Raw genomic sequence first — 69962 nt, forward strand, 5'->3', positions numbered from 1 at the left:
CTGATTTTTCCCTTTATAGTATTTGAAAAGTGCAATTAATTAGAAAAAAATTGATCACCCTTACGATTTGGAAACCCTTATGATTTTTTGAAAAACGAGAAAACTCCTTTGAAAAAAGTCACATGTGAAAGGTTCTTTTTTGAAACAAATAAAGGGTTCCTTCATAATCTTTCATAGTCTATTGAAAATATTATAAAAAAATTACAAAGATACAACAATTTTTTTTGAAAAGTATGAACATTTCGAATTTCATACATATATTTTGTTGAAACATAATTATATAAAATAAAATAAAATTTTAGGATATTTTAACTTGGAAATTTTTAAAATAGTTTAACTTGATATTTTAAAAACATTATGATAATTTATTAAGGAATCAAAATATTTAAAATTTAGGATATTTTAACTTGGAATATTTATGGAGTCAACACTCGAGCTCGAGTAATGAAAGTCCTTATGATGTTATTGTGGTAATAGTATACATAGCAAATCACATGCCGTATAGGCTAAACCACTAAGTCGATGTTGGTTATATTGAGAAAGATGTGAACGAATGTTTAAGATTAAAGGGTTGTTTAGTATTTTACACTGCACACATACTTAGAGTTTGTAGTCTTGTATAAATATGTAGCCTTAAGGCATCCATTGTATGTTAAGAGAAATACAGAAAATATCTTCTAGATCATTTATGGTATCAGAGTAATGGTTGTGATTTTTCAAGTAATGTAACTTGGTGATGAAAGAGTGAACGGCAATAATAAAGGTGTTGAGTATCCGTGCTTTCTCCCTGGGGCCGCCAGATCAGAATCTTGAAAGTATATTTTCTGAGCTCGAAGGAGAGGTTATCAAGAGGATCCTGATCCGTATCGTATCGTTCAAAGACGAGAAATCCATGAAGCAAACTATAGGAGTGATGAACGGGTTAGAGGTTATGGGCCTTAACATAAGACTTAGTCATACAGTGACACTAACGTGCCAATGTTATATAGGCCTCTCCACGACTTTTAGTCATACGACGTAGGAACTATAACTAATTGATGTTTGTATACCTCTATATATTCTTTGTAAATCTCTTTGATCAAGTAATGAATGAAGCACAGCCTAGAGGAAGCACAGCCTAGAGGAAGCAATATATCTCCAATAATACAGAGTTGCGAAAGTTGCTTTTAAGTTACAATGGTTCTCATGGATACAAAGAAAAAAAAAAAAAAAAAGAATCAAATTATACAACAGTGAATAAACTTTGGAAATAAGAAACAGGAGCTCTGGGTTTGGTTGGTTTGTAGAGTAATTTATAGCATTTGCTACGGAGATTATATGTCACCAGTGGTTCCACCCAATCGGGACCTTGAAGCAGTAACCTTTTTTTCTCCAGAATAGCTATTGGTGACAGAGCCAAGGCGGGTTTCTTAAACCAAGAAAGCGTTAAGGTGAGATCTATTGAACACAGTTTCTTCCATGTCTTGTTGCCGCTGCCGGAAGAATCAAATGACCATATAACTTGTGTGGGCCATTTTTTCTCAGATACGCACAAGCGGTCATGGAGGACGCACATGGTGAGCTGAAGAGGGTCGCATCGATATGCAAAGGGAGCTTTACAGACGACTTGAAACGTTTCCGTGTGAAGATTGAAAGATAACACCTCAGGTTCTTTACATTCAGTGAACCAATAAAGCGATCCATCTAAATACACGGGTTTGTGATGAGCGTTTATCCGATAAGGAGAAGTAGGGACAACGAACCTCCAAGCATTGGTGCTAAAATCGAAAACTTCACAAGTGGTGGCATTGTCGAGGCCAAATTCCGATGAGTTATATAACCAAACCGGCTTGAACGTGCCTTTCACGGTGTCTTTACCGAATCCAAGCTTAGGACTCGGCAGCTCAAACTCTTTTCTTTCATACTTTTGGATGTGAAGCTGTTGGCAGTAGGAAAGATGAAAAGTCCGATGCCATCTAGTCAACGGATTCACCACGACACTCGGTTTGTAGATACAGTAGACGCAGACTAGACCGTCGCAACTATCGTAACAGAACATGCTGCCCGAAACAGGGAACGTGGCTGTACAAACTTGAGTTGATGATCCCAACACAATTTTGCGAGAATCTGGATTCCGACCATCATCACGGTAATAATTGAGACGAACCATAAGGACATCGGGACCCTGTGATTGCCTACGGTTGATCAGTTGTCTTTCCATGAAAGGTCGGGACTCGATAGTTGATTTCCATAACTTGGATACAGATCTGAGTCTTAGGAGCGGTTTCACCGGAAGCTTCTCGAGGATGAGCGCTACAACGTCGTGTGGTAGAGAATCCACAATAGAGCGATGCCTATTCGATACCAGTTTCGACCCAATTCTTTTCTTCGACATTGTCTTGCTTCTAATCGATATCATATCAATACACTACCGAAAAATAATATATATAGAGAGAACTCGGAAAAAAAAAAAAGGAAAACTCGGCAAAAAGGAAAAAAATTGGTAAACGAGAGATTAGATCAATATCAATAATTCCTGAAAACTTTGGGAATGAGAATTGACATCAATATTTTTAATTAAACATTCTAATTATTTTTAATAAAAAATATAAGAAGTTAGATAAATAAATAAATAATAATAATATTTAATATTTTTAATAAAAATCGTTAATTTTTTTTTAAAATTATTAATCTTGAAAACATCTATAAACATAATAACATTTTATTATATAAACATTGGTTCTCAAAGTTAGTAACTCACTAGATCGTGACACGTGTTAGTTTTAACGATTAGAGATCAAAATTAAAAATTCACCATATCGTGACACGTGTCAATTTTAACGATTAAATATCAAAATTAGTAACTCATCAGATCGTGACACGTGTCAATTTTAACGATCAGAAATCACAGTTTTAAAGCTTGGTAAAAAAAAGCGTAAGATAATTGTAATCTTACTATATTTTAAAAAAAAAACAACTAAGATAAATATACTATATGCAATCCATATCAAAATTTCACTGTTACAAAAGATTCTTAACCACTACATGGTAAAATAAATATAATATGTGTCATCCATATTTGGTCGTATAATTATTCTATATAACCTAACATATTAAATTTTATGTCTTTGTTTGCAAAATAAATAAATAAATAAATTTTATGTCTCTATGGTTAGCCAATTTGTTTTTGATGTCTGAGAGATAGTGTGACTGTGAGGGGAGGAGAGTGAAAAGTTTTTTTTTTTACCTGTTGGAGAAATTGGTTGCTAAACGAGAGATAAATTCCTGAACGAGAATGGGCAAAATATATTTAAACGAATATTAAATACATTTTCTATTATATTTCATTTTAATTGTTAATAGTTAATACTATAAATTAAAAGGAAACACACAACAATCTTATTATATAATTAGATTAGCACGAGTTGAAATTCATTTTATTTATATTGTAATTTTTATATAAAATTAAATTTATATGATTGTTTTTAAAAGTTTTTTTTGGACAAAGCATTATGCAATAAAATCATATGCAAAATATGATTGTTTGAAAAAAGACATATATTTTGTAAGTTTTATATTGTTAATGATTCTAGATAAGTATACATGCTATAACACTGATTAAATTTTATTTTATACAAAATTTTGTATATTTTATATTTTAAAATAAAATTTTAATATGTTGTATTAGTTTATATATGTGAAGTTATTTCAACAATGTATATTCTACATCATGACTTGAATGTCATTATAAGACATAATTTTGTAAATTTGGTTTTTATATTATGAGTAATTTAATATATTGTTATACTTGTTGTTTTAATATACTTGGTTTCTTGAAATTCTTTCATATTATAGTGACTTATTACTGACATTGCTATAACAAATCAATTTAGAGTGTTTATAGTTTCTAACTTTTATATCAAGTTTCAATATTTTAAAAATGTTCAAAATAAATTATTTAAAGTTTATTATATTATATAAAATTATAAAGTTCAACAAAAAATATGAAATTGAATTTAAATATTCAAATTTTGACCTGTTACTCAGTAAAATTTTTAATTCAATAGATATTATTTTTAAAGAATAATATTACTAAAGCTTGAATATTTTATAGATTGAACAATTTATATTTTTTTTAAAATTCAACTTATGGTATATCTAGAAATAAAAATATTTTTTAATTATAATAAATAATATGATAATTTATTTGTTTCACAAAATAGACTCATATATAAAAATGAGAGGTGAAGTATAATGATAATTAACAAATTAATATGTTAAGTTAGATATCAAAAGATTTTCTTTGATAAATAATTTAATAAAGGAAATTAATCTGGTAAATTAGAATATTCTCTTTAAGATTTTTGGAAACAATGTGCTCTAGTAATAACATCTTCCGAAAATAAATTAATGTTGCACCCACTATTTAACTTGTAACCAATTAATCTATAATCTATTTGTAACCAACTTATTAAAATTATGTAGTCTACAAAATAATGTTGTGTACTTCCGTTTTATTATAAAAGGGAAGTTTGGTTCTCAAAATTAGTAACCCAAATATCATGATACGTGTTAGTTTTAACTACGATAACTACGTAGGATAACTACGTGTATCTTTATTGTAAAATTATATGTATGATTTTTTATGTTTTTGAATTATGAATTTTTTTTTGTTTGGACGATTCCTTTTTCTTTAGAATTACAAAATTGTATAATTTACAACATAATAATAAGATTTTATTTTTATTTTCATAATCTACAACATAATAAATGTTTTGACAAAATTGTATAATTTACAACATTATAATAAGATTTTATTATTATTTTAATAATCTACAATATAATAAATTTTTTGACACATGTCACGATCTTATAAAATGTAAGTTTTACTAGATAATAATAAGATTTTATTATTTTTTCATAATTTTATTATTTTAATAATCTACAACATAATAAGATTTTGACACATGTCGCAATCTTATGAATTAGTAACTTTTGAAACCATACTTTATATAGTAAGATTTTTGTTGCATATTTCCTTATGTTTACTTTTATTATTTATTCTAGATTTTTGTGCATTCTAATTTTTTATAGAAGACAATATTTATCATTAAGTTTTATTTTAGTTTGGTTAGATAATTTTTTTCTTTTTAATAGTATGTGATACTTTTCCAATGATAGAAAACTCTCAAATTATATCTATATATATATATATATATTTCTCTTTATGGCTTGCATCTATTATGAATATCTTAGTAGTTAATAGAATCTTTTAAACAAATTCATAGACACATGGGCACAATTCAATTTTGTGTAAATTTCCTTTACTTTCTTTTTTTCTTTCTTGATTAAGCATTAAACTATTAAAAGTTTGCAAGTTTCTCTTTTATGTTCACCACGATAAACTCTTTATAAAACCCAAATAAGCACATACTCTTCTTCTTAACCAAAGCTCTTCATCATCTTCCTTGTTGCTTAAGCTATGGCTTCTCTCTTTAACCAAGTCCCTTCTGTATCCACAGTTTTCGCCCTCTACACATCTTTATCTGCAATCACTATGATTCTCCGTAACATCCTCAACGATCTTGTGCCTAAGAAACTCCGTGAATACATCACTGTGAAATTTATAGACTTGTTCTCCTCTTATTATCAGTCGAGTTTTACGTTTGTGATCGAGCAAAAATGGGAGTTTTGTGATAATCAGACTTTTCGTGCCGCCGAAGTTTACTTAACATCGCGCCTCGCCGGACTCTCCACGGGAGAAGTCCTAGTGGGTTCGAGTGATCTCAAGAATCCGGCGGCTGAGCTAAATCTCGGAGTCCCTGTCAACGCAAAGATCGCTGATGAGTTTGAAGGGATTCATCTTTGTAATGTTTTATAATCGATTTGCACGCACACGACTTTGATAAACGAATCCGATTGAATCGAAAGATAACCAAAATAGAAAGAACTTGAAAGAAGAAGAAGACGACACAGCCAATTTAACGAGTTCAGGATCCTTGCCGGATCCCTACGTCTCGCCGGAGGAACACCTCCGGAATCCACTATAACTTGGGAAGAACAAAGTCTCGTTACAAAAGCTTTCTCTCTCGATCTCTCTTCTCCTTTCTCTCTCTCTCACTTCGATCTAACTAACTCGAGATCAAAAACGTGATTAAGAGATAAGATGAGGTTGTTAGCTTAACCGCTCCGGTTTAACCTCTTTTGACCAGACGAGACCACAAAGCTCCTTCACGTGCCACTCACGTGTCTTCTTACTTCAAACAATCAGTAACCCTCTTTTTCACCGAGAGTGTCTTCCACACTTAGACTCCACCTGAATACAACAGATTCATACCTTTACAATTCTCCATCTTGAATCTGATTGTCTTCACAGCCTCTCCCTTGGATTCCCCCTCCGGAACCTGAGCTCTACCACTCAGTTAGAAGTAACTCGGAGCATCTCTAATGCTCCCTCCAATTTCTCCACTAGTAAGATCTTTGTAAAAATATCTGCCGGATTGCACTCACTTGCAATCTTAACCACCTTTACCAAACCTTCACTAATGATATCACGGATGAAATGCAACCTGATATCAATGTGTTTGGTCCTCTCATGATGCACTGAATTCTTAACCAAATAGAGAATCACAGTTAACCTCTATGGCATCTTGTGGAAAACCCAGTTCTTCAACAAGTCCCTTTAGCCAAACAGCTTCTCGTACTGCTTCAGTTAACGCCATATACTCCGCTGCCGTAGTAGATAACAAAACCACCTTCTGCAACTTAGACTTCCAACTTATGGGATTCCCACCAACCGTAAAAACATAACCAGTAAGTGACCTCCGATTATCAAGACTACCCGCGTAATCAGAATCACAATAGCCCCTTAGCAAAAAATCTTCTTGCTTCCTGTAACATAGCTTCTTTCCTTCAGTCCCCCTCATGTACCTCAAGACCCACTTAGCTGCTTGCCAATGATCCTTAAGAGGACGACTCATAAACCGGCTAATTACTCCCACCGGATAAGCCAAGTCTGGCCTCGTGCCTATCATCGAATACATGATACTTCCAACTGTGTTTGCATACGGAACAACCTTCATTTTATTAAACTGCTCCTCATACTCTTCATATGTAGCTGTTCTGAGCTGAAAATGAGCACCCATAGGTGTCAACACTGCCTTAGCCCGATCCATACCAAAAGTTTTAAGAACCTTCTTCACATAACCTTCTTGTGACAAAGTCAGAATCCCTGCAGTCCTATCTCGAGTAATATCCATTCCCAAAATCCTCTTAGCATTACCCAGATCCTTCATTTCAAACTCAGTGCTAAGCAATTTTTTCAACTCTGAAACTTGGGACTTGCTCACAGAAGCAATCAACATATCATCTACATATAAAAGCAGATAAATCTTCAACCCATCACCTAGATCTTTCTGATACACACAGCTATCATAGGCACTCCTAGAATACCCAATTCTAACCATGAACTCATGAAACCTAAGATTCCACTGCCTAGGTGACTGCTTCAACCCGTAAAGAGATCGCCTCAGTAGACATACCTTGTTTGGATTCTCTTTATCTTCATATCCCTCTGGCTGAGACATGTAAATCTCCTCATCAAGATTACCATGAAGAAAAGCTGTCTTGACGTCCATCTGATGTCGTTCCATGTCAAACTGAACAACCATAGACAACAAATACCTAATAGAAACATGTTTTACCACGGGTGAAAAATCTCTTTATAGTCGATACCCTCCTTTTGCGTGTAACCTTTCGCAACTAAACGAGCTTTATATCTCGGTGCTTCCACTCTAGGTATCCCTAGTTTCCTTGTGAACACCCATCTACACCCTACTATCCTCTGCTTCTTTGGATCTTCCACCAAATCCCAGGTATGATTCTTCTTCATAGACACCATCTCTTCTTTCGTAGCTTCTCTCCAGAATTCCCAGTCTGGATCCAACATTGCTTCTCGCAAATTCCTTGCCTCTAGCTTACCTCCATCCTCTGTGTAATATGCAAAACCAACCATATTTGACTCACTGTATTTTGGATTAGCTCTTACCGTTCTTTTACCTCTGTCTCTAACGAGCTGGTAATCACTCAGATCCTCCTCACCAGATTCTGAATCCTCAAGTCCATCTTGAACATCAGACTGATCCTGATCTGTGGTGACATTCTCTGACGTCTGACCAGGAGTCATACTGACTTGATCAGGTACCCCTGATGTAACTCCACCTTGATTAGTGTTACTTGTACTAGCTCCACCTTGATCTGAACTAGCATCAACACTCTCCATGCTTATATCAAAAGTACCCAATGGATTCAACTTCAAGTCCTTGTACAAAACATCCTCTCTGAAAACCACGTTTCTACTTATTACACACTTTCCTTCGTCGAGTAACCACACTTTGTATCCTTTAACACCTTCGGGATAACTCGTAAAAACTCCCTTTTTAGCTCTAGGATTCAACTTCCCCTGGTCCGAATGCACATAAGCTAAACACCCAAACCTCCTAAGTGTTGTCAAGACTGGTTTTACCGAGGTCCATCTCTCCTCAGGCAACTCGAAGCCAATTGCCGTTGATGGCGATCAATTTATCAGATACACTGCTGTAGATGCAGCTTCTGCCCAGAACTTCTTCTCCATTCCACTCTCGCTTAACATACTTCGGACCTTCTCCATTATTGTTCTGTTCAATCTCTCTGCCACACCATTCTGTTGTGGTGTATAAGCACATGTTTTGTGCCTCACAATTCCCTCATCCTTGCAGAACTGATCAAAGGACTGATTACAGTACTCAAGACCGTTATCTGTTCTCAATTTTTTCACCTTCTTGTCAGACAGGTTCTCCACCATTCGTTTCCACTCCACAAACTTTCCAAAAGCTTCATCTTTCCTCTTCAAGAAATATATTCAGACCTTCCTTGAATAATCGTCTATGAATGAGATGAAGTATTGGCAATTACCTAGTGACAGAGGGTTGTGTGGTGAACCCCATAGATCCGAATGAATATATCCAAGCTTCTCCTTGGTGACATGTTGAGCTGATGTAAAACTCACCCTTTGACTTTTTCCGAAAACACAGTCCTCACAGAACTTCAGATCCTTGATCACATATCTATCCAGACATCCCTTCTTTACTAGAACCTCCAGACCCTTCTGACTCATATGGCCCAACCTGCTATGCCACAAGGTTGTCTCATCTTTTGTATCCTCTGATGAATTTATCTCACCGATAACTGACCCTCCTTGAAGTATGTAGAGTGTTCCTCTTTTAAGACCCTTAAGTAGAGTAGAACACCCCATCACGACCTTGAGAACACCGTTTTGAGATTTAAACCAACACCCTTTATCCTCTAAAGTACCCAAGGAGATCAGATTTCGTGTCATCTCTGGTATGTACCTCACATCCGTCAAGACCACCAATGTACCATCAGGATTCCTGAACTTGACACTTCCAACTCCTTTAACCTGTGCCACTGTATCATTTCCCATTTTGACATAACCAGAATTTAAATCCTTAAATTCACAGAACCAATCTCTTCTCGGAGTCATATGAAACGAGCAACCCGTATCCAAGACCCACTCATCAGCTTCACTTATTGATGCAGCAAGACTCTCCCCTACTACCATCAGAACCATCGCATGATCAGGGTCACCACCTGACTTTGCTATCCCAGCCTCACCTTTGCCAGAACCCTGAACCTTTCCCTTATTTTTCTCCAGCCATTTGTAACATTGTTTCTTGAAGTGGCCTTCTTTTCCACAGATCCAACACACTCTCTTCCCATCCTTGGACTTAGAACGAGACCTTCCCTTGCCTTTGTTGTTTTGACCTGTATATTTTTCCTCAGATCGACCTCTAACAAAATGACCTTCAGCCACTGATTTGCTATTCTGAGCAACCTCCCTTTCTTTATCCCTAGCAGCCACCATCACATCATCTAATCTTAACTTCTCTCTCCCTGTACTATACTTCAAGGTTTCGACTAAACTATCGAACCTAGCTGGTAACAAACTCAACAAGATTATCGCCTGAACCTCATCTGATACCTCAATCTGCAAATGATTCAAGTCCGCAACAATCTTCAAGAAGTCATCAATATTGTCATCAATCCGTTTACCTTCTTGCATCTTGAAAGTATAGAAGTTTAGCTGAGAGTAAACTCGATGTGGAAGCGATGTAGGCATGAACATCTTGTCTAGAGTAGCCCAAGCTTCCGCTGCAGTCTCGCACAACTCTATATTCCTCAAGACTTTATCAGCGACGTTCAAGAATATCACATTCTTCGCCTTATCACATCTCTCCATCCTTGCTGCTTCATCTGCCTCTCGCTTCTTCTTTATCTCTGGATCTTGTAACTCCTCCTCTGTAAGCGGAACCGACGGAGACTTCTCCACAAGCACATCCTTCAAACCGATAACACTCAGATGAGCTCGTATCCTCGTCTTCCACAGAGAAAAGTCTCCCGATCCGTCAAACACCGCGATCGGAACTCCTGACATCTCCGATTCACCTCCGTGCACCTCACCGTACAGCTATGATACCAATTGTAATGTTTTATAATCGATTTGCACGCACACGACTTTGATAAACGAATCCGATTAAATCGAAAGATAACCAAAATAGAAAGAACTTGAAAGAAGAAGAAGACGACACAGCCAATTTAACGAGTTCAGGATCCTTGTCGGATCCCTACGTCTCGCCGGAGGAACACCTCCGGAATCCACTATAACTTGGGAAGAACAAAGTCTCGTTACAAAAGCTTTCTCTCTCGATCTCTCTTCTCCTTTCTCTCTCTGTCACTTCGATCTAACTAACTCGAGATCAAAAACGTGATTAAGAGATAAGATGAGGTTGTTAGCTTAACCGCTCCGGTTTAACCTCTTTTGACCAGACGAGACCACAAAGCTCCTTCACGTGCCACTCACGTGTCTTCTTACTTCAAACAATCAGTAACCCTCTTTTTCACCGAGAGTGTCTTCCACACTTAGACTCCACCTGAATACAACAGATTCATACCTTTACAATCTTGAATGGACCCTACACTGTCTTGAGACTAAGAGTTATCCCTTCGAGAAAAAGTAATTTTAATCTCAATCTTTCTCTTCTCCTTGATCTTAATCTTAATATCATTTTTGTTCTTACAGTACTGGTTTCATGTTTCAGGTATTTTCATCTGACTTGTAAGAAGCAATATCGTGAGAAGATAATGACGGATTACTTCCCATACTTTGCAAAATCAGCAGAAAAGATTATAAGACATCGCGAAGATCTTTACATCTACACTTACAACCGGCAACAGTCAACATGGCAAGCAGCGATTTTCGAGCACCACACGACCTTCGAGACCTTAGCTATTGAGCCGCAACTGAAGACCACCATGATCGACGATCTTGATGCTTTCGCTAAAGGAAAAGACTTCTTCAAGAGCGTGGGACGCGCCTGGAAACGTGGATATCTTCTTTACGGTCCACCAGGTACAGGGAAATCCTCTATGGTGGCTGCAATAGCTAATCACATGAACTACAATATCTATGATCTCCAAATCCAAAGTGTTAGTGACGATAATGAGTTGCGCAAGGTTCTTACCGCCACCAAGAACAGGTCGATTCTTCTCATTGAAGACATTGATTGTGGAGCTGATTCGTCTTGTAGACGCCAAACCAAAAAGGAAGAAGATGTTGAGCTCGAAAAGAAAAAAAAGAAGCATGACCTTGGGGTAAGTTAGAAATATTCCTCTGTTTTGTTTTTTATTACCTCTCTGTTTTTTGAACCTTATTATGAATCTTCTTCCTTGTGGACAGATATCTTTGTCTGGTCTACTGAACTTTGTAGATGGACTTTGGTCCAGCTGCGGCGAAGAAAGAATCATAAGTTTTACAACCAACCACAAGGAGAAGCTCGACCCGGCATTGCTGAGGCCAGGAAGAATGGATCTTCACATTCTCATGGATTACTGCACCCCTTTTGTGTTGAAGAAACTTGTGGCTATATACCTCAAAATTGATGACCATGTCCTGTTTGATCCTCTTGAGAAGGTTGTCCTTGAGGTGAGTGCAACTCCGGCTGAAATCGCGCAGCAGCTCATGGCGAGTAAGAACGCTGATATTGCGCTCAAAGGTCTTCTCGAATTCCTCCAATACAAGATGTTGAAGAAAAGACAAGAACTGAAGATGATATATTCGCAGCATAATCCTATGACATAGAATCTTTCTCAAGAATCCTCGAATCGAACAACAAGCAAGTGATATTGTCGCAGTAACCCATGCGTGAGATTCTTGAACCAGCTAGCTTTCTTGATGTTGTTTCCGCATCTGAGATGTCACGTGCTATGGTTATGGCATCTTGGAAAATTACTAGTTACGTAAGTTATTCAATTCCTTGTTTTTGATGGATCTAGCTAGAGAACGTTCTCAATAACTCCCATAATCCCATTAAGAAAATTGTGTATTTTCAAAACTAACCAGAAGTGCGATGCAAAAGTGGGATGAGCTTTATATGAACTATAACTTTATAAGAACACATTCAATAGTCCATCACTAGCAATAATAATAAACTCCAACGTGCTTTTTATATCATCCTCTTAAAGAGATAACAAGAGTACGTCGACTAGGGAAAAAAGTATATAGGTTGCGTCAAATTCATTTGTGTCAAGAAAGTCATATATATATATATATTTATAATATATGGGTAACCCTCCAAATTTTTTTGTTTTGCAATTTTACCCTGCAACTAGAATAAAATGCAAGTCAATGTCATAAGCTTAATATAACCCTCAAACGTGTATAAAATTTTATAAAGAGTGTAACTGTGTGTATATAAAAATTTGTTATGAGCAGTTTTATAAAAAAAACAATTATTGTTCAAAAGAGGCCGGATTTGAACATAAAACCTTGAGAACAAACCAAATTAGAAACCTTTGAACTCAAAAGAGGATTTATCATGCAATTCATTAGGCCGGATATGAAAAAACTGTTAGTAAGTGAATCGACGTATATATTTATTCAAGTTAAAGTCTCATGGTCTGAGACTTTAACAAATTTTACCCAATAGAAAGCGGCAAAGCGTCTTAAATATCTTTACTCTTACGGTCTTACCAATCACATTTGTTAAAGGCAAGATTATTGGTGGTCTCTTAATTGGGTATTGTTAAACAACTGTTCGGTTATTTTATGAATTAAATGTGTTTTGTTTTGAATATAAGAACTACTGATCTCTTACTTAAAATATTTTCCTCCAATGGTAGATTCTAATTTTGGGTCTCTTATTTTTTAAAATATTGTTTTTTTAAATTTAAAAATTTTAAATAGAATAGAAGTGGTATAAATGTGTAAACATTTAAGATTTTATACAAATAGAAAATATTGCGAATGGAACTTTATTTGCGAGTTTATCCACAATACAAATGAATAATGACTTGTTCATTCTAAAACGGCGCCGGAAAAAGATGGGAGAGTATGTCGCATCCTCACTGAAATAATCGTTCCACAAGTGGTCATGACCGACTTCTCGATTTCTTTCAATGTAAACTCGCCTTTTTCTTGGTTTAGGTGGTCGTTGATTTTGAATCGGTGGAGTAAGAAGATTTTGCCATACTTGATTACTGATTTGATCGCATGTTTGATTAAAACATTCATCAATTATGTCATCAACATTATTTTGGGAAGAGGAAGAAGCCATTTTGGCAATTAGTGAATCCTTTTTAGCAATCAGATTTTCAAGCATCACATGCTTGATATGCTCCTTCTTCATAGCAAACTCCTTCTCTTTCAACTCAAAGTCCTTTTTCTTCATCTCATACATCCTCGACACACGCTCCAACTGACACTCAAAGTAAGCTTTTCCATCTTCCTCCACATCAATCGGTTGGGTGTTAGAGCTTTTTTTGGACTTCCCCTTGGCAGCTTTAACACCAGGAGGACGGGGCAATGGTTCATCCACATCAATCGGATGGTGTGCATCCTGTTCAGAAACTCCAACACTCACTCTTCCCCTTTTCACTCCATTAACTTTAATAGAAGTGGAGGCACACCATTTTTTATCGTATCTTAAGTCTCGCCATGCATGCTCCAAGGTAAACCGTGCTCCATGATCAGTGAAGTATATCTGATGTGCTAACTTCATCACATCATCTTCATTTTGTCCACTAGACTTCTCTCTCGTGGCAGCATCGTAACAACCAACGAATTTGCACACCAATTCGTTTATCCTCCCCCACCTCTGCTTGCAATGACTCGCTTCCCTCTTTGGTCGTCCTACAACATTGGGACAGGATGCAAAGTAATTTGCAATCCTTCCCCAAAAGGCAACTTGTCTTTGCTCATTTGATGTAACTGGATCCTTGCTCGTGTTGAGCCAAACCGAGACAAGCATGATATCATCATTTGGTAACCATGCATGCCTTGACTTGCGGTTTTCTTGAGGGGATGGAAGTTCAGATGGAGCTTCAGATGGACTAGGTGAAGGAGTGTATTCGAGGTTTTAGGTATCAAGCTGGCTTTGTAACAGATTGAAAAAGCCAGAGGAGGGACGATATGGATTCATGTAGTCTTCTGAATCCATATCCGAAATTTGTTTGGTGTGTGTTAAGGGATGAAGGAGTTATGTGAGTTATGTTTAAGGAGAAGGTTTTGTTCTTTGTTGTATTATAAGTCTTTCAATTTATAAAGGTTTAGATGTAATTTACTTTTACAACTAGTTGGTTTAAATTTTGAAATTAAGTGTTTACCTAAACAACACCAACCAAACATTTAACATCTTCACAACCAACTAACACAAAGCATAAAACAATCAATAACCAAACGTAATTATCACAACCAACAAGCAAAAGCTTTAACATGAATGACTGACTCGATTGATACCTACACTAACACCACATAAATGAAGAAAGAAGAGGATAAATTGTTACCTTCCTCCTTCTCCGAAAATGTAGCATCCATCCATACACATCATTGCTCTGTTTCTCTCTCCACAGTTATAAAACAGGATGGACACTCAATAAGCTGAAACAGTAGACGAAACAAGGGAGAAGTTATATCAACCAATCACTAGAAGAGATCATTCAAACAATATATATGACCAAATAGGACTATTGTTAATTGATCATTACCAACTGATGCATGCTCCATTCAAACAATATATAAGATATCTCCTGAAGCTTTGTAAACTGTTTCCAACTTTTTAGCAAATTGGTCCAACGTTTTCTGCAGTCTAAATCCATTGCAACACACACAAGAAAAGTCAATACACCGATCACTCACAGTTTCATCAAAGCCTCAATCAAACTCAAAAGAGATACGCTTTTTTAAAACTTGTTGCTTTGCCGGAAATCATAACCAAAACCAAAAAGGGTTTTCCCTTCTTCGAATCCCCATCCAAGCATCTCAACAATCATTTTACCTGTTTCCAAATACAAATAAGAGATTAACAAAGTAAAAGCTGATGACTTTCTCAAAACAAAACACAGAGAAATCAAAAGTCTGAAGTGTTTATATATGTATGTATACACAAAACTCAACTATGATTCGCCTCTAACAATATCGGTCAAACAGTTAAGGATTCGCCTCTAACAATATAAAAAAGGGATCATACCAGAACACATAATCACACCAAGAACCCTAATTTTATGTTTAACATCAAATTACCCAAATTTTGCCAAATTCAAAGCACCCTAATCATAAAACAATATGCAATTTCCTACTATTGTACTGAGAAACTTACCTTAGGATACCAATTGATTCAATCTCTTCCTGTTTAATCGACTCCAACTTCGTTTCACATCCATCTCCAAATCTCGGATTCGATTATGTCTATCGCGATTGGCCTCGGCCGAGTCAATCGCCTTCACTACTCATCTCCAAATCCTTCGATTCCAAACCCTTCTCCTGATTCCAAATCCATCGATTACATATCACACGACGTTTCGGGAATTCGATCGCGAGAGAGAGAGAGAGGAAAAGAAATAAAATCGAGCTTCTCAGTTTTTTTTTCCTTTGTATTATTCTTTCGACCAACAACAACCCGACACGTATCGTCTCTTAAACCACAATCAGGTATACTATTAGAGGCGCCCTTGAATTTTTTCTTTTGTTCTAATTTATTTTTTTTGAGTCAAAACACTAAGAACTCTTATATGATACTACTGATGGAGAAGGTCTTATACCACTCGTTTTTTAGAAACTCTCGCATCGCATCTGCACCTACTGTGTCTGAGTTTTTAATCAATCTAACCCAACACCTTAAATGTAATCTTCCTAACTCGTCCATTGGGTGCGAAAAAACTGAATATTTAAGGCATTGAACTAGATTGGGTTAAACTTAAACATAACTCGTCGTATCTAGACCGACGCCTTAAACTGAATTAATAGGCCAAAATTAATGGGCCAAAAGTAGATCTCAAATCTAAGTATTAACTGTTATTGGGCTTTAGAGAGTTTCACACGTATGATACAATATCTCTCGCACATGCCACACAGCAAGGCGCCAAAGCCAAAGAAAAGCCACCATATCCTTCCGTTATCGTCATCTTCTCGAGCACCTCCCCGGCGGAATCTCAATTTCTAAGCCTTTTGCTCAGAAAAGCCGAACTCTTTCCACTTCTTTCGGCTTCGGCTCTCTCTTCTTCACCGTCGTAGAAACTGGCGCTTCTAACTCCGCTCGTTTCGTCCACCACCGGGTCCGTGTGTTGGTGAAACTCAATAGCAACTCAGTAGTACCATGGATGTTGCTGAAGTCCCATGGCGTCGTATTCCTCAATTTTCAGTTTCTTCACGCTCCTCGTGGCTTTTTACTTCTGGGTTTCCTGTTTCTTCGTAAGTTGTTTCGTTGGGGCATTTTATCATACACTTCGTCTGTGGTCTGTTCTAATTGAAATTGAAGCTTTGGGAATTTAATGAATAAATTGTGGAGATGGGTTTCTTAGATAGTGTTGTTAGAGCTTTAATCTCGAGTTTAATTTTGGGAAAGATGTTGAATTGTCACAGGGCACCTCCCTGAACTCATTTTTTTTTTATGGATATGTAAATGATTTGAACATAACATGATTAGGGGGGGGGGGGGGGGGGAAGAACTGGTACATGAATGAACCTAAAAGAGAAACTTCATAGAAAATTTGTGAATAGGATATGCCATTTTGTAATGACTTGGATTCTCTGTCGTTGAACAGATATATGTTCTCTAATGTTGAGCCTGGGAAGACCTTTAGGCTCACTTTGTGCTTTGGGGTCTCTCGTTTACGTGAAAGGTCTGCTATTATAAGCGCACAACAAGGTAGCTGGGAGAAGAAAAACATTTCTCATTGTTTTACTTTCCTGTAGTATTTTCAGTTGTGTTGTGCCTCAGATTTTGATGTTTGTAGATATTTTGGGTTTTCTGTATTCTCAGAACAGCCAGCTAGTCTGCGCAAAGGATTATGCGAGGTTGTTTGGATTGTGGAAGCTGATCTGGCACCCAATGAACATCTCTACGTTACTGGAGATCCTTCTGCTTTAGGTAGCTGGGAACCAGACTGTGCAATCTCGATGTCGCCTACTGAAAATCATAATGAATGGGAAGCTAAAGTCAAGGTAATCTATTCACTTGTTTCACTTAAGCCTTAGCAAACATAAGTAGAGATGTATCATTTTGCATAAATTTTTGAATGTTCACTCGTAGCGAACTTAAAAGGAACCAAACTCTTTTCTTTTAAGCGAGTTCGTATGTCTTGTTTTCTTATAACTTAATATGCTTGGCAGATTGCTTCTGGTGTAAATTTCAGGTATAATTATTTGTTAAAAGCTGGATACGGGTCTTCATCTGATGTCATCTGGAGACCAGGGCCACAATTTTCGTTATCTGTTCCTTCTTCTGTCAGTCGAGAGAGAAAAATAGTTATAAGGGATTCATGGATGAGTGCTTCCTCAAAATCACAAGAATCCTACGTATGGGGGTCTTGGATTGATGATGCTTACCTATTTCCAAATACTGTTACTTCAGCTCAAAGCGAAGGTAACATTGCCGTGGTTCCTCCTCTTTCCGTCTCTTTTCATCTTTTGCAAAATGTTTTAAAACTCAAATGCTTCCAGTGGTTTGGCAGATGAATGCAATTCCGCCGATAGTGCTATAGAAGTCCCGAGACCACCTCTGAATGATAAGCAAGTAGGAGATGAATCTTTATTCTGTGATGAGCTTGCAGCGTTTTCGTCAGAGAACTTGAACTTTAGTGCGATATTTTCTGACAATTATCAGCCTATTGAGGAACCGTGGTTCCTTCAAGAATCTGTTACCTTGCCACATGCAAGGAACATGCAGACTGATAGCGAACAAGATGTTGAAAGCTGTGATGAAATTGAAAACGACTTAGATACTGATGAACAACATCACCAGCTGACTGAGACTCTCTTACCCGATGATGGATTGTTTCAACCAGAATCCATTTCTACTACAATACTGATCAATTCTTCTATATGTACTGTGCAAAGGATTGCTGTCTTGGAAGGTGAAAAGCTGGTTGAGTTATTGTTGGAACCAGTTAAGACCAATGTGCAGTGTGATAGTGTTTACCTGGGCGTAATCACTAAGTTTGTGCCCCATATGGGTGGTGCATTTGTGAATATCGGAAGTGCTAGACATTCTTTCATGGACATTAAGTCAAACAGGGAACCATTCATATTCCCTCCATTCTGTGATGGATCAAAGAAGCAAGCAGCTGATAGTTCTCCGATCCTCTCTATCAATGACATTCCAGCTCCCCATGAAATCGACCATAATTCCTATGACTTTGAAGCCAGTAGTTTATTAGACATTGATTCAAATGACCCTGGGGAATCTTTTCATGATGACGATGAGCATGAAAATGATGAAGATCATGTCTCAGATGCTCTAGCTGGACTAGTTAATGGAACTGTAGGGAACCATGGTGCTGTGGAAGTTGGATCTGAGAATGGCTTTATTCCTCTGGAAAGAGAACACCCTGCAGATTCCCTCGTTCCTAATGGATCAGTTGCAAAAGCTTCTAAGGGGATGTCATCTAAGGATGATAAGTGGATTCAAGTTCGGAAAGGCACCAAGATAATTGTGCAAGTTGTTAAAGAGGGCCTCGGTACGAAAGGTCCAACTCTTACTGCTTACCCGAAACTGAGAAGTAGATTCTGGGTATGACATGTGTTTTTTCCTGTGACACTTTTCCCTTTCGTTTCTTATGATTCTTTTGTCTGAAATAAAGTTTTTCCGTATAGGTATTACTGACTCGCTGCAAACGAATTGGAGTCTCGAAAAAAATTTCGGGAGTTGAGAGAACCCGGCTAAAAGTTATAGCAAAAACATTGCAGCCTCAGGGTTTTGGCCTGACTGTAAGAACTGTAGCTGCTGGCCATTCTTTAGAAGAACTGCAGAAAGACTTAGAAGGTCTGCTTTTAACCTGGAAGAACATAACAGATGAAGCAAAATCTGCAGCTCTTGCTGCAGATGAAGGTGTGGAAGGAGCCATTCCAGCGCTGCTACATAGAGCAATGGGTCAAACACTCTCAGTTGTGCAGGACTATTTCAATGACAAGGTAGTTAGGCCATTTTTCATATTTTTCTCCTCGATTTTGCCCCTTAAGGTTCTATGGGTTGACAGTAACATCTTGTTTTTTCCAGGTTGAGAAGATGGTGGTTGACTCTCCCAGGACATACCATGAGGTACGCCCTCTTTTTGCTTGTCCGAACAATGATCTTATTAGTACCTTCATACATATATTGATTTACATCATATCTTGAATGTTATTTTCAAATGCTTAACTAAAATCTCCAGTTAGATGTGTTACGTCTTCTCTATTTGTACCAATTCTTGCACTTGCAGATAATTAAACTGTACCATAGTCTAGAACGGATCCTCAATAGAGTAATACTGTATCCAAATTATTTCACTAACTGGTATTAGTTTACAGGTCACACACTACCTGCAGGATATGGCACCTGATCTTTGTAATCGAGTGGAACTGCATGATAAGAGTATCCCTCTTTTTGATTTATATGACATTGAGGAGGAAATCGAAGGCATTCTCAGTAAAAGGTAAGAAGTGGCTAACACCGCTCTTCGGGAATTATGACCCACCTTTTCCTTCCCAGATATCTTCATGTAAATGTATATTTTGCCTCCTGCAGAGTTCCACTTTCCAATGGAGGTTCTTTAGTGATTGAACAAACTGAGGCGTTGGTCTCTATTGATGTGAACGGAGGACATGGAATGTTTGGTCAGGGTAATTCACAGGAGAAAGCTATTTTAGAAGTTAATCTTACTGCTGCCAGACAAGTATGTGATACATTTTGGCTGCTAGATTACATATTCATTCGCCAACCTTTTGCGGCACAAATTCTTCCTCTGAAAATTGCCTTAGTAATTATTCTACAGAGTGTGTCATGAGGTCAGATAGGAGCATATATATGGGTGTATGAATTATCCAATGATTAGTAAATGCCTTAGGAAAATTTTAGGAAAATTTTAACAGGGAGAAAGGGTAACTGTGTGAGGCCTGCTTGACTTGTGTAGTTTTCCTTGAAATCTATTCAAGTTTTGCAATATGCTGATCTTGAAAAATATTTATTAATACTCGATGTGATCATGATTCAGATTGCAAGGGAGATTCGGCTGAGAGATATTGGCGGTATCATTGTGGTAGATTTCATTGACATGGCAGATGAATGTGAGTTAGAATGTCATTGTTTTTCATGCAGTCACATCAAATTTTAGAGGTGCAAATCCCTTTCTTGAACGATTGGATATCTTGAATATTCCTGTTTAATTTTTTTGGGTTTCAGCAAATAAGAGACTCGTTTATGAAGAGGTTAAGAAAGCAGTGGAGAGAGATAGGTCACTAGTAAAAGTATCAGAGCTGTCTAGGCACGGACTTATGGAAATAACAAGAAAAAGGGTATTGTCCCAACTTGTGGATGTTTTACTCTTTCTGTAGAACTTCTAATCAAATAATTTGGCATAGCACGTCAACTATATACTGTTACAGGTGGGTCGTTCCCCAGAAAGAACTGAGCCCTTGATTTATACTTATTGCAGTGAATCTACTCTTTTTCACAGGTTCGACCAAGTGTAACATTCATGATCAGTGAACCGTGTTCTTGCTGTCACGCAACTGGTAGAGTGGAGGCACTGGAGACTTCCTATTCAAAGATTGAGCAAGAGATTTGTCGGCAGCTCGTGAGTGTTACAATATAGACTCTTTTCTGTTAATTCTCTTTCCAACCAAATGAAGAGCATCTAGAATAAGTGATTGTTGTTGTTGTTCTCCATTTTGCAAACGTGCATCCTTCAATGATGTTTTGGTCCATGTCATGACGATCTAAAATTTCAGGCAAAGATGGAGAAAAGAGGAGACCTAGAGAACCCCAAGTCATGGCCAAGGTTCATATTGCGGGTTGACAGTCATATGTCAAGCTTCTTGACTACGGGGAAGAGGACGCGGCTTGCCATCCTCAGTAGTTCCCTGAAAGTATGGATTCTCTTAAAGGTACCTTCAGCACACTCTTCCTCCTTTGATGCGATTCGCGTTAGCCAGAAGTTTGCATTGATGAGGCTGTGTCTGTATCTGAATATTAGATTTTCTGACAAAACTTAGGAATAAATGTCTTTTGTAGGTTGCCAGACATTTCACCAGAGGAACCTTTGAGGTTAAACCGTTCATGGATGAGAAGACGGTGAATGAAAGACAGCATCAAGTTGCCATTTCACTGCTGAAGAAAGCTGACGCCATAGCAGACTCTGGCAAGAAGAAGCTCACCCTTTTTCCAATTAAGAAGGAGAAGACCAGTGGTAAACAAAGACGATGAAACATTTTTTCTTAATTTCGCCTCACTTTTGTTAGTTGTCTCAAGTAATATTCTTCACTGTACCAAAACAATTTTTTGTGTATCAATAGTATCATCTTCTTCTCAGTTTTTGCATTTCAAAATAGAACCAAACTAGAAATGCCAGAAGGGCAAATATTAGTCTAAAAGTCACGAGAGACGAAACAACAGTAATAGAAAATACAAAGCTATTCTACAAGACAAAACTGGAAACAAGTGGTACAAGATGATTTCAAACAACAAACAAATGAAGAATCTGATGGGGATCAGGAAGTTGCAGCATTGCAAGTCCCAACTCCATCTTTGCAGTCGTTTGTAAGATCATTGAATGTTTCAATCTGCTTCTTGCCTCTTAAGAATACTTCTGTGTCAACAGATGCTCTCATGTAACCATCAAATTCTACCGGATTGCCTCCATTAAGCTTTGTAGTCTCTGAATACCACTCGCTGCTCTCGTCCCACAGATCTTTGTAGTCATAAAGAAAATGAGTGGCATACCTGTCTTTCAAAGGGTTGAAGGAGGATAAGTCTTCTTCATTTGTTGCTATATAGAGATTCCTTCCTTCTTCTACTTTGTCCTGCAAGGTCGACAAGAGAGTGCTCGGGGAAGTATCTGCTTCAAGATTAGGCCAAAGCTCCTTGTTTCTTGCTTTCTCTCCTCTCTCAATGTGTACTGCATCGTAGTCCCAGTTTAACCTCGATGCAATCGCAGAGACAATTTCCATCAACCTTCTTGATTTCCATAACAGATGCCACGGTCTTTTAACAACAGACTCTGCATCTCCTTCACAAACTCTGTACCAGTAATTGTCAGGTTCTACTGACCCAAACTTCCTCATTATCAACGTATCTTTTACACCAGCAAGCTTCATCGGCGTGACCTTAAAATCCTCCACGAGATGAAGGTTCAATCTATTCTTCTTCTTATGCAATTTCCCCCACTCTGCCCAAAACTGAACTTCATCCAACACAGAAGCCGCTTCTTTCAAATGCTCGAAATCAAAGTAAAACCGGAAGTCCTTCCCTTCCTCGTTATGGCCAGACGATGTGTAGATAGAAGACAGACACAACGTCAAATCCATCACCAAAGTCCGATTCAAATACTGAGCTTCCCCAAGTGCACACAAGAAACTCCACAGGAAATGGTTCATACTCTTACACCTATCTCCTCCACCAACATAAACCAAGTATTTCCCACTTCTAAACGCGTTGTCAGACTCAACCATAGGAAGTGAATCATTCACCACTTCACCAACAACAGGCAAAGAGAAATCATCTTTCTTACCACCCGTTTTCTCAAACCCAGCTTTCTGATTCTTCTTCCTCTTCCTCGCATTCAAACCCGAATGATACTCCCCAATCCCCACCACACTCAAACTACAATTCTCAGATTTCCCAATCACAAACCTCCTATAATCTTTATAAAAAGCAGCACTCTTCCCATCTCTAGGCCTATACCGCCACGCCATATCACAAGAATTCACACCTTCCCCAACCGCAGGCTTACCAAACTTATAAAAGTGAATGTCTTTAAACTGCTCAATCGTAGCTTTCATCATAAGATGAAACACTTCTTGATCTTTACAATCAATAGGAGCATTCACATCACATTCCAACTGATTACCCTCTTCCTCATTGGTCTCATTGGTATTGGTAGTGGTGGCTTCAACATCAGTTATGTTGATAAAAGCTGCAACCTCGGTTTGATTCGCCACCATGAAATCTTCGCCGGTTCTAACAACAGAGTCATCAGATCTCAACGTAGCGTTAGACGTGGAAGTGAGAAAAGTTGTGATTTTGTCAGATGGGTGAAAGAGAGGATCCTCTGGTTCGTAAGTAGCGGCGATGATGGTGAAGATTAGTACTCCGAAGACGAAGAGTGAGAAGCCTATGTTCCCGATTAAGTTGAGCGCGTTTTGCCCTAAGTTCTCAGGACGGAACCCTCCGGTTCTTGAAATCGCAGGTCGGCCAAACATTGCTTCTTCTTGCGATACAGATCCAGAAGAGATTTAGAGCTACAGATCCTCAGCGGTAGTACTGTGCTTGCAGGGGAAGTCCAGTGAAGTGAAGATCCACCGACAATGGCAGAATCGTAATTTTGATGTGGTTTTTAGTGTATTTATTGTTTATTCTTATTGCATTGGATAATGTATTAATGCTAACCCATTAAGATATTGTAATGATCAAGACTTTTGGCTGACACCAATTCACAGTGTTTTGGATAAATCTAAATGTTCTGCTCTAAGCACAATTCTAAAGTATGGAATCAATGAAGAATTGAAAGAATAACAGCTGTACATTTGTGGTCTTTACTCAAAGATCTAAACAGGAGAACAAAGAGTTTATGAGAGAAGAGAAACGTGAAAAAGAAAGTACTCAAGAGGGGAAGTTGTTTGGTTTAGAGTCTAAGGTAGCCTCTTCTTTCTTGGACTATGGTTGGTCTCTTCTGGAATGATCTTCTGTTAAGAGACCAGCTTCTTTTCATATCTCTAACACTCCACCAAGAAGCTATCCGACTATATAACGCTGGGAAACCGAAGCAGGACAACACTAGAGCCAGCATTATAAGACAGATGTACATCACGTTTCTAAATCCGTCTCCTAGCTCTGGTTTGTCTTGTCCAGTCCAAGGAACTCCTCCAACGTTCATCCCAAAAACTGGTTACAACAACAGGTTAGATAGTGATATGAATGGGAAAAAGAGTGTTGGCTTTTTTGGTGTTTTTTTTTTTACCTCCGGTTATAATCGATAGAGGAAGGAATATGATGGAAAGAAAGGAGAGGTAATAGAGCTTTCGGTTGATTTGTTCAGCTTGCCAGCTATCCAAACCAGCTTGGATTGCAGTCACACGGTTCGCAATGAAGCCTACATTCTCTTTTAAACGTCTTAACCGCCCAATCAACTCTTCTAAAGAGTTGATGTCTTCTGCCAGAAACCAAGGCTTCGTGGAACATTTTTCCTTCACTCTTGGAAATACTTGTTCCCCATGTGCAATCACCTGAGACTCAGAGAAATGTTCAACTCAGAGTAGAAACACTAAATGAAGCCAGAATCTTTTAAACCACCAAAAAGTTCCTGCAAAGACATGAAATCACACCAAACAGTGTTCTGAAGAAAGCTCAAGGTTTGGTGATCTATAGCTCTACCTGCAAAAGACGCTGCAAGTTGAGATGCAATTTTGGGAACCTTCTATCATCCAACATTTGTTTCTTCATAGCGAATCCACCTATTGTCAAAAAATGATTATTCATATGAAACCAACAAACAACTATACAAAAAAAAAAATCCCTGAAATGTTTTGCTATTATTGTGCATAGAGTTGAAAAGTAATAATCATGGTGCACAAAAAAAAATGGCAAATGCATGTTTTAAATTTGAGTCATATAAACTTTTGGTAACAGAAAAAGCTGTTGAAGAAGAGAGTGCTAGCTAACCTCTATCCATTTCGAGTTCCACTGCATCCAACTCGATCTCAAGTTTAGTAACAACATCTTGCAGCTGATCAACATGTGTGTCAATAATATGCACAACAAGATTCGAGACAGAAGTTGGCACAGGGTTATCAGCTTCCTCAGAGTGGTTCATAGTCAGCAAGAATTCAAGAACATGCTCCTCAATCACAATCCCACTTCTTTCCTTCCGCTCACCACGGTAATACGAAGGAGAATCCACACTAGGAACTTCCGAGAGAAGCGACTGACCCATAGGCGAGAATCCTAACCTAGGAACTCGTCCTAAAGACACAGTAATCACAGAATTCTCAGTAATCCTAGCAGCAATCTTGAACGTGAAGCTACTAGAAGCAGGACCAGGAGAGTTAACTCTAAAAACAAGTGCTCCATCAACATGCCCACAAAAGGGTCCATTACTAACAAGAGAAAGAATGTCTTGAAGCTTCAATGGTGGACACAAAGCATCAATAAGATGCTGAGCTGATTGAGAAAGTTTCTGATTCCCTTTAGGTAACTCAACATGGTACCAACAAAACTCTTTCCCTGTTCCTTCAGCAAGATCCCATTCTTTGTTATAGTATTTACCATCACCATCAAATATGTAAGCTCTTTGTCTCACCATTCCTGAGAATTGATGATGAGACCTAAACCTATTATGAGCGTCTCTACGAGGAACGCCACTTGTTAAAGACTCAAGATCTGTCTCATCTACTTCATCACCAATTCGATCTTGCTGCTGCTGCATCATTGACAAATCTTGAATTTTGAAATCAACCCACAAAGAAAAATAGAAACTTTGATCATCAAACTCGTGAATTCACTTCCTGAAACGAATTGGGTAGATGCAAAATCCCATGATCAGCAAATTGAAACAACATTGTAAAATCCGGTGGAGACACTAATTCAGATCAAAAGGGTAAACTTACATGCAGGTGTGGGTGAGATCTAATTGAAGCTAGATCACCGGAGCTAAATTAGACGAAGCTGTTGTGGAGGAGACTCAGACGCGTGTAAGGATGAAACAGTTGAATCTGGGCGTTGACAATAGAAAAGTAGGTATCTGCCATATTATTGGTTATATGATTTTTATTTGGATTTCCAAATCCAAATAAAAATCATGTGTTATTCAATCATTGATTTTAAAATACTTATCAAAATTATGTGTTATTGTTTATATGATTTACAAATACTTATTAAAATCCCATATTATTTATTTAATGATTTGTTTTTGGATTTCAAAATCCACATTATGTTTTAAATAGATTTAATAGTGTAAAATAGAATGATTCAAATCCAAGGATAAAACATGTTATTTCAAAATCCATATGTTTTGATTTTTAGAATTTACAATTCCATATGGATTTAGAAATCAACTCTCCACAGATTGGATCATACAATATTTATGGCTTTTACTATTTTCTAATTCAATCACTGGATATAAAATTATACAAAACTCATAATTATTAAGAAATTTTATTTATTTAAATGTTTAAAAGTTTTTGTGAATTGTGAAATAAATTAATGAAAATTATTTAGACTATATTTTGTTTTAATCACTAATAATTAAATATTTAATTTTCTAAAATTTAGTGTGAAAATTAGATAAAGTAATCATGCTGGTAAAATCAATTTTCTGAAAATTAATAATTAATCTTAACTAATTGATAATTGCGTCATAAACAACAAAAAAAGTAGATACTTATCTAGAAATGAATTTTTTTCACCGCATGTATATATCATCTTTGTCCAACTACTTTCATTGTCATATTTTGAAGACTAAAATGAGCCACAAGAATCACTTTGGAAACAAACGTATGCATAACTAACACAAACTTTGCTTAGGTGAGTGTGCAACCACTTCGGTTTCTAGACTAGACCGGGTAAGAGAGTGAGAGAGGATGTGTTGGTTCAAAACCATTTCACAATACCTAACTCCATCTCTCCTGATCCAACCAATTCCACATATAACTCATTTTCATTCTCCCAAAAGACATCTTGAGTTGTCTTCGTTAGAGAAATAGAAGACATTTTTTGACATATTGAGTGTCTTCTTAAAAAAAAAACTCAAAGGAAAAAGGTGTGGTCTTTCTTTCATCTCGTCACTCACCACTTCCACGAACAAGCATTTGGCAAAATTGGTGATAATAAACTCAGTGAGGAACACCTGTTTTTATTGGAAGTCCATGAATAACCATATCACTATTTAAGTTTAAAATAAAATAAAAAAATATAATTTCCAACTACTAAATATTTTGAATTTTGAAATATCACAAAGAACTGATTTCAAATATTGATGATAATTATTATACAACAATTGATGTCGCAAAATAGATTGTTATAATACCATTACTGCAAACAAACAAAAAAAATTCACAATTTCGTTATAGTATCCATATATAATAACAAACCTATTTTTAGAGGTCAATTTTAATCTAACAGATGATATTGTTTGTATTATCTCATTTAACCGTTTAGATTTGTAATGATCCCAAAAGTTGTAAGGTTTTTTTTCTTCCAAGAATTATGTTTATTGGTTGTATCCCATCTTTCAATGTTCGCACATATTATTTTTCATACATTTTTGTTTCACACCTCTTTGTTTTTATATATAAACTTTTTGGACCTTCAAAACAAGTTTTAAGTTTTTATTTTTGTTTTTTAGAGTATTATTTCAAACTTATAAGGTAAAAAAATCAAAGAATTGTTTTCTTGACATTGATTCATTAGCTTCGTTAAAAGTTGTAGTGTTTTATTTAACCTTTGCTTGGTATCGTTTTCCAACCGTATTAATCATTTCTTCAAGTTATTTTTGAGTTTTATTTAAATGAGTTTTTTGAAGCAAAATGTGAGACCAATATGCCTATGAATGTCAAAGCATTTTTTAAATATATATCTCCAAAATTTGGAGCTGAAAATTTGAGTTACTTTATACTAGCTAATTATGTTTGGTTGATCATATAAAAGTCGGTTTGGTCGGTGAAAATGATGAAATTAGTAGAGAAAAGAAAAAGAATTTATAATGAAATTATAAATGTTGACTTTTATTTCAGAATTTCACATTTCAGTGTGGTTGCCGCAGGGGTCACTTTTCCTAGTAAATAATAATAAAAATATTTAAACTATAGATTAGTAGTGATGTAAAAAAAAAATATATAGATTAAGTAATATCATACAGGCTAGTCTGGTCTTTGTGCTATGTGATCAGAAGAAATTCATTGTTCTTATTATGAACATCCGCAATTGATTAATGACATTTCCAACAAGCTCTTAAATCCTCAAATTTTGAGGTTTTTGGCATTCCAAAAAATCATTAAAACCTCATAAAACTTAAGGTTTTGAATAGTGAAACTTGAGATTTTGAAGCTACTTTTTATTTTCAGTTTGGCTTCTATATTTATGTCTTTCACAAATAATGATATAAAATTCAATTAAGAAAACTTAAGCACACTAAAATAAATTAAATTAAAAAACATATTTTTTTAATATGAAAAATAAAGGTCACAAAATAAAATATAAGATTAAAACAAAGTTCACAAAAAAGGAAAAATACATTAAATAAAGATCACACAAAATAAAAATACATTAAACAAACTTAACACAAATTAAAGCAAATTACTTAAACACAAATATTACATATATTACAAATTGTAACAAAATACTATTATTCCAGTAAATGAGATCTTGAACCTCCAAAATCACGAAAATATTGTCCATAAATATTACGGAAATAATGTTTGATTAATTTTCTATTTCATATGTAACTTTGTAAAACTTATGTTTATGTGTTTTATTATTATATATATAATTTATATTACATGTAACCTGTATTATGTATAGATTATGATAAAATAAATTATATCAGAGCATCCACTTAGTACTGCTAGCTCTAGAGAAGAATCTGCCATTATCCAAAACGCTTATTGTTTCCCATTTCTTCCTCTTTCTCAATGGGAAGAGATTAAGAGAATATTGCAAAGCTTACTAGCAAGGCCAGAGTATTGGTGGTTGATGATGGATGTGATGTTGAAGACCTCACATGTTTTTATTTTGTCATCACTAATTATGAAACAGTCAGGAGGAGCGTTGACAAAACCTTGTATTGCCCACACTGCCACAAGCTGCTTCGGTCTGTCAAGCCACAACATTTTTGTGATACCCATAAAGAGATACAAGGAAAAAAGCCAAAGACTATCGGCCACTCCACTCAATTGAGTGTGAAAGGATTTTTTTGGACGAGGGCCACCTCTTGGAAGGAGGATACCAAGCCATTTTCTCCTTGAAAGCAAAGTATCGATGGGTTTTTTACTAGTAGACTCTACTTTGATCAGGTTTATCATGTGGTAAGTTATCCTTTAATGTTTGCTGCCCTTACAATGCAACTATACCAACTTTTGTGTTTGATTAGCCTATTTTGTCCAACTATTAGGTTGATGAGCTTCGACTCATTATTTTTCTTTGGGATTGAATGAATGGTAACAATTATGTTTGCAAGAAAAAATGGTTTATGATCAACCAATCAAGGTTGAAAAATTAGAAAAAAATAACTTGACATAATTAAAGAAATAAGAAAATTATAAGTACGATAATATATGAATCCTAAATAATTCAAAGATGAAAATATAAATTAAATAAAACAATCTAGAAATACTACAATAAATTTTAAAATACAGTATTCGAAAAAGAAGACACATATATTAATCTTTTTTTTGGGTCAACATATTAATCTTACCTATTCGAAACTAAAAAAAAAAAAGAGAAAGTAGGAGAAAATTTTGGTTTAAAAAAATAAAAAAAGTTTACCTTCCCATTAATTTTTTTTTACCAATAGAACAAAGTTGAAAGAAGTGTTTTTGAATAAATTGTTTTTGTTAGATGAAAAATATGAGACAATATTTGTTTATATAAAAATGAGTATTTACAAAATTTATAATTAAATAATTAAGTTTATATTTTCCTTAATTCCATTTCTATTTTTTTTTTGTAGAATTAATAACTTAAAATGAAAATAAGTAAATAATGTTATAATTTCGAATTTCATGATATATATATATATATATATATATATCCTTATAATTGTTTATTTTTTTTTTTAATTTTTGTAATTTTTTGATAATTATATTTTTAATATTGTTTAAAACAATATATATATATATATATATATTTTTTTTTTTGTAATCTCAAATTCCTCCTACTAAATATTAATTTATATATATATCAAAAACTCAAATTGATAATTTGACAAATGTTAAAACCAATTTTATATAATAAGATGTAACATTTACCATGTATAGATTATGTGTTGTATGATAAAATAAATTATATTGTTTATAATATATATTATGTTTTATATTTATTTATGAATTTTTATCATTGTTACTAACTTTTGTAAATATTAAGGACTATATTGCAAATTAATTAATTTTTATGGATTCATTGTCGGAGCAAACCAGGAGGAGACTTGTTGGAGATGATGCTTTAAACGAAGAAGAAGACTTTGGCGACAAAACAGTCTCGTTTTGTCTATCCAATCACTCTTGATCTGGTACGTTTACATCTGCAATCTCCTCATCTTATAGCCTCCCTCTCTTCACTTAAGAGATTTAATCATGGAACTAATTCATTCTGAATTAAGTTTCGTTGATCTGTTTGGAGAATGATCTTTCTGGGTTTTATAGCCAAATTTTTCCCTATGCACCCATTTTTCATTTCCCTTTAGTCCTTGTTGCAAAAATGTCAAATCTTTAGTATCTCTCATGTTGAGGAAAAAGCTGCACACAAAGTGTTCGTTACAATGCCGCAGCGAAACGTTATTTAACATTCGAGATTGGATTTATTATATTTTACAGTGTTATCTTGCTACCTAAGTTGGATTAGTTCTTGAAAATTTGAAGCGCTTCTTTGTTTTGAACATGTCACTCAATTCATGTAGTTCATTAGCATCTCGTCTTTACAGCTGTCTGATATTCTTAAGTATAGCATAGTGGTCGCAATTAAGTTTGCACATGGAGATTAGTTTTAGTATTGTTAGCTTCCGTGAAGATATCTGAAGTGTTTTTTTTGTTGAGGTCATTATGAGAGGATTGTGTTGTCCACTATGTATAGGATGGGTGTGTTCTTGTAAGAGGGCTTCTGGTTAAATAAAAAAGAGACTTATAGTTTCATCTAATTCTATATCTGTTGCATCTTACTTTCTCTAATTAAACAAAAGTTGCAAAAACGTCTATTTCTCGCTTGATGTTTTGTGTTGGAGTTTGGCTAATGGTTCCATCGTTTCATTGATTCCAATTTGGCTAAACTGTGTTTTTTTTTCTTTCTATTCTTTGACATAGAAAGAAGATTCCCTGCTCCTGTTTATTATGATGTCTCGGCAAAGTCAGTTATTTACATTGCTTAAGAGAAGGTTTCATTCACCGTCTAATGATGCCCCAACAGAAACCTTAAGAAAGAAGTTAGCCGATTTACAAAAAAGTAAGAAGCGAAGGAACCCAGTAAAGAATCAGTTTCTAGTTGAAGTTCCAGAATCAAGATCGTATTTGGACACAGCAACCATGCCTATGTTCCTCGCCGTTGTCGGTGTTGCATTGTTTGCAAAGGTGTTAATGATGGTAAGACTTCCTTATATCATCTCTCTATGAGTGTGTCTTCCTTGTTAATGACTTAGCATCTGTTAAGTAGATGTGGCTTTGTATGTGAGCTGTTACACTGCTTTATAATTTCTTTGTGGAATTGAGTGATTAGATAAGGATATATCCTGAGGAAATTGCTGTTTCTTATTATTGGATTGTTGTTAGATCGATGATTCGAAATCGCAAGAAATGATTGAACGCAAGATAAAGAATGCACCACCGGGGCAAGGCACAGTGCGGATGATCGAACGTGAGGAGTGGGATGAGTTTAGAGAAGTAAGGCCAAGAACACCTTTTGAGTCCAAGCTTGCTCGCCCAAACGCACAAATAAGAACTGGAGAACCTGTGCGCAAGGTAAAAAAAACCTCTATTCAATCATCAAACCTTACTGTCATTTGCTAAATCATATCGTCGTCGTTTGATGATCAGACTTCTTACTTGTTTCCTTTTTCATCAGGATGACTTGAAAAACTGGACAATAGACGTGCTAACAGATGCGCTTGCACGAACCGAAGAAAGTGTTCGTCGCGGTTCCAGTTAGGTTTTTCTCCTCGATTCAATGTGAGTTTCCTGGTTGATATATATATATATATCTTGAGAATTTGGTAGTCGAGAACATTATCGGCCATTCTCCTAAGCGAACATATGCATTATTAGGACAGTAGAAAGAAGAACATACATAAGCAGTCTTGTAATAAAGAGATCTTGGAAAGGGAGATATGAATATTATCCTTTGTTTCGGAACTGCACACAAATTTTCATCAAAATCATTTAACATCTTTACAGTGTCGAGATATTTCACTCTAAATGGGTTTGATTGGTAACTTAAATATATTGTAGGTAAATTTAGTGGTTTTAAAAGACTAAACGCAGAACAGAGTTTAAAACAGAGCGAAACAAATCAAAAGGGGAAGGAAATAAAAGACTAAACGCTTCATTCTTCTTACAACGCAAGAGTGAAAGCCAAACTGATCACACTTTTGGGCAATGTCATGTGCAAGTCAAAAACTAGTGTTAAAACAAGGAGATTTACTTAGATGTTATACATTTTATATAATATTACCAGAATCTACAAAAAAAAAAATTATAACTAGAATATTTCGGGTATTTTCAAAATACCCAGCGTGCCCTTGTTTTAAGTTACCGAAAAAAACGTAACTACAAAAATGTCACTGTCACGTCAGATGCCACGTCAGAAATCGCTAACGTGTATTAATAACTCAGCCGTACCGCGTTGCAGAGGTAATGACGGCTGAGTTATAGGTATGTTGCGGTTGATTTATCAATAAAACATTTGAGTAAGAGCGGACGACTGACTTAGAGTATAACTCAGCCAAGAGTTACGGCTGACTTATTAAAATCTGGCTGAGTTATGCTCTAACTCAGCCGTCCTTACGACTTATTAAAATCTGGCTGAGTTATGCTCTAACTCAGTCGTCCTTACGGCTGAGTTTTCACCCGATGGTTGAGTTGTCAAAATTTTGGCTGAGTTATCAATACGACACGGCTAAATTAACTTTTTCCGGCTGGCTGAGTTATGAAAAATAGCTGACTTATGAGATGTAGTTACGGCTGAGTTATGGTTAAAAACTATAAGTCAGCTGTGATAGGATGACTTATCGTACAACTCGGCCATTTCACGGCTGACTTAGCAGCAAATGATTAATTACTAGAATGTTATTCAGTTACGACTGACTTATTAAACGATACGGCTGAGTTACATATTTTCAGTTGATGAAGCGGCTGAATTTGGCAGCCATTTTTTTGCTTTTTAATTACCGTAATGTTATCCATGTTGTGACTGAGTTATAATTTGTTTGATGGCTGAGTTTTATTTAGGCTGAGTTATTATTTGTTTGATGGCTGACTTGCCACGTCGGACGCATCATCCATGTTGTCATCTTTCTTCTCCGGAAATACGAAACGTCGTTCCTTCGACTCTTGTTCTTCAACTGGTTATTAAGTGAACTATTTATATGGTTTTTACCTTCTTCTTCACCTTGTTCTTATACTTCTTCTTCACTTTCTTCTTCACCCTGTTCTTCTACTTATTCTTCACCTTGTTCTTTATTTTCTTTCATGGATCCAGTTCCGGTACTAGTTGTTTCCGGTAATTAGGTAAAGAAATAGAGATATGTATTTAACACCGACAATAGAGGGTGTATAGTTGTGCAGATAGATGGAGGCACAACACACGACAAGCTTGTGGAGCTTGTTCTTGAAGACTACGGATTGGACGCGTTTAGCCATGAGCTAAAGCTGAGCTACATGTTCTCGAACAAGGCACTAAAACTAATGGCGCATGATACTCCACCAGTTTTTGTCTCCAATGATCGACAGTTGCAATGTTTTTTGGGGCTATGGAAAATCGATCAGCTACGTCTCTGTGTGGAGTTTTCGGCTAAAGAGTCTACAAAAACTAGTGGAACTAGAGGAAGTATGAAATGGCCAAGCAGTAACTCGAAAGTAGAATGTACATACGAAGTGGACGGTGGGGGATTTGAAGGCAGTTGTTATGATTATAGTACGCTCCAAGACGAAGAAAACGAAGAAGAAGAAGTAGCTGTCGAAGAAGCAGCTGACGAAGAAGAAGACGATGAATTTTCAAGCCGATTTGATGTTTTCGACGACTCCAATGGTGAGTAATCTGATGATGAGAACTTTTCTGTATTGGGCGAGCCTCAGAGTAAAGAGGAAGACTCACCGACTCTACCTCTTAAGAAGAGAGCTCATATAGATAATAACTTTGACGGATCGAAGATGAAGCCGGAGGCTATTAGGTTGCAGGTGTCAACGCTAAAAATTGTTGTAGGACAATGATACCGGAGCAAAAACGAGTTCAAGAATTACGTGAAACTTATTTTGGTTAGGGATGGATTTGATTTTAATATACCAGTATCAAATCCGAGAATGGTGATTCTGAAGTGCTGGGTTGAAGGATGTCTTTGGAGAGTTCGTGCATCTGTACAAAGGGATGACCCGGATTTTCATGTTCGTTTATACGATTCGGAACACACATGTTCTATGACGGAACGTTCTACTCGATCCCGCCAAGCAACAACTGATGTATTGGCAGGTCTTTACAGGGACTATCTTGGTGATCTTGGTCCGGAAGTTAAACCTAAAAGTGTCGGAATCATTTTTAGTAAGCAATTTAGTATGAAGGTAATTACTATGTTTCAACTGACTTATTGATAATAATGGCTGACATATCATTACGTTATGGCTGGATTATTAATACAAATTGGCTGACTTATATGAATGTCTTGGCTGAGTTATTACATTTTGATTCTTCACGGCTGACTAATTATGGCTGACTTATATGTATGTATAGGCTGAGTTATTTACATATTACGGCTGACTTATTGAATGTATTGGCTGAGTTATATATATATATATATATATATATATATATTATGGATGATTTATTAATTTGTTGGTGTCAATAAATGGGTTATTGGAAGGCATATCGAACGCTGTTGAATGCAAGGCAGATCGATCAGGGAACTCCCGAGGATAGTTTTAGCGAATTGCCTTCTTACTTATACATGTTAAGAAGGGAAAATCCGGGTACAGTCATACGTCTTCAAATAGATGATGAAGGAAGATTCAAATATGTTTTTATTGCTTTTGGTGCGAGTATTGCTGGGTTTGGTTTCATGCGCAAAGTTGTTGTTGTCGACATAACGTTTCTCCATGGTAGTTACAAAGGGACGCTTCTAACAGCCCTAGCTCAGGATGGTAACTTTCAAATTTTCCCAATAGCTTTCGCTGTTGTTGACACTGAAAATGATGAGTCTTGGCGTTGGTTTTTTACACAACTCAAAGTTGCCATTCCTGACGAAAAGGATCTTGCGATAATCTCCGACAGACATAAGTCAAGAGGGAAAGTGATTGGTGAAGTGTATCCGTTGGCTTCGCGTGGAATTTGCACTTACCATTTGTATAAGAACATCTTGGTGAAGTTCAAAGGAAAACATTTGTTCACTAAATCATAACTCAGCCATCACTAAATAATAACTCAGCCATTACAAATACTAACTCAGCCATCACTAAATAATAACTCAGCCATCACTAAATCATAACTCAGCCATCACAAAATCATAACTCAGCCATTACTAAACAATCACTCAACCACTAATAAATCTTACCTCACCAAGCGCTTTGATCTCTTCAGCAATTACCGATTCCATCATTGAACGTGTACGGTTTCCACCCCATTGAAGCAACGGTATGCTACCATTTTCAGGTTTTGCATTCTCAAATCATTCTCCAATGCATTTGACTGACTCATACGCCCAAGCCTGTAACACGGATGTAAAACCAATAAGGGTGTACGTCTTTCCCGTAGGCTTCAACATCTTTATAGAATCAACAAGAGTTTCAAATGCTGACCGACCCTATGGATAAGTCTTAATGGTTTCATCATCAAAAACTCTTTTCGCATTTTTAAATGGTATTCTAGAGTTATGATGCAAGGCATAAAGTCCAATGGCTTGAAAACACAACAGCCCCAACCATTTACGGGGATTAGGTAACCATCCCCGACACACTTTTAATCCTGCCCTGAGTTCATCTAATGTTGGACCTTCCCCACCAGGCACGTTCAAAAGTTTGAAGAACTCTTTGTATTCCTCTTGAAGTTCAAACCTTTCTGTAGGTATTGGGTCTATGTTTAACCCCGTGACATGAGCAAATTCATTAAGGCCAAACCTGATAGGTTGACCACCGACGATAAACCAAAGCTCCTTCTTATGTATTCTTAACTGGTTACATAGTAGGAAATGTGCAACCTTACCAGACCACACGAATTCACCATCAACTAGCTTAGGAATTATTCCAATAGGTAATTTTTTCGTTTCATCCCACCCATCATGTCCTATTGATTCCCTAATCTCAGGGAAATTTGCCATCTTGAAATTGTTATTAATTTGTTTACCCTCTAGAATAGACTTTTCTTCCGGGTAAAGTCTTGGGGGTAATTGTAAGACCCCGACCCTAAAATTCTGTACATGGCCGTACGGCCAATAAAATTTCTTAGGGCCTATTTAAATTCTGTTTGTTCGTTTAACATTATGCAACAACGGTTAAGTAAAACAGGTGAAATTAACTGAAAATATGCATTAATAATTCAATAGGTACAATACTCCCAATAGCCATCTAAGGTACTAGTACAATTCCTTAGAAATATAAAACCATAAATAAAACTACCCAAAGCCACCATCCTCTTCCTCCCTTGCCTCCGTCACACAAGCTGGTCAGCCACTAACATCTTGGTCATCAGACCTATCCTTTCCTGCGTCCATAAAAGGAGGCGTAAGCAAACAAGTTTGCTTAGTGGAGCGGTCATCCCGTCTCACTAGGCTCAGTTCAACAATCTTATCCGACACAGGGTATATTCCTATCAAGTCAAACAAGTCAAACAAATCACATCGGACAGTCGCCTAAATCGTTTAGACCGACCCCCTTTCATATTGCAATAGAAATCATTAACCATTAACCATGACAAGCAAGCAAACAAGATTAAATAACCGCGGGTGAAGAGATCAGCCATGGAACTCGGCCACAGTCACGCACTCACCTTCGGTTCTGACCTACGGTGCTAAACTCTTGGTTCCTATGCCCAATTCTGATCCCCGCCTCTACACGGACAGATCGACATCGTTATCACCCGATGTATGAACCATGTACTATTGACGGATCAAGGTGGAAGAAGGCTTACCGTTCTCTTCTCGATCTAGACTTAGGAATTTCTAGGTCAAGCTCTATGGAAACTCGTCTCTTCTTTTCTCTCTTGCGGCGGCCAATGGGTTTATGCAAATGCTCTCGAGAGAGAGAGATTAGGGTCTATCCTATATATTTATAGGGTCGACTAAACCGCCTCAAATTTCCTTGAAACGATAAGCCTTATCGTCCCCTAACTTCCCTTATTTCTCGCATCTATCCTTATCCAACCAACTTTGCCTTTTCCGCAAGTTTCCATTTCTCTCGGGTTTCCTTTCCTGTGAGTCAGCTTAAATCTTCGCAAGATTACCGAGTTCCCGGCCCATCCATCGGCCCTTTGTCTAATCGATCCATCCTTGTCCCTCGGCCCTTAGTCCGGATAGTTCTACTTCACTATCACTCTTACTATCACTATCACTAGGACTTTCACTCCCATTGTCACTCGGACTGTCACTTAGACTAAATACTGAAATGTCCCATTTCATCCTGAAACTTACATGCCTACATCGTCTATATGAAGCTAAGGATTCCGTTCCTTCAGTTCAAACATCTGTTCACTACTTCGGTAGTCTCGAACTCCACATTTTCCATTCGAATACCCATCAACTATCGAACTCATGGCCATTGTCCTTTCTGACCCATGATTCTTCCCTCGTACGTGCAACGTACATCTTGATACCGTCCTTTTATCGTACTATTCTCGTACCGCTATCGTCGCTGATATTTGTCCAATATCGTCTCTGATATTCGTCCGATATCGTCTCTGATACTCGTCCGATATCGTCTCTGATACTCATCCGATACCGTCTATGGTATTCGTCCGATACCGTCTCTAGTACTCGTCTGCTACCGTCTCTGATACTCGTCTGATATCGTCTCTGGTATTCGTCTAATACCGTCTCTAGTACTTGTCCGATACCGTCTCTGATACTCGTTTGATACCGTCTCTGGTACTCGTCCGATCATCGACCCTCTGGTCGTACCATCTTATGTACCGCGTACGTGCCACCTCACGTACCGCGTACGTACCAGATCATGTACCGTGTCTGTACCATCCCACGTACCGCGTACATACCATCTCGTGTACCGCCGATACGGTGGAAGCGGGTTGTTACAGTAATCCCTTGCTTGTTCTTCAGAAATAACCTCCATTGACATCTGATATCAGCCATAACATATAACAAACTCAGACACAAAGCATAAAATAACTCAGCCACAACTCAGCCACAAATACATAACTCAGTCGTAAAGTATAAAATAACTCAGTCGTAAAGCATAAGATAACTCGGCCCCAAATACATTGTTAACCATAACTCAACCGTAAATCGTAAAATAACTCAGCCACAACATCAAACACACTGAGCCACATGCATTAATATCCCAATCATAAATCAGTCATAAAGCCTACAGTAACTCAGCCATCGATTCAAATAGATCTAACAAATCATCCACCATATCTAAATCAACGACGGCGACAATCAGCCGTAAACTATCGATAAAAACTCTCAATCATCCGCAAAACTCAAAAATAAAGATTCGAGACATACCAGAACTGGAAAACGAGACGACTTAGACGGAAACGAACAAGACAGTGACGACAAAGAGATAGAGAGAGCGAGAGAGGATATCGAGCGAGGACAGCGAGAGATAACGGCGAGAGAGTACAGAAAGACAGAATGTCGCCGGAATTAGGGTTCGCCGACGAGAGAGAGTTTTTTTTTTCGCGGTGAGTTTTTTTTTTCGCTGTTTGTGAACAGTGAAAACTGTTCACTTTCCCTCTCTTCTGATATATAAAAAAATAAACTGTCATTCTGGAAAAAAAACTGTCTAATGACATGTAAAATCGAGAATGATGTGTATTTTAATTTGCTGATGTGTATTTTTTTTTATTTTTTTACTCAAAATCGAAAAACTAAATCCAAAGGGTAAATTGTAATTACACCTAGAACACTAAACATTTGAACAATTTTTAGAAAATTGTTAGATATAAGGAATAAACCAACTTTTGGGTAACATCTAAGAATTCTTTCTTAAAACAATCAAGACATTTTTGTTAGAGTCAGTTGTCCTTCAAATGGCTGCCCGGCTTCTCCAAGAACTTGGAGATTACCATACCGATAGCAAAGAAGAGTGCCGTCACTGATACGTTGATAGGACCCTCACGGCGTTTTTTCTCGACAAAACACCAATTGATCGACGACACTAGTAGCTGACCAACGCCACAGAACAATAAGACCGTATCCGAGAAACTTGCGAAGATTCTGTTGTAGCCACGTGATGGATAGTAGAACCAAGGTATAGGCCACTTGCAACGGAAACAAAGTTTATGGACTCGGATTTTGTAAGTGAGGTCAATGATGGAGAGGACAACAGAAACAATTGCCATTGCTAAAGAGAGTCTTGCGAAGTAAGGCTTGCCAACGGAAGAACACTGGTCCGCAACCACTGAAGCAATCTCTACGAGCAAATTGATGATGACGAGGAAGGTCATTGCAATGGAACACCGGCTTCTATTTTTCACTATCGGCTTGTTAGGCTTCACAATCTTCATGAGTTTGAGAAAGATCTTCCCCACAAAAACGCTCTCATCCCTGAACATCTTACATCAATATTACATGGATGTTGTTTTAAACAATTTGAATGAATGATAAAGAAGAAGAAGAAGAAGAAGTGGAACCTTGCATACATCCGGCCAGGTAGCGCAGCAATTTTGGTTACAGCATCGACCCATCTAACCGCCTCTTCCTTGCCAATTTTAAATCTAGCGAAGACTTCATCGGCTACTACATGGCAAGGCTCTGTGTCAAGGAACACCGGTATGATAACTTGTCCGGCGGTTCTTTCCCCCTTTATGATCGTCTCAAGCTTTTTCAAGTTCCAATACCGTCGACGTTTTATTAAAGTAGCACTGAAGACAATCACTAAAACCTTGGATTCTTCTATTGCTTGAACGTCAACATGCTCACTTTGTCTGGGACTGTTGGAGATATCTTCAAAGACTTTTATTTGCCGACTGAGTAGAGCCGCTAATAATAATGAAGAAAAGCGAGTTCCACTTGAATCTCGGCAAAATATGTAAACGTCATCCCGGAAAACCATGACGACTTCTGCTGTGGATATGTTTCAAACTTTCAATCATCCATCCATATATATATATATAACCCCACTAACAACAACCGCGTTGGATTATTAATTTATTTGTGCCTCTCTTTTCTTGGGAGGTTCTGAATGAAAAATACAGTATAAACTTCCCGTTAGTCAACTAAACTATTATTAAAATTACTATGATTTTTTTTTAAAGTTATCAATATATATATATAAATAAAATGTAGCTTCTTTAATCGATTTTTTTCCATTTAATTATAAGGAAGCATAGTATAATTTTAATATGTTGCTTCTTTAATAGATGAAAAATTATCAATATAAGATAATCTTACTTTGTGAATAGATGCATTATAATTTAAAATTTAACAATTTAGCTCCTAGATTTGACCGGAGAAGTAATCAAAAATTTATATACTATGTATATTACAAAAAAAAAAAAAAGCATAAAACAATTTACCTATATGAGATACATAAAGATTTGACTTGCAATGTTCTGAATCGTTTTCAAGTACGAGCGCGTAAAGACCAAAAGTCTTGAGCTTGTTTTCCATTGTAATTAGTTTACGTATTCTACTCAGTTTGAGTCTTCATATATAATGTAATATTGATATATTCTACCAGACTGTAAAATATGGTTAGTTCGATCGGTCTTGTTAACATAAATTTGTTTCATATCGATTAGACTGTGAAATAGTTCGATCGGTCTTGTTAACATAAATTTGTTTCAAATCAATTAGACTGTAAAATATGGTTAGTTCGATCGGTCTTGTTAACATAAATTTGTTTTGAACCTAACATAAAGTATTCAACCTCCATCAGGATAGAAATAGTTATATCTGCATCAGAGAGAGAAATGATGATTACAAAAAGAAGAGATGTTAATCTTCTCTCTATGCCATTTCCATGTTAAAATTTCAAAAACTGATGAGAGATATTGTTGTGTTTTACCTAGAAAATAAGCAAAGGGGGCAAATCAAATTCACTCTGCCGTTTTTTAATGATGAGGAGCCAACTCAGCCAACCATAAGGGATCAATTCTTGTGAGGTTCTTGATGTACTTCTTGCTGGTTTGCATGAGCTCAGGTTTCGCACGGAATAGAACAGAAGTTGGGTGGATGTGGACAATCTCACCACTTTCCAAAGCCCTGTCAAGTCATTAGATGACGATGGAAGTTTTGTTAAGAGGAAGAAGAAAAAGAGCAGAGCATAATAGGCGTATTTACATGTTAAAATATTTACATAGTCGTGTACACAATATGGCATGAACGTAACGCGCGTCTATACACCAACTCCCGCACTCCGGTGGAAGGTCTCTTCTCTCACCTTGACAAAAGGATTTGAAACACCTGCCTGATACAGGAAAAGAGATGAGAAGAAGAGCATGTGTGGCACGTGAGAAAGTAACAAGTTGCTGGACACGTGGGTGAAGTTTATTGGCTGAAAAAGTTTGTTTGAGGGAGAAATCGGGAGCTGAAGGTTGTAAGGGGGAAGCGAAGAACATTTGCAGAATTAACCAGAAAATATTGATTTGTGTAATCTTTTTCTTCTCCAATTCTCTCTGTAAACTCTTAGGGTTGTTGTTTCATTGTTGTTAGAGCTGTTCTTTGATAAATTTGAGTTAACAATCTTAAGAACAGGACAATACTGAATGATACTTTTTTATTAACAAAACGATTTTACAAAATGAGAGGACTTACGGATCCTCTCCCTCCCCCAAATTACTTCACCCAAAACCCAGATGATTATTCGTACTACCCCCTCGTTACTTTATACTACTCCCTTGTCTTATCCTAACAAAGTAGCCGTTTTGGCCAAATGCAATACTAGCGGCTTATTCCTCACTCCAATTAGGTGACCTGTAATCTCGATCCTTCCTTTTTTTAGTCAAACTAGGACACCTCCTCACTTCTGGATCCTTCCTCACTTGTTGGACCCTTCTTGGGCCTTGCTCTTGGTGTGGTAATGATAGAGTATAGGTGGATACTGGGCTTCCTGCGTATCATTACCTTCCCCTTTAACATCAACCTTGTCCTCAAGGTTGAAGCGCAAAAATTATCCTTTGATGGTCGTTCTCCATTCCTACGAGCACTTCTTTCTGACCCAAAGTGGGATGCTTGCGGGTTCCTAACACTGCTTCATGTTCTGCGTTGACGAATACATCTTCTGTCAGCTGCTTGGGAATTGAAACTGATACTGGTAGGCTTCCCACGACTTTCTTCAACTGAGACACATAAAACGTTGGATGTATCTTTGCTTCTGGAGGAAGCTTCAAGCGATACGCTAGCCTTCCTACTTTTGCCTCAATCCGATAAGGTCCATAGAACCAGGCTGACAGTTTCTCGTTAATCCTTCTGGCTAGGGAACGGCGTCTATAGGGCCTCATTTTCAAGTAAACTTGATCTCCCACTTCGAACACCACTTCTCTTATGTGCTCGTCAGCCCTTCTTTTCATCTGTTGTTGAGCTTTGTGTAAGGAACCTTTAATCATTGTGAGTGTGGCGTCCCTCTCCTGCAACTGCTTCTCGAGATCAGCGTTGGCAGTAGAGCCATTCTCATGTTTGACTATTGTTGGGGGTTCCCTTCCGTATACTGCCTGGAAAGGTGTCATTGCCAAAGCTGAATGGAACGAGGTGTTATAGCAAAATTCTACCTAGGTGAGGTACTTGGTCCATGTGTGAGGTTAGTCTCCTGCGAAACACCTCAGATAAGTCTCCAAGCTTCGGTTGGTCACTTCGGCCTGACCATCGGTTTGAGGGTGGTATGCGGTACTGAAACACAGCTTCGTTTCTGCCAACCTGAACAATTCTTTCCAAAACTGACTCGTGAACACCTTGTCTCTGTCAGACACTATGATTCACGGGAAACCATGTAGCCGAATGACCTCGTGAATGAATATAGTGGCCACATCAGTCGCTGTAAACAGGTGTTTGAGCTTGAGGAAGTGAGCATATTAGGTTAGCCTATCCACGACCACGAGAATTTAGTTATAGCCTCCAGAATTGGGCAACCCTTTCACAAAGTCCATGGATATATCCTCCCAGATCTTATAAGGTATTGGTAGTGGCTGTAGAAGTACACTCGGAGCAAGCGTTGAGTATTTATACCTTTGGCATATTTGACAAGCCGCGACATACTGTCTGATGTCCTGCATCATTCTTGACCACCAAAACAGATCACTGATCCTCTTTTGTGTCTTGAGGACCCCTCTGTGTCCCCCATTTTTCCGTCGTAGAATTCCTGCAGTATTAAGCCTGTAACCACCGAGGTCTTTGGTATCACGAGTCTCCCCTGTCTCAACAAGCGCCCCTTCACAAGAGAGAATTCCGGTTGGGACGTGGGATCCTTGATCAGGTCCTGAACAATCAGCTGCAACTCTGCATCCTTATCCACCTCATAACATATCTTCTCCAGTTGAATTGCCGCTGGTACTGACAAAGCGAACAAAGATGGCACTATATCTCTCTGTGACAGGGCATCAGCTGCCTTGTTCTCTATCCCGGGCTTGTAGTGGATGTCAAAATCGAATCCCAACAACTTGGTGAGCCATTTCTGGTAGTCCATATTGATCTCTCTTTGCTCCAACAGGAACTTGAGACTTTTCTGATCTGTTCGAACCACAAACCTCCTTCCCAACAAGTAGTGTCTCCATTTTTGCATTGCGAGGACTATGGCCATCAGCTCCCGTTCATAGACCGATTTGAGACGCTGCCTATCCGACAATGAGTGATTATAATACGCCATAGGTCATTCTCTCTACATCAACACCACTCCCAAGCCTACCCCTGATGCATCTGACTCCACCACAAACACAGTAAAGTCTGGTAGCGCCAACACCAGAACCAAAACCATTGCCTCCTTAAGGCTTTTGAAAGCCTCAAAAGCTTTCTCTGTCCACACGAATTGGTCCTTCCTCAGCATTTCTGTAAGCGGACGAGCAATCTCCCCATACCTCTGAACAAACTTGCGATAGTATCTGATATGAGCTTTGGCTACAAAATGATCTTGAACCAAAATAAAGATGAGTCATTATCCGGGTCTATTGATACTTCTTAGAACACTCAAGAATTCGGACACACTCATGAATAAGAGAGCAAATGTTTCTTTTGTGAAACAGAAACAAGCAATTTTATTAATCAAAAGGTGAGGAAAAAAGAACACTCAAGGCATTATATAGCCAGGTTCATAATTTATTCTAAGGAAAAACACATAAATCCTGCAAAGAAAAACAAGGAAAACCAGAACTAAATCAGAAAAATAAAGGAAAGAGACGTTGGGTAGAAAGGAGAATATCAAGGGTGCCGATTAAGGCAAATTTGATATCTTGACTTCATGACATGATTCTTCTGCGATCTCAGGATATTCTGGACGAGTGAGAGAGCCTTCTAGATATCTTCTAGTGCCAAATAACACGTGCTTAAGTGGGCTTCAAGTTTGGGGGTGAATAAAGCTCATTTAACCTTACTGCTTATTAGAGAGTCTACTGGACATGTGTTTACTGTTCGGCCGATATCTGGATATTTATAGCAGTTCTCTCGACGCTCGTTAGTTCTCCGGAAACTAGACTCAGAAAGATTTAATTTAGTATATGGCTCATCTCGTGGATCGTCCTGAATCGTCGGAGGTATTTCGTTGAAGACGGCCTTTAGTTGGGAGCTCTCCGATGGGGTTAGGCGAATGGCTTCAAACTGATCAAGGGGGATCAGTCCTTCATGTTCCAGCTGCTCCAGAAAGATGTTGAACTTCTTCTCTATGCTTTTGCTCCTGGTCCTAGTCATTGGTTCGCTTGGCACATATGGAGCTTGGATAATATGACTTGGTGTTTCGATGTCCAAGTCAGTATCCTGTAAGCCCCAAAAATCCCCTTAACGCCTTGATACTGGTGGGCGTTTCCCATTCTGTCATCGCACTAATCTTGCTTGGATCTGCTGACACCCCTTCTGCTGAGATTATGTACCCCAAGTACTCGATCTGCTGACTACCGAACTGACACTTTTTGTGGTTTGGAAAGAGCTGGTGTTGTTGTAGTACTTGCAGAGCGACTCGCAAATGCTCCTGATGGTCAGCAACAGTCTTGCTGTAGATGAGGATATCATCGACGAAGACCAGTATAAATTTCCGCAAGAAGGGTCTGAACACATCATTCATCAAGGACTGGAATATGGCTGGAGCATTCGTCAGACCAAACGGCATTACCAGAAACTCGTAGTGGCCGTCGTGAGATCGAAATGCCGTCTTGTGCACGTCTTCCGCCTTCACCAGTATTTGATGATATTCAGACTTCAAATCCAACTTCGAGAATATCTTCGCCCCTTGTAGCTCGTCCAATAACTGGTCAATCATAGGGATGGGATAACTATCTGGGCAGTTGCTTTGTTGAGAGCCCTGTAGTCTACACTGAATCGCCAGCTGCCATCCTTCTTCTTAACTAGCAGGACTGGACTCAAGAATGGACTCCCACTTTCTCGAATTATTCTTGCCTCCAACATCGCTGTGATTTGCCTCTCAATTTCCTCCTTCTGCGCATGAGGATAACGAAATGGTCAGACATTCACCGGTTCTGCACCTGACTTCAGCTGGATAGCATGCTCTTTCCCCCTCGAAGGTGGTAGTCCTTGTGGTTCTTTGAACACCCCCGTAAACTCTTCCATTAAGCATCTGAATTCTGCAGGAGACGTCATCGACTGCTCAACCTGCCTTCCCTGAAACCTATTGAATTCCACCAATAGCCCTTCCCCCTCTTGTTTGAGTGTCTGCCACAGTGCTTTGAGAGAAATGGCGGTATTAGTCAGACTTTTATCTTCTCGTACAGTTACCAACACGTTTTCTACCCAAAACTTCATCACTTGTTTCTTCCAGTTCACCCTCGTTTCTCCCAACGTCTCCACCCACTGCATGCCCAAGATGACATCGACACGCCCCAAGTCCAGTGGCAGGAAGCTTGTGACTACAGTGTAACATGGTAGTACCAAACTTACTCCATGACATATCCTCGTACCATGAATAGTGATTCCCATCCCCATCTTGATACCATACTCCTTCGTACCTTGGGGTTGAATTTAAGTTGCCGCATCATGGAGCACGACAAAAAATTGTGGGATGCTCCACTATCAATGAGTATTTTAACTCCATGGTGATGAATCACCCCCCCAAACCTTCATAGTGCGTGGAGAAGAGATCCCAGCCGCAGAACCCAGTTAGAGGACTGCACACTCCGCTACTTCGCCAGTCACCACATCCTGTGCTTCCTCCTCTACATCGTAGAAATATTCCCCTTCCACCGGTTCCTCACTGACCACCATCACCTGCAGTTCCTTGAGGTGACACCGGTGACCCGCGTGGAAGCGCTCATCACAACGGAAACAGAGTCCATTCCCCCTTCTTTCATTGGCCTCTGAGTCTGTCAATCGACGATATGACAGACGGCGGTTCTCACTAGGTTTGGTCTGAGAAGGTTTCATGTCCCCTCCCTGACGAAACAATGTCGTTGTCTTCTCCACGGTATTACCTGTTTTAGTATTAGACGATAATACCCCTCCACTTATCGTTTGACCCTTGTTAGAACTTTGACCCCCTCGTGTGAAATACCTCTCTCCTCCGGAACGCGTCGCCATCCTTCCTTGACCGACCGTTGACGCCACCGGTGCTGTCTCGTTGGACCATTCCTCCACCTTTCTGGACAAACTCATCATCTTCTTCAAACCCCGAGGTTCAAGCATCTTCACCCCAGCCCTTATCTTTGGTTTGAGTCCGATCATAAAGGTCCACTCCAAAACTTTCTCCGACACCTCTGGAGCGTTGGAGGCCAAAGCGATGAAATCCTTACAGTATTTTCCCGCGGTTTCATCCTGACGGAGTAGTAGCAACCTCTCTCCCAATGACAGAACATGGTCGTCGGCGAATGTCTCCAAGACTCGATCTTTCATCTGTTCCCACCCTAAGAATGGATTGTGATCCCTTTCCCAGCGGTACCATGTCAGAGCCTCACCATCAAAACACATCCTAACCGCTCTTAGTTTCTCCTCTTCAGAAAAACTCTCCATCTCGAAATATTGTTCCACCCGCTGCACCCATGTGATCACTATTTTACTCATATTAGCTATAGTTTTTATATGCATTTAGGAATAGTTTGATAAGATTTCAAGTATAAAAAATCTATTATCAAGTATGTCAGGTTTCAACAAGGTCTTACAGGTTTTATAGCAAAAAAGACCAAAAGGGAAGGAAAATATGTTTCAGGAATGATTCAGAGCTTTACAGTCCGGGCCGGTTTTAAAGATCTTCCAGAACTCAAAATATATCATTTTTGGTGTCTATGGAAATCTGGAAGAGTCATATTTCTCCTTGAAGTAGAATCAAGTCAATCCATTCATTCATCTGGAAGTTATGCCCAATATACCGAGACGTGTTATAAACAGACGTGAAGAGAAGCAACCAGCCGATGGGCTTTTATTTAAGGCCTGACCAGCGACCATCACCACGGCCCAGTCCAAGCCTCCTACACGGTCCAGAAGTCTCCTTTGCCGCCCTTTGTCCTGCACTTAAAACGAGAAGACGTTTCTACCCTTACAAAACCCTAACCCTAAACAAAATCCTATAAATACTCTTAAAGACCTAGGGTTTCAAGTGTGCATCTTCTACAGCCCTTGGAGCCGACCTAGCCACGACCAGAGAAGCACTTTCTCTCTCGCTCGCCATCTCTCTTGAAGCTTGAAGATCTGCCATCAATCTCTCTTTCTAGTTCTTTCATACTTACATTGCTTTTGGGATCAAGTTACTTTTGTGACAAATAGAGAAGTTTCCTTTGAACCCCTTTTTGTTATTGATTCGTTTTTGATGCTATTCTTTATAATATCAATGTCGTTTCTTTGCATCATGAGCGAGTAGTTTTATTTGTTGGGTTTTATGGGGTGATTCAAGGGGAATTCATGGTTCGCTTCAATTAGGTTATTAGATCTTATTTTCGGTTTTATTATAGAGTTCTTTTGGGACATCTTTATCTTAATGCTTATGCTTGGATTGATCACCAAGCACTGATCTAGAGAACGGGAGCGCTAACCGTGTTATCCTACTTCTCCGAACTAGTATTATACCGAAACCTTGCTCGTAACCTGCGTAAGTTGAGTTACGAAGTTTGGTGAATGTATCGAACTTGTTTAACTAGCTGGTTGACATGCGTCGTTACCTGCGAAAGTTGAGTAACGGAGTGTGAAGACTTTAGACTTTCATTCTATGAGAATAGCTTGTTAGTTCATTAGTGTTTCGTAGTTGAGAACCTAGACCGAAAATTAGTATTTACTTGTTAGATCTTACACTTAATATTGCTTAGAACCATGAAAACCCTGAGATGACTCCCATAACGCCCAACGCCTTAGTCTTATAGTTTTAAACCGTTTTTAAATATTTGCAATAGTTATTAGGAAAACCAAAACCCCAATCTCTTATTTCGTCTTAGCCATAGTTTCTTCTCTTTTAATTCAATTTGTGTTTGCTATTACTCTCTGTGGGATCGGTCATAAAATACTACATTGATTAACTGTGCACTTTCAGTCGTTGTGTAGTCTTTTTAGGTAAAAGATTTGGAGTGAAATTCTACACACATCAAAGCTTTTTGACGCCATTGCCGGGGAGTAACTAGCTGCCCATTGAATTTGATAAGAACTCTCGGCTAAGATACTTTGAATTTTTCTTTTGAATTTTTCAATTTTAGTTTTTAATTTACTTGTTTTTCGATAACCTATATTTCCCCATTTAGTTTATGTTTTTGAATTTTACAAGGGTCTAGGAACTAGAGTTACGTCTAGGACACCTTGCTTTTAATTTTTCTTTTTGATTTGTTTCAGGAGACCTTGAGGATGAACCTCGACGCTCTCCCAGGAGATTTTGAGAATCCCACTATTGCACAGCTTACATCACACTATCGAGCCATGGACGGAGACCTATCTGGTCCGCAAGCCCACTCTCTGCAAGGTCCTCGCCTTGGTCACTCTCGACCAGCCCATCAAGCTGACCACTCATACATGTCGATCCAAAATCTGCCATGCTTTACGATAAAACAAGAATTTGATCCACAAGAAGTCATATATGCCGATATCGATGAAGAGAAGCTCACAAAGTTGATGAAAAAACATAAATCGAACATCAACTTTCAAGTCTTTCAACCTGCTGAAGCTGAAGAAGATCATGGAACCTCATATGAGTATCCAACCGATCCTAACAAGTCCAAGGTGTGGACTAGAGAAAAACATTACCCAACCGATGAAGGAGATACTTATTTTGAAGGAGATACTTATTTTGAAGAAGGAGATGAGCCATTAAAGGGAGCACAGTTTCCACATCAACCACGTTGTCTCACTCTCCTGAACAACCGTTGGTACCCACGCATTATAAGCCTAAGAGATCTAGGCGATTTCAACCGAGCAGTTGGGAGACTACCCCAAGGTACCACTTTCGCAGAAGCTTGTTCTATTTATTATATTGACCGATTCTTTCTTGAGAGTTGTGAGTCAAGGAAGAAGATGAAAGAGCTATATGATCAAGCCTTGCACTAACCACGGCCGTTCAACACACTACACAAAGTGGAGAGCCCTGGCCGATTCCTCATCACTTTTTCTATCAATGGAGTTACATTCGAAGATGCACTATGTGATTCCGGTTCATGTATCAACATCATGTCAACCGATGCTGCTAAGAAGATTGGCTTGAGACACTTACAACCCTCAGACATACGCATAGGACTCGCCAACTCCTCATTCACAATTCCCAAAGGAATGGTCCGAGACATTCATGTGCGAGTTGGAATTTGCAATGTTCCAACCGACTTTCAAGTTATCAATGCTGAGAAGGGAAGATTTACACTACTTATCCTTGGAGGAGCATTCCTAGCCACAGCTGGAGCCGTCATGGACTGGCCTAACCGAAGAATGACTCTCACCAACATCAATGGAGACATTTTCTATGAGGCTAAACCATTCAACCCACCTACTCGGCGATGTAGAGAAGAAGATTATGCAAGAGAGCCACCTAATGCCTACATTGGAGAAAGATCCAAGAGAGCTTGTCTAAGGAAAACCCACTCTCCTCACCCTGCTTGAGAAAGCAACTAACGTCGAGCCAACGACGTTAAACAAGCGCGCTTCTTGGGAGGCAACCCATGTCTAGTAAGTTTTTATTTTTAGGATTTATTTTTTTTTACTTTTAATATTTTTGCATTTTAGTTTCAGGTTTTTATAAAATAAAAACACAAAAAAATAGGAAATAGAAAAGCCAAAAAGAAGGAAGAAGAAGGACTATGGATTGGCAATGCACACTATGACTAGTGGCAAGTACCACGTACTGACCGGCCATGTTCACCGTGACCGACGTACGCCGAAGGCAACGGATCATCACCATCCTTGAGTGATCGATGCCGAGAGTCCCCACCTGCCATACCAGCTGTAGCCGATGCCATATCCTGCGTATCACGTACCATACCCACCATTTTCTGCTGTCCGCAACCGTTCATCCGCGTACCGCGAGACTAATCCGAACCACCACCATCTTCACCACCTACCATCACCATTCTTTTACTTAGGTATGTTTTTGTTATTTTCATTCTTTTACTTAGGTATGTTTTTGTTATTTTTATTTTCTCATTATATTGATGGTTTTAGGTTTTTGTTTCAAGGAGGATGCATTTAGAGATATATCAAACACAATTCGAATGAACTTAGCCTAGTTCATGTTCGATGTAAAGCAACCAAAGGAAATACAAACGGTTAGTCACCACATTTTCATTCCACAGCCGAAATCTAGACATATTTTGGGCAACCATTAAAAGTCTTAGAGTCGACACAACATCATTCCGTCAAGATGACATTGTTCTTAAACCCTACACTTTTCCTTATGATTTTTAATCTTCAACTCTTTATTTTTTCCACCGAGGACGGTGTGATTTAAGTCTGGGGGGAAGGATGTTCCATCCTATACTAATGCTACTTTCTATTTTGTTGACATGAGACCTTATCCACTTTTTACATCAATAATCTTGACAATTTTATCGAGTCACATTTTTTTTTATTGAGTCAAAATTAGTAGGGGATTATGATCTTATTCTAACAGTTTATTTGATTTGGATTAACACTCTTATGACTCTTGATTATGCTTGACAACAGAACCAAAGTTTGGAAAGACTGTGAGCCGACTCAACAATCCCCCAAGTCCCTATTCGATGGTTATTCAGATGATCTAACGTTGTCTCTAACTTTTATAGGACCTAAACCGGACTTAATTTTCAAGCCCTGGGAATTGGTATACATTGGACTAGATCTCTACATTCAAGCCACACAAGACATTGCACTTCTTCAAAAATATGTTTCCCTCTCTCTTCCCTTCAATACTCTATAGAAAAAAAAAAAAAAAAAAAGAGAGAATAAAAGATGAGATGATTTTGATCAGTTTAGAGGGGTAGGTAAATTACCTCTGACCTCATTATTCTACTCTTGAGTCAAATGATCACACAAAGTTTGGAAGCGAGGGGTAGGTAAATTACCGATGACCCTAGTATTCGCCTACACCTTTGATTTAAAAAAAAAAGAAGAAGAAGAAGTGAGAAAAGGGAGAGGAAAGGAATCATATGAAGAAAGTCTTGGTTTAAAGAGAGTCTGCAAGCCATTGATCGATTTTCTCTTGGTAAGATTTCACTTTTTATTATTGCTTAATCTATGTAAAGAGATGACAATGGAGATTCTGGAAACTCTTAAAGAATTGTGGGATCAATGAGCGTTGATGACTCTCATGCTGAATTACAAATGTAAGTTCCTAATGTCAAGGCGAAGAAGAGTGCAAAGACGATATCCCCTAAGATAAGTGAATTCCCATTATTTTCAAAACCTCTTTTCCATGATTTATTCTGATTATTTGCTTGAGGACAAGCAAAGTCTAAGTCTGGGGGAGTTGATAACATCATTATTTTACTCATATTAGCTATAGTTTTTATATGCATTTAGGAAAAGTTTGATAAGATTTCAAGTATAAAAGGTCTATTATCAGGTATTTCAGGGTTTAACAAGGTTTTACAGGTTTTATAGCAAAAAGAACCAAAAGGGAAGGAAAATATGTTTCAGGAAAGATTCAGAGCTTTACAGTACGGGCCACTTTTGAAGATCTTCCAAAACTCAAAATATATCATGCTTGGTGTCTATGGAAAGCTGGAAGAGTCATCTTTCTCCTCGAAGTGGAATCAAGTCAATCTATTCATTCATCCGGAAGTTCAGCCCGATTTATCGAGATGTGTTATATACAAACGTGAAGAGAAGCAACCAGCCAATGGGATTTTATTCAAGGCCTGACCAGCGACCATCACCACGGCCCAGTCCAAGCCTCCTCCACGGTCCAGAAGTCTCTTTCTCCGCCCCTTGTCCTGCACTTAAGACGAGAAGACGTTTTTACCCTTACAAAACCCTAACCCTAAACAAAATCCTATAAATATTCTTAAAGACCTAGGATTTCAAGTGTGCATCTTCTACAGCCCTTGGAGCCGCCCTAGACACGACCAAAGAAGCACTTTCTCTCTCGCTCGCCGTCTCTCTTGAAGCTTGAAGATCTGCCATCAATCTCTCTTTCTACTCTTTCTAGTTCTTTCATACTTACATTGCTTTTGGGATCAAGTTACTTTTGTGACAAATAGAGAAGTTTCCTTTGAACCCCTTTTTGTTATTGATTCGTTTTTGATGCTATTCTTTATAATATCAATGTCGTTTCTTTGCATCATGAGCGAGTAGTTTTATTTGTTGGGTTTTATGGGGTGATCCAAGGGGAATTCATGGTTCGCTTCAATTAGGTTATTAGATTTTATTTTTCGGTTTTATTATAGAGTTATTTTGGGACATCTTTATTTTAATGCTTATGCTTGGATTGATCACCAAGCACTGATCTAGAGAACGGGAGCGCTAACCGCGTTATCCTACTTCTCCGAACTAGTATTATACCGAAACCTTGCTCGTAACCTTCGTAAGTTGAGTTAAGAAGTTTGGTGAATGTAACGGTTTAACTAGCTGGTTGACATGCGTCGTTGCCTGCGAAAGTTGAGTAACAGAGTGTGAAGACTTTAGACTTTCATTCTATGAGAATAGCTTGTTAGTTCATTAGTGTTTCGTAGTTGAGAACCTAGACCGAAAATTAGTTTACTTGTTAGATCTTACACTTAATATTGCTTAGAACCATGAAAACCCTGAGATGACTCCCATAACGCCCAACGCCTTAGTCTTATAGTTTTAAACCGTTTTTATTTATTTGCAATAGTTATTAGGAAAACCAAAACCCCGATCTCTTATTTCGTCTTAGCCATAGTTTCTTCTCTTTTAATTCAATTTGTGTTTGCGATTACTCTCTGTGGGATCGATCCTAAAATACTACATTGATTAACTGTGCACTTTCAGTCGTTGTGTAGTCTTTTCAGGTAAAAGATTTGGAGTGAAATTCTACACACATCACCATGCCTCTGCGTTTTCGCCATCGAACACAGGAATCTCAATCTTCCGCGTCAAAGGTTCACTCTTGTCCGAAGCCTCTTCTCGGACTTGGGTCGGAGCCGTCACTGGAACCATGCTCGAGCTGAATAGACCATTGAACAACGTCAGTGGTGTCCGCATCGGCTGGTTGTGTTCCTTCCTCCCCTACCCATGCGTGACGTTCCTCGCCAAACAAACGCTTCTGGATGAGCGCCAAAGCGTCCAACATTCCCATCTATTTCTCCATGACATCCAGCTTCTCCATCTGTTTCTGCAACTCCTTGACGTCTGACTCAAGCTCGGATATTTTCTCGTTGGAGAAGTTCGACTGCTTTCTCTAGCTCCTCCATTTTCTTTGGTGACATATCTTTCAAGGTTTTCCCAAGATGAACTGCTCTGATACCAAAATGATAAATTTGAGTTAACAATCTTAAGAACATGACAATACTGAATGATACTTCTTTATTAACGAAACGGTTTTACAAAATGAGAGGACTTACGGATCCTCTCCCTCCCCCAAATTACTTCACCCAAAACCCAGATGATTATTCGTACTACCCCCCTCGTTACTTTATACTACTCCCTTGTCTTATCCTAACAAAGTAGCCGTTTTGGCCAAATGGAATAATACAGTGCCAGCTAATACTAGCGGCTAATTCCTCACTCCAATTAGGTGACCTGTAATCTCGATCCTTCCTTTCTTCAGTCAAACCAAAACACCTCCTCACTTCTGGATCCTTCCTCGCTTGTTGGACCCTTCTTGGGCCTTGCTCCTGGTGTGGTAATGATAGAGTATAGGTGGATATTGGGCTTCCTGCGTATCATTCTTCTTCTAAGCTCTATCACATGAAATTTTGGATTCTCGTTTTCATGAACGACGATTAAATTTGGTGTTTTTAATTGGATTTTAATTGAGTTACAGTTTCTCTGTAACAAAGCTATCAGAGCTGTGTCATCCTCGAATTCGTTTCGATGGCGGTGAAACAATATCAGACGGTGGTTCGTGAAGCTATAATGGAGACTCGATCGGAATCGTTTGGATCGGTGGTTAGCAATATAGAAGAATCGATTGGAGCTCACAATGTCGGACAATTCTCACGGCTTGTAACTACAAATCTGATCAAGAATCATTACGCTAGCAGTGGGGGATATGGTACGTCATCAAACAATTATTTTGATGCTACACGTTTGGAGAAATTAGAGTCCCTCATATTTAATGGTGATAGAATCAAGGATTGGCTGTTCCAGATGGAACAATTCTTATTAATTGATAATACTCCGGATGAACTCAAAGTTAGTCTTGCTTCAATGCATTTAGATGCTCTGACTGCTACTTGTCACTAATCTATTTCACAATCAGTTTTATGGAAGCATGTTGGGTGTAATTGGGGGCTTTACAAAACGTTGTTGCAAGGATACTGTTATAAGCTAGTGGATGTTATTGCAGAGCTGAAACAGTTGCAGGAAACATAAGGAATTGAGGAGTATCATGAAAAATTTGAGTTGATTAGCAACAAAGTGACGTTATCTGAAGATTACTTGGTTGATATTTTCTTAGCAGGGCTGAGCACTGATACTCAACTGAATGTCAGAATGTTTCAACCCAAGTCTATTCAACAATGCTTATTGGTGGGAAGATTGTATGAGAAAGCTCAAGCTTATCGGGAAAGAGTGATTATCAGAAAAGATGATGATGATTATCATAAAAGTGTTCAACCTTTATATGTTTCAAGTGAAGTTGCAGAGCCTTATTCGAGTAACATTCACGTGTCTAATTCCTTACATACGGATAAGGAATTCTCTGAAAGGAAACAAGCTCATCCCAAGAGGAACAAGTTACACAATAGTTCTGGTGCTAAATGGAGTGGTAGTAGCATTCAATATAAAGAGATTTTATCATCTAAACCAGAGCCTATTCATAAAACAGTTCTTATTCCTACTATAGAGAAGCATATGGATATTATAGTTCAGCCTCACAAAAAAGCTTGTGGTGAATCAGAAGAAGTTCGGGTGGAGAAGGTAGCATCGGAAGAAACCGGAGTTGGAGCTCATATTTCTGTTAATGCAATCTCTGGAGTCTATGATTGTAGAACAATGAGGGTGAAGGTATCTTATGGGGAACAAGTATTGTATACTCATTGACTCAGGTTCTACACACAATTTCATGGATTCCAAGATAGCTGAAAAGTTGAAATGTGTTCTAAAACCGGCAAGTATGGCTCAGGTTTCAGTAGATGATGGGAGATTGTTGAAGTTTGATGCTAGCATGGATATGTTTCAATGGGAATTTAGAGGTACACAATTTCAGACTGATCTTATGGTAATTCCCTTAGGTGGGTGTGATATGGTGTTAGGTAAGCAGTGGTTGGAGACATTGGGGCCAATAACTTGTGATTTTGAGAAGTTGGTGATGCAGTTACCAATAGGACATAAGAAAGTTCTTCTTCAGGGTATTAGGCAAGGTTCTGTTAGAGATATGAAGGCTCTAAAGCTTCATAAGCTGAGGGAAGATCAAGTCTAACATGATTTTCTACATCATTACTCTAAGAAGAGACAAAGATACTTGAAGTTTATGGGGAAGCCTGAAGTTGATAAAGGAACTATGAACATCCAAATTGACATTTCTTCACATAAGGATAAGATATTCGTTGATGATGAACAATTGATTCAGCGATAGGGAACCTTGTTGAAGCAACAAGGATTGTTTTGTGAGCAAGCAAATCCTCGGCACCTTGTTACCACAAAAGTGTTTCATGAGGCAGCCTTATATGAAGATAAAGGCGCATCAGATTTGAAGCAGCAATCGATTCAGCAAAAACCTTTTGTTGGTGAGAAGACGTTTTTGCAGCAACAAGAATCAGTTTGTGTAACAGCCTTGTTGCCGCGTCAAAAACTGGTTGATGAGACTGATTTTGTAGTAGAAGGGGTGGATTGGTATGAGCAATCACCTAGTGTGAAGAAAGCAGAACCAGCTTGTGTGCAAATCAACAATGCAATCTCATTCTCTCAGTTTATCTTTGGTGTGATGGTGTCCCACATGTGGCATAAATGGAAGTCTAAACCTCTACAATCAGTTTTGGAGGGTCATGAAGCATTGTTAACACAATAGCTCATGCTAAGTGATGAGAGGTTCCAAATAAAGCACAAATGGCGTTTTAATCTCTTGTTATTGTTCTTAGAGATGTTGACTGGTCATTTTTATGAGTGAGGGGTTGACTAATCTGAGAAGCCGACTACTCTCTACAGCCTCCAAATGGATTATACAAGGGCATCTTCTCTGCAAATCAGTTTGTTCTTTCTCTACAAACCTTGAGGTCAAGGTTTTTCAAAGGGGGGATATTTGATACAAGAAAAGAGATGAGAAAAGGAGCATGTGTGGCACGTGAGAAAGTAACAAGTTGCTGGACACGTGGGTAAAGTTTATTGGCTGAAAAAGTTTGTTTGAGGGAGAAATCAGGAGCTTAAGCTTATAAGGGGGAAGCGAAGAACATTTGCAGAATTAACCAAAAAATATTGATTTGTGTAATCTTCTTCTTCTCAAATTCTCTCTGTAAACTTCTAGGGATGTTGTTTCATTGTCGTTAGAGCTGATTCTTCTTCTAAGCTCTATCACATGAAATTTTTGATTCTCGTTTTCATGAACGACGATTCAATTTGGTGTTTGTAATTGGATTTTAATTGAGTTACAGTTTCTCTGTAACACTGCCTAGCTAGGAATAACAAACCGAAGCTCCAAGACCTCCTCGAGATACGGTTTTGAAGCTACCCTACCTAATTTTCTTCTTTCTTTATATGGTCCGTGTACCAGATTTGTTCATCCTGGTTTTTCGTTGTCGCTAAGGCACCTTGTACCCTAAACTATGATCTATCGTATAAAATCAGAAATTTTATTAAAAAAATATATATATTAAATGAACCACCATATCCATAGGTAAACCTACCTGTATGTACCGTCCAATTGTCTCTGTTCTGCTTTAAGGAGAAACGATGTAGCAAGCCATCTACGAAACTCACGCATGTCATTCCCGCATGAAGACACATTAAAACCCATCTGTTCAACATGTTCACGAATTTGCCTGCAACAATCCTTTTGTGTGATTATCATAAGGCATAACAATCAACTTTAATTATCTACAAAGAAGACATAACCAACCTATATATGTTCACGAATGGACAGTAGTCACTCGACGTTCACGCTCCCCACAGATTTTAAACACTACATCAAACAGTGAGAAAGATAAAGGTCCTGCTTTGGAATCCCGGAGTGATGGTATTGCGGGAGCAGGTCAAGTGCCCAAAGAAGGGACTACACAGAAGATAAGGAAGTCAAAAACTGTGATGAAGTGTGGAGTGGTAGGGGGAAGTAAGGAACTGACCACAAATTCCCAGAATCCTACTGTCCCCATTGGTACCACTGCTGACAAAAGAACTAGGAATGATCCTCCCAAACCGTTGAAGAGAGGGAGAAATACAGTAAGCTCTACAAGAGGACGACAGACTTCCAAAGGTCGTCCCCATCATCTAGCTTCATTTTTTGTCCAACATCGATGATGAAGATTTTTTGTTATAATATAAGAGGGCTAAACTCGTCCTCAAGACAACATCAACTTAGGAGTTGGGTTTCGTCTCAAAGACCTCTTATAGGAGGCATTTTGGAAACAAGGGTCCAGGAAGAAAACGCGGATCCTATTTTGTCTACAAGCTTTCCAGGATGGCGGTATATACACAATTACTCTTCTTCTGCTCCCAATGGTAGAATCTGGGTCGTATGGGACCCTATTTTGAAGGTTTTCATATACAAGAAGACGGATCAGGTGATTACTTGCGGAGTATTTGATACCTCAACAAACCAATCCTACTCAATCTCATTTGTTTATGCGAGAAACTGTATGATAGCAAGGCGTGAGCTATGGTCCGAATTGGAGGAGATCCAACGATCTAGTAGCCAAAGGAACCGCCCATGGCTGATAATGGGTGATTTTAACCAAATCCTAAGAGCACAGGATCACTACTTCCTTCATCCTTACCCCTTGCCTTGACTGGTATGGCGGAATTTCAACATTGTATTGACAACTGTGAGCTGATCGAGATGGCTGGAAGTGGAGCAAGCCACACATGATATAACAACCAGAAGGCCAACCCTATAACCATGAAGCTTGATATGTGCCTCACAAATGAAGAATGGTTGACTACTTATCCTCAATCCAACACTATGTTCGATGCACCCTGCGGATCTGATCATTCTCTTGTATTAGTATCGACTACAATTGAACAGGAGAGACAGAAAGTACCATTTAAATTCGACAACCTGTTCACCACTCATCCGGACTACCCTGCTATTCTCCAAAACGCCTGGAATGGCCATACTCACAATGGTTCAGCTATGTCTCGGTTGTGTCAAAAGATCAAGGCAGTTAAGATGGGGTGCAAGGCTCTCAATAGGACTTGCTTCAGCAACATACAGGCTCGTACTGCAGAAGCTCAAGAAGAGCTAAGGAGGATCCAAAACCAAATTCTGTCTACTCCAACCCAGCCACTGTTTCAAGAGGAGAAACAGGCAAAGAGGTAATGGCTATTCTTATCCACTGCAGAGGAATCCTTTTTAAAGCAGAAGTCGAGGATCAAATGGTACACCAAAGGTGACTCCAATACCAGGTTCTTTCACAACTCGGTCAAAGCTCACCAAGTCAGGAACAAGATCGTTTACCTACTCAATGATCAAGGGGAACGGATATCAGGAAACTCGCAACTCAAAGGCCTAATCATTGACTATTATCAGAAGCTTCTGGGTACCAGGAACTCCTCCGTGCAAACTTTGACGATTGAGGAAATAAGGAATTTGACTCACTTCCGGTGTAGTACGGAGCTAGCAACCTCACTCCAAGTGATACCTACACCAGAGGAGATCACATCTTCCATGTTCTCTCTTCCAAGAAACAAGGCGCATGGGCCTGATGGTTTCACTGCAGATTTCTTCATTCATGGATGGGGAACTGTTGGACCATTAGTGATAGAAGCAGTCAAGGATTTCTTTACTGCTGGGAAACTCATGAAACAAGTCAATGCAATGATAATTTCGCTCATCCCGAAGACATTAGTCTCTGAGAAGCTAGGAGACTTCAGGCCTGTATCCTACTGCAACACCATTTACAAGGTAATTTCGAGGATCCTGGCTAGGAGATTAAAATTGTTTACAGACTTGGCGGTTCAGAGGAATCAAGTGGCTTTCATTAAAGGAAGATTGCTTTGTGAAACTGTTCTGTTGGCATCAGAGTTGGTCAATGATTTTCACAAGCCGGGTCGAATTACTAGGGGCTGCCTCCAAATTGACATATCCAAGGCTTTGATAATGTGGATTGGGAATTCCTCACCAACATTTTAAAAGCTATTGAGCTCCCCATTACTTTCATCAAATGGTTGGTCACATGTTTCACCACTCCATCCTTCTCAGTAGCACTCAATGGTGAACTAATAGGATACTTCCAAGGTGAAAAAGGACTGAGGCAGGGAGACTCCATTTATGCTCCTCTGTTTGTCTTAGTAATGGATATCTTATCAAAGCAGTTGGACCTAGCTGTATCCCAGGAAAAGATCAAACCGCATCCTCTCTGGACTCTGCCTCTCATCACTCATTTAAGCTTTGCAGATGACCTCATGGTATTTTTTGATGGGTCTGAATCATCTCTGGTAGGAATTCTAGAAACTTTGGATAAGTTCAAGCTCACTTCGGGCCTAGGCATCAATCTGGCAAAGTCGTGCCTTTTTCTAGACGGGAACAACGTGAATGTTATAAGTGACTTGGCTACTCGTCTCAACCTAACCCATTGATCACTTCCTGTAAGATACTTCGGGGTTCCACTTATTACACAGAAGCTCTCCGCCTCTGACTATCAACCATTAGTGGACAAGGTGAAGTCAAGAATTTTTGGCTGGACTCATCACCATCTCTCGTTCGCTGGCAGGCTTCAACTACTCCAATTAGTGATTAACAGCACAATCAACTTTTGGGCTTCGATCTTTTTTCTACCTTCAAAGTGCCTTGAAGAGCTTGAGCGAATCTGTTCTGCTTTTTTGTGGAAGGGAGTTGTAGATAGTGCAAGGGGAGCTAAGGTTTCTTGGGATGTTGTTTGTACACCCAAATCGGAAGATGGACTTGGTCTAAGGAGCCTAGCGGACTGGAATAGGATATTCGGGTTGAAGCTGATTTGGCTCCTCTACTCTCAAGCTGGGTCGCTTTGGGTGTCTTGGGTAAAAACCCATCTTATAAGGGGAAGATGCTTTTGTAATGCTGATTTCAGGACATCTGGTAGCTGGATTTGGAGAAGACTGGTGAATCTCAGGAAGTTGGCAAGGCCATTTATCCATTCTCACATTGTCTCAGGTTCGAATACTCTTTTTCTGGCATGATAACTGGACAAGGTTAGGTCCTCTGATTGACATTATTGGGAACATTGGACCTCGAGTCTCGGGCAATGGGATTCTCTCGAATGTCGCAGATGCTTCAAGAAATGGAGAGTGGATCATTCCTCGAGGAAGGAATCATCAGGTCCAACTTCTTCGAACTTGTCTTCAAGGCAAGCCGACACCTTCCTCTTCTCTAGGGTAGGACTTATTCAGCTGGAAAAGCTCACCAGATCAATCAAATGGGTCATTCTCCTCCATGAGAACATGGAAGCATCTGTACTCTGCTGGACCCCGGGTTTCGTGGCATTCACAGGTTTGGTTCAAGGAGAGAATCCCAAAAATGTCTTTCATGGTTTGGCTTACCATTTTGAACAGACTCACAACAAGAGACAGAATGAGAAGCTGGAATATCCAGGTTCCAGATTCCTGTCTACTCTGCCTCAATGGAACTGAATCAAGAGATCATCTCTTCTTCCAATGTTCGTACTCCAAGATCTTATGGTTTGACTTCTTCGCTCACCTATTGCCCCAATTGCCAACATCATTCAGTGGTTTTCTGCTTTGGATTAAACGGCCCACCACAAATATGAAGCTCAATGTGATATGCAAGCTACTAATTCATGCTTTATTATACTTCGTTTGGACTGAGAGGAATGCGAGAATTCATACAACAGACTTTCGTCCTACAGATCGATTGAGGAAAGAGATCCAGCTTCTACTCAGGAGGAAGCTAATTGCTCTAGACAACATGGCTAACTCTATCGTTTCACCTCAGGACACTTACCTCTACCTATGGTTTGAAAACTTCCAGAGGCACTAGTCGACTTTTAATCCTTAAGCTCCTTGTGATGTTCCAATTAGTGCTGAACTCAAAATCATTGTGATGTAATATTTCTCCATCTTAATATACCGATCTCTTTTTTAAAAAAAAAAAAAAAAAAAAAAACACCTATATATGTCCCGAGCATGCTTCAAGGAACGGCTATTCACAGAGTTCTCATTACACCATTTTTTCATAATTTTATTAATATTGTTTCCACTGCCGGCTACTTTTTTCTTTTCCAAGAACTCATCTGACTCCCGATAAACACTTGATAAGTTAAGTGATCCCCTTCAACGCTAGCAAAGTGGTTTATTGCGGTTCTTGCCTATGAAACAAAAAATAAAAATGGCTGCTTTAGTCAACTGTTGATATAAAGGAAGAATATATATATATATAATATATATATATATATATATTCTGGTCCTTTGGTATGCTCACCTCTTCTCTTTTCTCACGCGGCTCATAAAATATGGACTCCACAGTGAGCACGACATCAGTAATCAGCCCTTCCTCTAGACAGTTGAATTGATTGGCCAAAACTAGAGATTTGGAATAAATAGGTTCCAGTGGGAGCCGTGACAGTTGGTAGCCAGCGGGATTCTCTAGTTTACCATCATCCGTCAAGGCACCAAGCGCGTGCAACTCTGCCAGTGCTTTTACAATCGCACCAGTGTTTGTTTAACATCAGATGACAATATAGATCAACAAAGTGTTTATGAAAACCCATTAGAGAATAAATGCTTCAGCTATGAGAGTCAAACTTCCCTAAAAGTCTTAAGTTATAGCAACCAACAAACCAAATCATTGATATTCTCATGAAATGCTTTGAAGGTTTATCGACAAAATCAAATCCAATTATATCCTCAATTCCCAGAGCCTTCAGCTGCAAAATGATATTTGAGAGGTTGCATGTCTTGATCTCTGGTTTAGTTGAATCTTCCAGCTTCTCAAATTCCCTCTTCTGATAAAGACGAAAGCACTTCCCAGGAACCTCACGTCCTGCGCGTCCACTAAAATAAAAGCCAAAAATGAACCAAAAACATATATATAATTGTAGATAATAAAACTCAACTTTTGCCAACCATATACCATCTTGAATGGAAAGAACACCATAGGTTTTTACTTATCTATATACAACTTACAATTGTATAGTTCGCAATAAGGTTTTATTGGCAAAAAATGACTCAAAAACTTCCATGAAAGGGTACTAAACAACATTGACGATAATTTCATGACTTTTTATCTTTAAAAAGACTTTATTCCATATTCATATCCCATGAAAAAATATTTTTAAAGATTTTTACATTGAATGTCGATCGATTGACCTGATTATAGATATCATTTATCATTAAAATGTTGATGCAAACATATCGATATTCCACGATGAATGCAAATATACAAAATTTTATGAGTATTTTTAATGGTATGTCGCTACAATGGGTTTGACCAAATGCATCATCGTATGCCATAATAGAATTCTGGACCATGTCATGAATGCTTAGATGGTCAAACAATTAAACCCGAAAATGAATAGTCGTTCACTGATTCAAGTTACATATTTTCTAAAAATTCATTTGTTATTTTTAAATGTTATTTTTGTGATGCAATCTCAAAAACTCATTAACACATTCAAAATTATAGTAATATGATCATTTTTTGTTAAAAGTTTAATCGTATTATTATTACTAAAAAAATTCATAACATTATTTTTACCACTTTAATTTTTTTCTATATTTTAATTAAAAAGTTTTTAATTTAGTTTTTACTTTTATTAACTACTAAAAAAATTAATAGTATTGTTTTTAATATCATAAGATTTCATTTATTTTACTAAATTTGTTTTTTATTTAGTTATTATTTTATTAATTTAGCAATTAAATTACTACCAAAAATGTAATTTAGCTATTAAATTTATTTATGTTTTGATAAATGTATAATTTCTTCTACTAAAAGTTTAATAAGAAATTATCTTAAAATTAGCTTAATGCCTATGATTTGTGTTTTATGGATAAACATCATGCATATCCAATTACTGTTGTTTTTAATATTTCAATATTTCATTTATTTTACTTAATTCATTTAATTTATTTATTATTTTATTAATTTAGCAATTAAATCATACCAAAAAAATGAAATTTACCTATTAAATTTAGTTATGTTTTGATAAATATATTGTTTCTTCTACTAAAAGTTTAATAATAATTTATCTTAAAATTTGCATATCCAATTTATCATTTGTGTTTTATCGATAAACATCATGCATATCCAATTACTGTTAAAATTATTAGTAAAATGGGATTCATTCAACCATACCAAAACCCCTTTAAAATCCGTTGTACATTAGCAATGGATGTTGAAAGAAGAGGGAAAGACAGAAAAGTTTTTGTACCAACGTTAAAATCTATTTCTAAACTTTTTCGGTTATTTTACAAATGGAAATAGCGATGATAGGGGCAATAGGTTTTGGCATAGCGTTACTCTTGACGATTGTGGGTTGTTGCAGTTTTTATATCTGCAGATAAGATATGAAGGACGAGGATGAAGGCTAATGCATGAAGGAAACTTACATATGTATAAGGCAGATGAAATCTATCTTTTAGGATATATTTCTATAGTTTTGCTATTTTGTAATTTCCCAGTTTGATCAAATAATGAAAATTATATTTGTTAGCAGTTTTGTTGGAGGATCCTTTGAAACCATCCGACCCGTTTTTTTTTTTTAAAATAATAAATAGTAAATAATAATAATAGTAATAATAAATAAACTACAACTAGTAGTCTCAAACTCACTAGCCACCTAACCACAATCACAACCAACATCGGAATAATAAATACCAATAAATAACCAATAATAACTCAATAATTATAACATAAACAATATCCAAAATTCAACCAACATAAAACATAGAACCAGCAACCTAGCAATGTTTCTAATGACCCAACTCTAGCAACCTAGCAATGCCAGACAACAACCAATCGAGTCCCTAGAACATCCTCCTCTTCATTAACTTGATTCCACGATCACACTTTGCCTTTACCTGCACCACAAACATAAATTGCGATGCATGAGTATTTTATAAACACTCAGTAAGGCAATCCTCCCATCTATTGGGCTATACACACAAGCAATAGAGACATCTCTAACCAACAATCAACAATCAACAATCAACAACAATAAACCAGGACTCTGCATCGACCGACACCATGCATGCATCGATCGACACCAGTTGGGGTTGCGTCGACCGACGCATGATATGCATCGACTGATGCAAGGCTCACTTGCATCGACCGATACTCTCATTGCATCGACCAACGCATGCTCGACTTAGCACGAAAACCCTAAAGTTTTACGTACAAAGTGCATCGACCGATGCACATGTCGAGCATCATTTTCCCCCGAAGCTTCTCACCGGATCTTCGTTCCTACAACCAAAAAACTTGATCCCAAACCACAAGAAAGCTTCCTAACGTCCCAATCAACAATCTAGCAAGCCTAACAACACATAGTAAGCAAATCAGAGAGATCTCCAGCTTAGATAAGCCATGGTCTTGCACTTACCTTTGCCAAGAAGTTTATGAACCTTAAACAAGCAAGAATACGCTCCTAGGAAGCTCCTACAACGATCTCAGCTACAGATCTCTAGAGGAAACGCCTCCAATCACCAGAAATCACCAAGAACACTCAAAAACATTTAGGGAACTTTTTCTCTCTTTTCTTTTCTCTCAAATACGGCTAAACACGACTAATGAAACAAAAACTCGAGTTAAGGGTTTTTCCTAACCCAAAACACAGCGTTTAACTTAAACTCATCTGCACATAACCGGCCTTGCATCGACCGATGCACATAGTGCATCGACCGATGCAATCCGTAAACTGGAATTTCGGTTCGCGGATGTTACAATTCTCCCCCACCAACATAGATGCGTCCTCGAATCTCGAACAACCATCAGCCAAGAACTCCCGTGCAACCGCCTCCCCGATCCGCAATCCTCCAACCGATCTACGAGAAGTCACTTCTAGGCGATAGACTCACGTTCCAGGCATTATTTGCTCTCGATTTTTGGACTTTCCTTTACTCACAGGCCTAAACCTTGAGTTTCTATTGGCTCCTCAACAGGCCTAAACCTGCATGCCATAATATTGACTACTCATCGGGCCTAAGCCCGTATGCTATAATATATAAGGAAGTCCAATATTCGTCTCTCGGGTTGCCACCCTACATCGCACCCCCGGATCGTCATCCGAAGTCGATATACCAACCATACTCCCAAGCCACAAAGTCTCAGAATATGGCAGTACTAGGAGAACCTAAGTCCCCCAAGAGTCGCGAGCAAACAATTCTGAACACGTCTGAGTCCTATCCCTATCCAGGTTTCCTTCCTTTGGTTCACGTAAGACAACACAATTTCCTACCAACCACATACCCCATCACTGGAATACCTCATGACCACATAAGGATCATATACATGTCGCAAGGGCCGCCACAAAGGCCAAACAAATATCCTAAACATGACCACCACCAAGGCCAAACAAATGTCCTAAGCAGGACCGCCACCAAGGCCAAACAAATATCCTAAACAAGACCACCACCAAGACCAAACAAATGTCCTAAACATGACCGCCACCAAGGCCACTCGTCCCGAAGGACCGTCACAAAGACCCACTATCCCAAAGGACCGTCACAAAGACCAATGGTCCCGAAGGACTGTCACAAAGACCACTTGTCCCGAAGGACCGTCACAAAGACCACTTGTCCCGAAAGACCGCCTCAACAGTCACATTGGCTAAATAGTCCGCCACAAAGGCCACATAATTGCCTAAACAGCCCGCCACAAAAGCCACACAATTGGCTAAACAGCCCGCCACAAAGGCCACACAATGTCTCAAAAGACCGCCACACACGGGCACAATGACTCAAAAGTCCGCCACGAAGGCCACACAAGCCCCTCCAAGGCTCACAACCACTAAAAATGGACAAATTCTAACTCACATAAAACTTTCCATCTTTAGAACTTTCCACTTTTTTGGAAACTTTCCTCTTTTAGAAACTTCCATTTCAGGAAACTTTCCCTCAAACCCCGCCTCACGGAAACTTTGTATCCTGAACACCACCTCATCTTGTTACTTAGTCGCACAACCAACCACCCCAAGTGACCAAGTAAACAAGAGAGATGGGCTGGAATACTCCATTCCCGCTCCAACCACGGACTACAACTGGGACCAGGCTAGACAAGTTCAAGTCGTGACCTGCTTCTCGAACCACTTCTTGAACCTTGCCTTCATCCTCTCCTCTGGCTCCCAAGTCTGCTCCTCAACACTACCACAGTCCCAAATGACTCTCATCGAAGGAACCTTCTTCTTCCGAAGTTCCTTGATCCTCCTCTCGAGAACCCTCACTGGTGTCGCCTCCAAAGTCATGTTAGGCTGAACATCCTCAGGAATCTTAGCTAACAACTGATCATCCTCACGGAGACACTTCCGCAACATAGACACATGGAAAACCTTATGGAAAGCACGCATAACCTCAGGTAACTCCAGTCTATATGCCACTGGTCCAACCCGCTCAATCACTCTGAACAGACCCATATACCTTGGACTCAACTTAGTCTCAGTCAATGACCTGTTCGGACCCCGCAACATGGCCATCTTGAGGTACATTCTGTCTCCTACCTGAAACTCAAGATCTCTCCTCCTCCTATCGGCATAACTCCTCTGCCAATCCTGAGCTTCCTTCATGTTCACCTTGAGAACCTGAATCTTCTTTGAGGTCTCCTGAACAAAATCTGCCCCGAACATGCTCCTCTCCCCCACCTGAGTCCAGCATAATGGTGTACGGCATGGCCTCCCATACAAAGCCTCATAAGGAGCCATCTTAATACCCGCCTGATAGTTGTTGTTGTACGCAAACTCTTCCAGGTTCAGGTGATTTGCCCAATGGCCACCCCAATCCAACACACACATCCTCAGCATATCCTCCAGAGTTTGGATCGTCCGCTCTGACTGTCCATCTGTCTAGGGATGATAAGTTGTACTCATATGCACCTTAGTGCCCATCTCTGCCTGGAATGCCTTCCAGAACACCAAAGTGAACTTAGAATCTCTATCAGACATGATACTCGCTGGCACCCCATGCAATTTGACTATCTCCCTCACATACTTCTTCGCCAAGACCGCTGCTCCATCAGTCTTCTTAATGGCCAGAAAATGTGCTGACTTAGTCAACCAGTCCACAATGACCCAAATAGCATCAAAAGTCCGAGACACTGGTAATTCTACCACGAAATCCATCGTGATCATATCCCACTTCCACTCAGGAATGGGTAGACTCTTCAGTAACCCGCCTGGAACCTGATGCTCAGCCTTCACTAGCTGACACACATCGCACCTCGCGACCCAACTAGCTACATCCTTCTTCATCCCAACCCAGTGATAATACCTCTTGAGATCATGGTACATCTTATTCACTCCTGGATGAATAGAAAACTTGCTCGCATGAGCCTCTCTCAGGATCTCCTGTCTCAACTCCTCATCCTTGGGCACACAAATCCGACCGTGCACCAAGATAGTACCATTATCTGAGACCTGATACTCTGAATCAACATCCTTAGAGGCATTCACCAGCCCCATATCCTTCTCCTGAGCCAACCGCACCCTGCTCAGAAGATCTGCTCTATCAACTTCTTCCAAACTCAACGGTTCCTAAGACACAACACATAACCTCAAAGCATTGATATCTCCTACCAGAGACTCCATCTCCTACTCCTGAGCCGAAGCTACCCTCTTCCAACTCAGAGCATCTGCAACTGTGTTAGCCTTACCAGGGTGATAGGCTATCTCCAAATCATAATCTGCCACTAGCTCCATCCACCGCCTCTGCCTCAAGTTCAGCTCAGGCTGAGTAAATATATACTTCAGGCTCTTATGATCTGTAAACACCTGTACCTTTGCACCGTAAAGATAAGATCTTCAGGGCAAAAACTACAGCAACCATCTCCAGATCATGAGTAGGATAGTTGCCCTCATGCTTCCGCAACTGCCGCGAAGCATAGGCAATCACCTTCCCATGTTGCATCAACACACACCCCAAACCAACTCTGGATGCATCAGTATAAACCACATAGGGTTCTCCCTGCTCAGGCAAAACCAAAACTGGAGTAGTAGTCAATGATAACATCATTATTTTACTCATATTAGCTATAGTTTTCATATGCATTTAGGAAGAATTTGATGAGATTTCAAGTATAAAATGTCTATTATCAAGTATTTCAGGTTTCAATAAGGTTTTACAGGTTTTATAGCAAAAAGGACCAAAAGGCAAGGAAAATACATTTTAGGAAAGTTTCAGAGCTTTACAGTACGGGCATCGACTGACACACAAAGTGTCGAGCATCATTTCTCCCCCGAAGCTTCTCACCGGATCTTCGTTCGTACAACCACAAAACTCGATCCCAAGCCACAAGAAAGCTTCCTAACGTCCCAATAAACAATCTAGCAAGCCTAACAACACATAGCAAGCAAATTAGAGAGATCTCCAGCTTAGATAAGCCATGG

General features: G+C 38.5%; 9 protein-coding genes, 1 long non-coding RNA gene and 2 pseudogenes across 12 annotated transcripts; 5 read left to right on the plus strand and 7 right to left on the minus strand.

Moving 5' to 3' along the window:
- Positions 1 to 1120: 1120 nt before the first annotated feature.
- Positions 1121 to 2374, minus strand: LOC104767869 (F-box protein At1g11270 pseudogene; annotated as a pseudogene).
- Positions 2375 to 5461: 3087 nt separating this feature from the next.
- On the plus strand, positions 5462 to 5860 carry LOC147920589 (AAA-ATPase At1g43910 pseudogene; annotated as a pseudogene).
- Positions 5861 to 10282: 4422 nt separating this feature from the next.
- LOC104767870 (AAA-ATPase At1g43910-like) lies at positions 10283 to 12432 on the plus strand. The gene is made up of 3 exons (XM_019240913.2): positions 10283 to 11050; positions 11136 to 11688; positions 11774 to 12432. The coding sequence occupies exons 2-3, from the start codon at positions 11179 to 11181 to the stop codon at positions 12173 to 12175; spliced, it is 912 nt and encodes a 303-aa protein (XP_019096458.2). The 5' UTR covers positions 10283 to 11050; positions 11136 to 11178; the 3' UTR covers positions 12176 to 12432.
- A 958-nt stretch (positions 12433 to 13390) lies between these two features.
- LOC104767871 (glutathione S-transferase T3-like) lies at positions 13391 to 14342 on the minus strand. The gene is made up of 2 exons (XM_087501147.1): positions 13601 to 14342; positions 13391 to 13440 (listed from the first exon to the last, which is right to left on the minus strand). The coding sequence occupies exons 1-2, from the start codon at positions 14340 to 14342 to the stop codon at positions 13391 to 13393; spliced, it is 792 nt and encodes a 263-aa protein (XP_087357273.1).
- A 2064-nt stretch (positions 14343 to 16406) lies between these two features.
- LOC104766476 (ribonuclease E/G-like protein, chloroplastic) lies at positions 16407 to 21875 on the plus strand. Of its 2 annotated transcripts, none has more exons than XM_010490370.3 (14): positions 16407 to 16780; positions 17134 to 17237; positions 17352 to 17533; positions 17702 to 17954; positions 18043 to 19100; positions 19184 to 19501; positions 19587 to 19628; positions 19877 to 20001; positions 20094 to 20241; positions 20560 to 20632; positions 20748 to 20860; positions 21022 to 21141; positions 21296 to 21451; positions 21579 to 21875. In XM_010490370.3, exons 1-14 carry the CDS (start codon positions 16686 to 16688, stop codon positions 21768 to 21770), a joined length of 2979 nt encoding a protein of 992 aa, XP_010488672.1. In that variant the 5' UTR covers positions 16407 to 16685; the 3' UTR covers positions 21771 to 21875. The 2 variants fall into 2 exon arrangements, with proteins under 2 accessions (XP_010488672.1, XP_087357610.1); XM_087501484.1 differs by having other exon boundaries at positions 16439 to 16780; positions 17725 to 17954.
- Positions 21876 to 22054: 179 nt separating this feature from the next.
- On the minus strand, positions 22055 to 23915 carry LOC104766475 (uncharacterized). Its single transcript, XM_087501485.1, has one exon. The coding sequence runs from the start codon at positions 23762 to 23764 to the stop codon at positions 22055 to 22057; it is 1710 nt and encodes a 569-aa protein (XP_087357611.1). The 5' UTR covers positions 23765 to 23915.
- Positions 23916 to 24045: 130 nt separating this feature from the next.
- LOC104790361 (uncharacterized) lies at positions 24046 to 26612 on the minus strand. Its single transcript, XM_087501486.1, has 5 exons — positions 26168 to 26612; positions 25224 to 26065; positions 24936 to 25015; positions 24523 to 24787; positions 24046 to 24446 (listed from the first exon to the last, which is right to left on the minus strand). The coding sequence occupies exons 2-5, from the start codon at positions 25987 to 25989 to the stop codon at positions 24187 to 24189; spliced, it is 1371 nt and encodes a 456-aa protein (XP_087357612.1). The 5' UTR covers positions 25990 to 26065; positions 26168 to 26612; the 3' UTR covers positions 24046 to 24186.
- A 4007-nt stretch (positions 26613 to 30619) lies between these two features.
- Positions 30620 to 32611, plus strand: LOC104766479 (uncharacterized). Of its 2 annotated transcripts, none has more exons than XM_010490375.3 (4): positions 30620 to 30783; positions 31571 to 31846; positions 32033 to 32221; positions 32325 to 32611. In XM_010490375.3, the coding sequence occupies exons 2-4, from the start codon at positions 31598 to 31600 to the stop codon at positions 32406 to 32408; spliced, it is 522 nt and encodes a 173-aa protein (XP_010488677.1). In that variant the 5' UTR covers positions 30620 to 30783; positions 31571 to 31597; the 3' UTR covers positions 32409 to 32611. The 2 variants fall into 2 exon arrangements, with proteins under 2 accessions (XP_010488677.1, XP_010488678.1); XM_010490376.3 differs by having other exon boundaries at positions 30648 to 30783; positions 31575 to 31846.
- A 3656-nt stretch (positions 32612 to 36267) lies between these two features.
- Positions 36268 to 36780, minus strand: LOC147920590 (uncharacterized). The gene is made up of 2 exons (XM_087501148.1): positions 36661 to 36780; positions 36268 to 36615 (listed from the first exon to the last, which is right to left on the minus strand). Exons 1-2 carry the CDS (start codon positions 36778 to 36780, stop codon positions 36268 to 36270), a joined length of 468 nt encoding a protein of 155 aa, XP_087357274.1.
- A 2654-nt stretch (positions 36781 to 39434) lies between these two features.
- On the minus strand, positions 39435 to 40815 carry LOC104766480 (uncharacterized). Its single transcript, XM_010490381.2, has 2 exons — positions 40269 to 40815; positions 39435 to 40182 (listed from the first exon to the last, which is right to left on the minus strand). Exons 1-2 carry the CDS (start codon positions 40688 to 40690, stop codon positions 39651 to 39653), a joined length of 954 nt encoding a protein of 317 aa, XP_010488683.1. The 5' UTR covers positions 40691 to 40815; the 3' UTR covers positions 39435 to 39650.
- A 14225-nt stretch (positions 40816 to 55040) lies between these two features.
- Positions 55041 to 57883, plus strand: LOC147920591 (uncharacterized). Its single transcript, XM_087500445.1, has 2 exons — positions 55041 to 55336; positions 55745 to 57883. Exons 1-2 carry the CDS (start codon positions 55156 to 55158, stop codon positions 56323 to 56325), a joined length of 762 nt encoding a protein of 253 aa, XP_087356571.1. The 5' UTR covers positions 55041 to 55155; the 3' UTR covers positions 56326 to 57883.
- On the minus strand, positions 57620 to 62533 carry LOC147920592 (uncharacterized). Its single transcript, XR_015590449.1, has 3 exons — positions 58337 to 62533; positions 58125 to 58259; positions 57620 to 58048 (listed from the first exon to the last, which is right to left on the minus strand). It is a non-coding gene; the product is annotated as an uncharacterized LOC147920592 (long non-coding RNA).
- Positions 62534 to 69962: the final 7429 nt, after the last annotated feature.

Source organism: Camelina sativa, chromosome 19, assembly GCF_030686135.1.
Source record: "Camelina sativa cultivar CO46 ecotype springtype chromosome 19, ASM3068613v1".
Lineage (NCBI taxonomy): Eukaryota > Viridiplantae > Streptophyta > Magnoliopsida > Brassicales > Brassicaceae > Camelina > Camelina sativa.

Bases quoted from the DNA above. Each gene is read 5' to 3' on its own strand.
- LOC104767870 (XM_019240913.2), top strand. From the start codon at position 11,179: ATGACGGATTACTTCCCATACTTTGCAAAATCAGCAGAAAAGATTATA. The intron at 11,689-11,773 runs GTAAGTTAGAAA...CCTTGTGGACAG, and splicing joins AAAAGAAGCATGACCTTGGG to ATATCTTTGTCTGGTCTACT.
- LOC104767871 (XM_087501147.1), bottom strand. From the start codon at position 14,342: ATGCTTGTCTCGGTTTGGCTCAACACGAGCAAGGATCCAGTTACATCA. The intron at 13,441-13,600 runs GTTTTAATCAAA...CGATTATTTCAG, and splicing joins TGATGACATAATTGATGAAT to TGAGGATGCGACATACTCTC.
- LOC104766476 (XM_010490370.3), top strand. From the start codon at position 16,686: ATGGATGTTGCTGAAGTCCCATGGCGTCGTATTCCTCAATTTTCAGTT. The intron at 16,781-17,133 runs GTAAGTTGTTTC...GTCGTTGAACAG, and splicing joins TCTGGGTTTCCTGTTTCTTC to ATATATGTTCTCTAATGTTG. The intron at 20,002-20,093 runs GTAAGAAGTGGC...TGCCTCCTGCAG, and splicing joins GAAGGCATTCTCAGTAAAAG to AGTTCCACTTTCCAATGGAG.
- LOC104766475 (XM_087501485.1), bottom strand. From the start codon at position 23,764: ATGTTTGGCCGACCTGCGATTTCAAGAACCGGAGGGTTCCGTCCTGAG.
- LOC104790361 (XM_087501486.1), bottom strand. From the start codon at position 25,989: ATGATGCAGCAGCAGCAAGATCGAATTGGTGATGAAGTAGATGAGACA. The intron at 25,016-25,223 runs GTTAGCTAGCAC...TTTTGACAATAG, and splicing joins GGAACTCGAAATGGATAGAG to GTGGATTCGCTATGAAGAAA. The intron at 24,788-24,935 runs GTAGAGCTATAG...TCTGAGTCTCAG, and splicing joins ACTTGCAGCGTCTTTTGCAG to GTGATTGCACATGGGGAACA.
- LOC104766479 (XM_010490375.3), top strand. From the start codon at position 31,598: ATGATGTCTCGGCAAAGTCAGTTATTTACATTGCTTAAGAGAAGGTTT. The intron at 31,847-32,032 runs GTAAGACTTCCT...GATTGTTGTTAG, and splicing joins TTGCAAAGGTGTTAATGATG to ATCGATGATTCGAAATCGCA. The intron at 32,222-32,324 runs GTAAAAAAAACC...CTTTTTCATCAG, and splicing joins CTGGAGAACCTGTGCGCAAG to GATGACTTGAAAAACTGGAC.
- LOC147920590 (XM_087501148.1), bottom strand. From the start codon at position 36,780: ATGGCAAATTTCCCTGAGATTAGGGAATCAATAGGACATGATGGGTGG. The intron at 36,616-36,660 runs GTTGCACATTTC...ATACATAAGAAG, and splicing joins AATTCGTGTGGTCTGGTAAG to GAGCTTTGGTTTATCGTCGG.
- LOC104766480 (XM_010490381.2), bottom strand. From the start codon at position 40,690: ATGGTTTTCCGGGATGACGTTTACATATTTTGCCGAGATTCAAGTGGA. The intron at 40,183-40,268 runs GTTCCACTTCTT...TAAGATGTTCAG, and splicing joins CCTGGCCGGATGTATGCAAG to GGATGAGAGCGTTTTTGTGG.
- LOC147920591 (XM_087500445.1), top strand. From the start codon at position 55,156: ATGGCGGTGAAACAATATCAGACGGTGGTTCGTGAAGCTATAATGGAG. The intron at 55,337-55,744 runs GTACGTCATCAA...TTTTCTTAGCAG, and splicing joins CGCTAGCAGTGGGGGATATG to GGCTGAGCACTGATACTCAA.